The sequence below is a fragment of the Cibotium barometz genome, chromosome 38, assembly GCF_041138505.1.
Source record: "Cibotium barometz isolate CiBa-2024 chromosome 38, ASM4113850v1, whole genome shotgun sequence".
Taxonomy (NCBI): domain Eukaryota; kingdom Viridiplantae; phylum Streptophyta; class Polypodiopsida; order Cyatheales; family Cibotiaceae; genus Cibotium; species Cibotium barometz.
In genome coordinates this window covers 42,769,078-42,841,166 of record NC_141083.1, presented here as the reverse complement: position 1 = coordinate 42,841,166, position 72,089 = coordinate 42,769,078, and the positions used below count along the sequence as shown (strand labels likewise).

General features: G+C 41.1%; 2 protein-coding genes across 2 annotated transcripts; both read right to left on the bottom strand.

Annotated features, from left to right (window-relative positions):
- Positions 1-4,590: 4,590 nt before the first annotated feature.
- Positions 4,591-5,133, bottom strand: LOC147616746 (histone H4). The gene has a single exon (XM_086777806.1). It carries the CDS (start codon positions 5,054-5,056, stop codon positions 4,745-4,747), a length of 312 nt encoding a protein of 103 aa, XP_086633932.1. The 5' UTR covers positions 5,057-5,133; the 3' UTR covers positions 4,591-4,744.
- Positions 5,134-47,101: 41,968 nt separating this feature from the next.
- Positions 47,102-48,346, bottom strand: LOC147616745 (zinc finger CCCH domain-containing protein 17-like). Its single transcript, XM_086777198.1, has one exon. It carries the CDS (start codon positions 48,344-48,346, stop codon positions 47,102-47,104), a length of 1,245 nt encoding a protein of 414 aa, XP_086633324.1.
- Positions 48,347-72,089: the final 23,743 nt, after the last annotated feature.

Sequence of the window (72,089 nt, the reverse complement as noted above, 5' to 3'; positions counted from 1 at the left end):
AAGGTAGTCAGAGACCCTCCAAGTGGAGGGTGTGTGAGTCTGAAAAAGTGCAGCTGGATGTGATGGTGAACAAAGACCAAACTTATGCTGTTAGGGTTCAGAACGGAAGCATTTCTGAGCAAGCAAGGGTTCTTTTGGAGCATGAGATTCTGCAAGAATTGGGCAAGCTTTCTTGCAAGAAGGTGGGTGAGGGCAAAAAGGTTCTCATAGTTGGTAAGGAACTTTCCATCAACAAAACTATGGCTGAGCTCCATAGGGCTATGGCTTGTGGGGTTTATTTCTATTTTATGGGTAAGCCACCATCTGATGAGGAATTCCTAAGGTGGTTCCTTGAGGTGTATGGCAAAAAAGCCTCTCTATGCAAGTTCCACTTTGTGGGCAAGGGATTTTACCAGGCCATGGTTGAACATGAGGGCCAAAGGGAGTATATTCTTGCCACAGTTGCTACCTTCAAAGGAAATGTTGTATATTCTATCCCTTGGTACCCAACATTTAAGCCAGAAGAGACTCTTATATCAATGCCCAATCTAGGTGGACTTCCCAAGGCTTCCCTATTTTTTCTAGGATCAAGTCAAGGAGTTGGCCAGTGCCTTGGGCAAAGTGCTACATGTTTCTAGAGTGGTTGTGGCTAAAGGTAGAGCAGAGCATGTGTGATGTGGGATAGAAGGATGGAGGTTCTAGACTTCATCCAATTTGACATGGCAGGTTTCAAAGTTGACATTGAAGTCCACTTCCACCCATTTCCTGACACTTGTTTACAAGTGCAGGGGCCATGGGCATTTTGCAAAAAAAGAGTGCCCAAGTTAGAGTGCAGATAACAAGCAACCCTCTAAAGGAATGCAAGATAACTCCCCAAAGGAGGCTCAAGCTAAGAAGGTTAATGAGGTTGCAGCAAAGACTACCCAAGCTAATCATGGTAAGGAGCAACAAGGAGACATGCAAGAGAAGACTAAGCATAGTGACAAGGCCAACATTAACAAGAATGAGGGAGAAGGCAATGAAAAGGTTCAAAAAGGATGAGGATTGGCAAGTTGTTACTCAAAAGAAGGCTGGCAACAAGAACCAAATGGGGCATAAAATAGTTTTACAAGACATCACCAACAAGAGTGCTGGCAGAAATCTTAAGAAAGAAGCTAGAAGTAAAGCAAGGGCATTTGCCATTCTGCGTGAAGGGGAAGATGTGGAAAACCTTGATGATGGAGGGAATGCATGAAGCCTACTCAGGACAGATGAAGCTACTCTCTTGGAATGTAAGAGGGTTATGCTCAAAAGGGAGACAAGCTTGTGTAAGAAAAATGGTGGTAGCTAAAAGACTTGATTTTGTGCGTTTGCAAGAGACAAAATGTGGCTCAATGTTGCTTAGATTCAAAAATATGGAATGCATTACCAATGGCACTAGAAGAGGCTCTGGTAGCTGTATGCTTTTGGTCAGAAAGAGATGGAAGATTTTGGATGTAATGAAAGATGATGAAGCTAGATTCCTATCTTGTAAACTTGAGATATATGGTACCCAAATGGGCCTTACATGTATTTATGCCCCAAATAATGAAGCAGAGAGGGGATTTATGGGATGTAATCAAGGCAATAGATTTTACAAGAAAATGGAGGCTTGGGTCGAGGCTAGGGACAAAGAGACCAACCCCTACAAGAGGTGGGAAATGGGGCACAATGCAATTACTAATCTGCCAAAGAGTGAGGGGAAAAAGAGAGCTAAAGAGAGGAAGCAAGAGGAAAATCATTGCCACATTACTTTGGCTGCTATGAGGACCATATGTGGTAATGGGGAAGGGGATTTAGTTATGCTACAGGTCCTCAAGGAGCTTGTGAGGATCATGCTAAAAGAATGGAACAAGCCAAAGCTAAGGCTACAAGGGTACAAATAGGTTTGTATGTACTAGTTGCAAGTTGGGGATGCCCCTACCAAAGTCCTTTTCAAATCCTTGCGAGCCAAGAAGGATATGGAGTTCATCTCTTCTATCATAGTAAACATGGAGTGATAGTTTCAAATGAAGACAAGATAAAGAACACCTTTGTGAAAGCTTTATCAGGTGTTGCGGGGCAACCTATGGAATTGATGGATAATTATAATGAAAGAGTCAATTTTTGGAATCAATTGAATGTACGATGGGGGAAGAAACCAAACTTTTGCTAGGTATGCCTTTTTCCACACATGAGCTAGAATTTGTGGTTGCTTCACTCAAAAAGGATAAATTACCTGGTCTAGATGGGCTGCATGCAAGGGTGTTCCAAGAAATAATGGGATATGCAAGTGAAGACTTATGCTAGCTACTTAATGCAAGCAAGAGAGATGGCCAATCACCAAAGCAAATGAATTCTAGGCTAATCAAGTTGATTCTTGGGTGGTAGGGGGGGGGGGAGGGGGGAGGGTAAGGGCAAGCTAGATGTTAAAAACTACAAACCACTCACAATGTTAAATACAACTTATAAAGTTCTTGCTATGAGACTAAGGTCATTGGTTAGCAAAAGGGTCCATGCCATGCAATATGGATTGCTCATGGAAGGAGTATCCATGAGGCTCTCTTCAACACAATCACTAGCATGGAGTGGGCTATAGAGCAAGAGGATCAATTTGTCATGATAAACATGGATTTAAAGAAAGGCTATGATAGAGTTTACTCAAATTTTATCTTAGCTGTCATTGAAAGGGTGGGGTTTGGGACTATGTTTTGCCATATGGTCAATACCCTCTTCACTAATGCCTTCTGAGCTATACAAGTCAATGGTTATGCCTCCAAAATGTTTCAATTGAGGAGGTCCATCAAGCAAGGGTGTCCATTGGCCCCCCCACGTTTGTCCTTGTTACAAACCCATTATTGAGGAATGTAGATAGGTTGGTGCAAAGAGGAACCCTCAAAGGGCTCCCACTCCCAAATGGAGGTACATTCACTTGCCAACTTTGTGTTAATGAAAACAACAATATAGTCAAGTGTGAGAAAGACTGTATACAAGCATTGGAACAAGTATATGAAGACTTCTACAAAGTGAGTGGCTCAAAGATAGCACATCATAAAATTGAATGTCTCCTTTTAAATTATAACCAACAACAAAGTGTGTTGAATCCATTAAGCCTTAAAAACATTAGGGTTTATAAAGTGGTATGTCCCATTGGTGTTTGTATCACTAGACATTAGTGCTTTAAGTAAAGGTATCAAAAAATCATGCAAAAGGTTCAAAGTAGATCCCAACTCAAGCTAAGTCTTGCAAGTAGACTTTTTACTTTGAAGCCTATACTCATGGCTCTACCTATATACATTACTACATTGTTTTAAATTTCAAGTTCAAAATGAAAAAAGCGAGAAACAAATTTGAAGATATTCCTCCAATTATTTGCTACAAATAGGGCTTGGACCTATGTTTCTTGGAACCATGTATGCTCTCCAAAACAAGGAAGACAAGTGGGCCATCCCCAAGCTAACAAACAAAGCAAAGCTATCAAAGTGGTTAAGATCACTTGATTCTACTCAACCATGGTAGAAATTGTGAGGTGGAGGATTGCTTATGCTAAGGTAAAAGAAAGGCAATAGCCTAGTGTTTATTGCATAGACAAGTTGCTTGTGCCTAGAAGGATCAAGATTAAAGGCTCTAATTACACACAACTAGTGGACAACTAGAAGCAAATGTTAAAACATGCCAGTGAGCAAAGATGGATCACCAACTATCTTTTGAATATCATAACAAGTTATCCAAGAAGATCTAGAAATTTTCAAGCTTAAGAAGGTTGGACATACGACTTCAAAGAATCACTAACTACTTATGAGAGCAACCAATTCAAAATGGGGAGATATTAATCCTTTGCCCTTGGTGTCAAAGCCAAAAGGAAACTATAAGGCATACTCCTTGGGAGTGCAAGGCAATTCATCCCATATGGATGGAAGGCTGAGAAAGTTCTATCATATTGCATAGTGATAGATAAGTTATATTGGAAGCAAGCTTTACTTGGCTATAAAGGTGGGATAAATCCAACCTATTACTAAGTATGGTACACCTTGGGGGCATTTGTTTTGAATGAGTCCAAGATTGCTCTAGCTCATAAAAGGCATGGAAAGGATATAACTTTCAATTCAAAGTGATTTTTGTTCAAGCTTTGCAAGCTTGCTAGGTCAAAGGGTGGAAGAATATCTTTAGCAAGATCTACGTTGTAACTTATGGGTGCTGTATCTTCTCTTTGATACTAATGGAAACTTTTTCTTTTGCATTAAAATAGAAACATGCATCGATCTTCAATCCATCCTCTTTTGAGATGGCAACCATGACAATATTGCAAACTTGCCATACTGCAGAGGATTTATTGTCCCCAAAGTACTAAGCAAAGCTTTGCTTAATTTGTAGGTAGGCTGACTGACCTGACACATGAAAGCTAAGCAGGCAACAATGCCAAACCCACACATGTATCTGGCTAATTAGCTACCATATGTATACCAAGACATCATAGACCAATTGTGATAAATTCAAAACACAATATTCATGATCATAGCAATAGCATACTGAATAAACTAAATTCCTGCATGCATGAGAAACTCTGATGTAGAGACTAACAATGCTAAAACCTATACAATTTACATGTACAGAAAAAGAAAAGGAACTATCATGTAAAAACATAGGCATCCACCCGGATGCCTAACAAAAGCCCTACAGTAAAGAGCCTGTACAGAAATTGATGGAGATCTGCAGGCAGGGGTGGTGTTAAGAAACACCGGTTGCTGCAAAGAGCAGAGAACAAGGCTTAGCCACCAAAGCCATAAAGGGTACGACCTTGGCGCTTGAGGGCATAGACAACATCCATGGCAGTAACAGTCTTGCGGCGGGCATGCTCTGTGTAAGTTACAGCATCTCGAATGACATTCTCCAGGAAGATCTTGAGCACTCCCCTGGTTTCTTCGTAGATGAGCCCACTAATACGCTTCACACCCCCCCTGCGAGCAAGCCTGCGAATGGCGGGCTTGGTGATGCCTTGGATATTGTCGCGCAGCACCTTGCGATGCCTCTTGGCTCCCCCCTTGCCGAGCCCCTTGCCTCCCTTGCCTCGCCCAGACATGGCTGCTCTCTGGCTAACAGACTTTCCTGTGCAGGGATGGTTTAGGGTTACTCAGATAGAAAATGTGATGATCAAGATTTTCAAACTTCCCCACTTTATGCATCACTCAGCGCTACCCTGCACCGTTGGATATCTTCTGCTATCGGACGACTTCTGTCCTATTCTTGTCGATCCGCTTCTCCATCCTCCTCGTCTTTGATCTTAACCGTCCAATCACCTCCCATCCCACGGTCCCCGAAGCCCTTGATGGGTTGATGAATTACTAGCAACGAAAAATAAAAAGTTTTTTTGAGCGTTTCACTCTCCCTCTTCTTCCTAGGGCTCTTGCATACACATACACAACCACACACGCCAAGATGAATACTTGAGCCACAGTAAGCTCACCTTTGTGGGGCCCCAAAGACTGACCAAACCGCCAACTTCCATGCCTCCACCATCAAGCACCTCTAGGAAGAAAACAAGAAGCTCAAGAGAGTGAACAAAAAGCTGCAAAAGCGGCTCATTGTTGTAGAGGCTCGCCTCATGGCAATGGAGTCCCTTAAGAACAAAGCAAAGGAATCCAAAACCACCCTTGTCGACACCATGACGAAGGTCCAAATCCAAGTCAAAGAGGTCGAGGCAACCATCTCTAATAAGGTGGATTCTGCCTTACACGAGCATAGATTACAAGAGAAGCTAGCCCGCAAGCTACCAAAGACATGGCATACTTCCAACAACGATTTTGACACCGCCATCAAGCCCATAATAGAAGTTGAGATGGCCATCATCTCCTTGGGTAATGATAACCTCCCATGTGGGCAAGTGTACATCGAATTTGAGAACACCTCAAGCTTTTGCAATAGTCATGCCTCTTCAATCATGGAAGAACTAACACCAACGCAGCTCAAGTACAAAGGAGTGGAGTTAAAGAAGATGCATGAAGCTCCAAAAGCAGGCAAATGTGCCGTCTTCCAAAATGGGAAGGCTATTATCCCAGATTTTTGCACCTCAAGATGACACATCCACCTTTACCATCCAGAGACACCCGTTAGGTCCACCCCTCCTCCTTTCCTCTGCTTCTCCATAGGTTGTTCTTGCATAGCTTGACATGCCACCCTGGGCACCCTCACAAATTATATCAACCAATCCCTTCCTTTGAGAAAGAGACGCCTTGTAAAAGCTCTATCTTTGGTCCCACATACCATATTTGGCCTCTGCGGGCGGACGTTAAATAGCATTCATCTCTCTCTCTCTCTCTCTCTCTCTCTCTCTCTCTCTCTCCTCTCTCTCTCTCTCTCTCTCTCTCTCTCTCTCTCTCTCTCTCTCTCGCAGCCACCTTCACTCCCACCATCTTTCTATACTTACTAGTGGGCAGACCTGTGCTTCGCACGTCTTTTGAGACCTTCCAAATTCTAACCGAACCTCTTCAAACCTCCTCCTCCCCTTCCCGAGCCTCCAAATTCTTGCCACGTGGGAGCTTTGTGAAACTCTTCCTTATATAATATAGAGATGACCCCTCTCTCTCTCTCTCTCTCTCTCTCTCTCTCTCTCTCTCTCTCTCTCTCTCTCTCTCTCTCTCTCTCTCTCTCTCTCTCTCTCTCGCAGCCACCTTCACTCCACCGTCTTTCTATACTTACTAGTGGGCAGACATGTGCTTTGCACGTCTTTTGAGACCTTCAAATTCAAATTCTAACCGAACCTCTTCAAACCTCCTCCTCCCCTTCCCGAACCTCCAAATTCTTGCCATGTGGGAGCTTTGTGAAACTCTTCCTTATAATATAGAGATGACCCCCCCCCCCTCTCTCTCTCTCTCTCTCTCTCTCTCTCTCTCTCTCTCTCTCTCAGCCGCCTTCACTCCCTCCATCTTTCTATACTTACTAGTGGGCATACCTGTGCTTTCAACGTCTTTTGAGATCCTCCAAATTTAAATTCTACCTGAACCTCCTCAAACCTCCTCCTCCGCTTCTCGAACCTCCAAATTCTTGCCATATGGGAGCTTTGTGAACCTCTTCCTTTATATAATATAGAGATAAGAGACGACCCTCTCTCTCTCTCTCTCTCTCTCTCTCTCTCTCTCTCTCTCTCTCTCTCTCTCTCTCTCTCTCTCTCTCTCATGAGAAACTACCCTATAGGCAAGCCTTAGTGACACTATCACCTTGTTTAAGAAAAGACAAAGATGAATTGAGTATGAATATTAAATCATGTGATCTGCAAGTTGAATGTAGGATTGTATGAATGCCTTTTAGATTTCTGGCATCGGTATGAAGTTTTCCTCGTTTTTGTAGTTTCCTACTGTTTAGGACTTAGTGGCAAAGCCTCTTACTTTTAAAAATGTTTAATTCATTATTCGGACCAATCTAGGAGCAGCAATATGAGTTTCTATGTTCCATCTTGTGTCACAGGATTGCATGTGTGTTTGAAGGCGCTAAGGTACCCCATCTAAAGACTCTTAAATGCTAATTGTTTCTGTCTCCAACAAGTGTGCATAGAACAACTCAAATAGAGTTAGCTTAAAAAGACCATGAGATTAATTGATAAAGAAGCAAAGGTTCCACATGACACTGACCAGTTTGACCTTAGATAAGGGACACACACACACACACCCAACATCCCTCATTCACAGGCCCCCATAGTAGGAACCCCAAGCATGGACGTCTTATACCCCTATGAGCACACCTTAGTGTTGGCCGAACACTCCTATGTCATGTTTCAAGTACTAGTCCTCAAATACCGTATAAGTTAGGCCCATTTTAGCTTTGCCTTGTCATTCGACATTGCAATGAAAGTTCGATCATTGTTGAAATAAAGCCTCAGATTTCATGATAGCATCTATAAGTGGAAGACCTTTCCTAGGCAATTGAAAACATTCTAAGGATATGATTTCTAAGTCATTTCTGTCTGGGAAGTATTGGTGAAGTGCGATGATAACATGTGGGAATCATTGTTGAAATAAAGCCTCACATTTCATGATAGCATCTACAAGTGGAAGACCTTTCTAGGCAATTGAAAACATTCTAAGGATATGATTTCTAAGTCATTTCTCTCTTTGATACAATATTGTGTCTAGCTATGGTCAAATGAGTCTTGCTCATGGTACAAAAAGTAAACATTTCATCTATCAATGATCATCTTTAGATGTAAATTTTATTAACTTACTAACTTGAAATATTAGATGGAAATGGCACGACACGACATTGTGGAGGAAATTCCAACAACCGATCAACACATCATATTACGTAGGTGTAACTATGGAAGGCTTGGAGGTCAACCGGCTAGGGTATTGTGTGTGCATGGGCTAGACGGGGTGGTCTAGAGGATGCAGGCACCCACGGGTGTGCATAATTGTATGGCTGGGGTTCAGGGGGATGAGTCAATACCTTAAAAAGACACCTTGTGAATTTTCACTTAGGTGTGCATCAGTGAGTTGCCATTATGGAAGTTCTCTATGAACGAAGAAAAGCATGTGTTCATGTGCTTGTAGGTAGTGAGCATGGATTCCCCACATTTAAATGAAAATACAGATGTGTAGATTTTGATCTATGTTCATATGAGTTTAAAAAATAGTTATGTTAGAACAATTTTTATCTACTCTAGATGGAATGGGTCATTAAGTGTATAATGAGAATTGTTTTAGTGGTATGGGATGCTAAGGATTGTACATAAACATTATTTTTGCTGGTAGTGTGTGGAGAACTACACACTTTAACAAGCAGAGGAGAAAATATGTCCATGTGGGAGGGTGGAGTATTTCCATTAGCTCACAAAGCACCCCCGTCGCACAACTCAATGGTATCGAACCCGGGTCTTCTCAATGGTGGGACCCAATAGCTCTACCAACATGCCTACACACTCGCAGGTAAGGGTGTTTCCATTAGCTCACAAAGCACCCCCATCGCACAACTCAATGGTATCGAACCCGGGTCCTCTCAATGGTATCGAACCCGGGTCCTCTCAATGGGACCCGATAGCTCTACCAACCCGCCTACACACCCGCGGCGGGCAAGGGGAAAATATGTCCTATGAGGCTATGGTTCCTATGAGGGAAATTTTTAACTTTAATTGTGAGTTTGTTGAAACAATGCTCTACCCTTGATTACATCATTGATGTAGACATGAGACTCTAAATTTATGATTGGCTCTATGCTACTGTGGAGTTAGAATCTTGACTAGTTGTGCTTTGCATTTGACTACTGCTGCAAGAGCTTTGGTTGCGATTGCAATTTTGATCAGCTCAACAACTTTGTTTTTGTGATTTTCCTCAATTATAGAAATCTATTTTTTTCTTGATTTTATGGGTTGAGGCTTAGGAAATTAATATTTGAGGCCCTTATATTGAGTGGTTTTGTTTCTTGGCATCCACCACTTCTTAGACTAAGCTTGCACATGGTTGTTGTGGGGCCAAAGGTTTCTTTCTTTGTCCTACATATTGGATTGCTACTACATGTATCCTTACTTATCAATTGCCTTTGAAGAAGACTTGTGCCCAAAGAAGTCTATTTGGTACTAGCCATTCTTTGATGCCTAACAAATTTTTGCTTGTTTTATGAATCCAAGCTAAGGAATCATGATTAGCTTTGAATTTCCTTGTAGTTGCTACCCTAGGTATTCATTAAGAAATATGGCCCTTAGTAGATGTATTACATTGACCAAAGGATGGCACTTCCTTACCATTTCTTCTTTTATAACTTGGCATTCTTTGTCTTTTGTTTGACTTCCTAGAAAATTTTCTATGACTCTGTGGGGGTTTTTGTATGGGTAGACACTTTATGAGCTATGAGCTTTGGGTTAGGAAACTAAAGCTTTTTGTTACCTTCATCGTATCCATGTGCCTCTAGAGACTTTTGAGTTAAAAGCCATCCTATTGATTTTGAGCTTTCTATTGGTTGGATTTCTACCCACACTTGCTTGTCACCATTGCATAGCTTTCTTGCTTCAATAAAAGATTTTGGCACTAAACCTTGTTGGGGTCATCTGTAGGAAAGATCTTGGTGATGTGTACTGGGGTCAATAGATTTTCTTTTTTGGACATTACAGTTTTGTCCCTTAAACTCTTGGGGGGTCTTGGTGAGGAGATATTCTAGAGGAGTTATTGATGTTGAGGCTGTTGTACCTTCCATGGGTTTTCTTAGTGAGAAAGTATGCTAGTAGGATAGAAGGGCATTCTTTATAATAGTTTTAGGAAGTCAGTGACTTCTAAAGATCTTTTTGGCAGTCCTTCCAAAAATGGTACTCGTCGCAGAGGCTTGTTTGTTAGCTATTAGGATGGATGTTTACCAATTTGACTACTTGATGGTATGGTTGGGTTTAGCCATCTTGCCTCTACCTAAGATAGTCTCTTTATGCACTCATCTTAAAGCCATGAAAAAAACTTGCCTTCCCCTCAAAAAAACTTAATTCTAAAACAAGCATCAAGATTCCAACACATTCGCCAAAATGCTTTGAAAAAACTTGGTGGTTGTGTTAAGTTTAAACTTACTCAAAGTACACCAAGTATGTTGAGTCATCATGTTCTTGTCCATGTTCATGTCAAGGTAGGCTAACCTTTGCAATTCCAATTTTGCTTTGCCTTACAACAATGATAATCCTTGCTAGTGGAACATAGGTTTCTTGTGATTCCTTGTCATGTGATGGCACCTTGCGTTCTAGCAGTCATTGTTGAATGTTTCATCCCATGGTGGTTTCACTAGAGCTACACCCTATACCAAGGCTTGTTGCTCATTCATCCTTTAAGACTCTACCAATGTAGGTCAATGATCTTTGGTGGTGAGACGCCATGGAGGCATGATTTTACTCACCAAGGGTGTCATTTTTTTCAAACAAAAGTCCAAATGTGGACGTTTAGGAACATTCTAGGGTTGTAGAACTAGTTTTAGCATAGTTTGGACCCTCTTACGTAGATCCATTTTTTCCCTCAAAATCTTTCATGCCTTTTAATGAAAATACTCAAGCTCCCTTAGGATCCAAGATAGTCATAGCATGTAGTTCACTGAACAACATACTAATTTTTGTTAGTGTCTTTATACTTATGGATTAGAGAGTGGATGTTGAGGTGCTTGAAAAACATTGGATATTCTGGTCTCTGTCTCATGGTGCTCTTTCTACCATTGCATAACGTTATGAGTTGAAATTTTCCATTTTCATATGTGTATAGGTCTTCTTTTCTAGAAGGGATGTCAAAAGGTACTTCTGGACAATCATATCTTCTTGGGGCTTTGGCTCTTGATGTACCAAAGTCTTGAACATGTAAGGGCTCCTTTTGTACATGGCAACCTTCACTCATAGAGGCAAAGCTTTATTTGGATTGAAGCCTAGAGGTATTCCCCCCTTTCCAGAGCTTTTCATCATTTGGGGAGGGCCTTTTAGACATCTCTTGATAGATGTTGTCATTCTTGCCAACATAAGTTTGAAGCCTAGTTTGAGAGTATTACTTAAATTCCACACTTGTTTACCTACAACAAGAAATAACAATGAGTCATGAAAAATGACAACTAACTCATGCAAACGGTAACTCAAGTCCATTTTGTTAGAAAATTTTTAAAAAAGCCTTATTTTTTTTTAAAATAGGCCATTTATCATAGTTTGTTTTTTTTAATTGCTAATTTGTAAAATTTTAAAGAATGTTTTAGAGTACTACATCAAATAACTCAAGATAATTATGAAAAAAGGACTTGATTTATGCCATAAAAAATCCTTCACATTCCTTTAAAAAGAGTACAAAAAATAGTGCAATAAACACAAAAGATTAGATACTCTTCCTTGCAGCAGCAACTACAAGAGGCCTTTGAACCTTTGTTTTAAAATTTGAATGATCTTTTGATGCACAAGTGACCATATTTTAAAAAATGAAATTCATTGATCATGTCCACATGTTAAAGACTTCCACCTTTTTCCCCATTTTTTTTTGTTTCAGCATCTTGGGATCATATTTTTCTTTTACTGGTGCTTAAATCGTGTTCTTCAACACGTGCACTTTTATAACAGTTTTGCATCATGCTCTGGAAAAACTTTTGTAGCTTTTGCTTGACAAAATGGATGATGGTTCTCATCAATAGTAGCTAGGATTCCAATTGTTGTATTATTTCCCTCCCACATTTCTTTCTAAAATTGAGTTCTTAGCTTACAAAAATGGGATTTATAAAGTATTTTTGTGGTTTTTTCTCCATAAAGTGGACATTATCTTATTAGCCTTGATTGGGTAATGTTTATGTAAAAGTAGTGGGATTTTTATTTTAAAAGTCAATAGTTTGCGTCAAAAATTTTGCATAGTGTAAAATTTTGTATGTTTTGAGCTCCCAAAAGTGTGTGTGGCATGAATTGACAAAGTTTCTTTGGTAATTTGAACTTTGGAATCCCAACTCTTAAGAATTAGGATAATGGAATTTGAACTTTCTCTTGGAATCCCAAAAGCGGCCTTAACGCAATGAAAAGCTCTAAAAAAAGAAAGGAAGAGGAGAACAATAGGAGAGGAAGAAGAGGGAGATGACGAAGTAAAGGAAGGAAGGGTGTCAAAGTGACTTTGTGCACATTGTTGTGTCCCATACACTTAACAAAAAATTCTTTTGTGAAAACCTTATAGCAAGACTCAACAAGCTAGAAGCATTTTGAGTAGGTCTTCTAAGGTTCACCTCTCTTTTAGAGTTAAGAGCTCAAAACTACAATTTGAGAAATGGTTTGGAAGTTTCTTTTATTCAAAAAGTATAGGAATTAACAGACATGGAAAAGCAAAGAAGAGGGGATGAGAAAGCCAAGGGGGGAGAGGAAGAGGAGGAGAAGAAGAGAGTTTCAAAAGATTTTAAAAATTTATTTAAAATATATTTTTTTTGCTTGTCAAAATGTAAATAATGCATTTTGAAAAGCCTGGGATTCAAAAAGTCAATTTTGACTCTTATCGTACAAAAACAAAATCTACAAAGTAAATTTATGATTTTTCTTCGTAAAGTAGACATTTTTAATCATAATTTGAGCCTTGATTAGGTAATGTTAATGTAAAAAGAGTGGGGTTTTCATTCTAGAATTTAATAATTTACGTAAAAAAGTTTTGCATGGTGTAAAGTTTGTGATATTTTGGGCTCCCAATAGTGTGTGGCATGGCTCAAGAAAGTTTCATTGGTAGTTCAGATTCTGGAATCCCAACGTTGAAGACTTGGAATGCACATTGCAAAGCCTTCACTATTTTAGACTTTTGATGCAAATTTTGTATTAAATGTGTTAATTTCTTTTAAATGTGAGCATCATTAGTGTGTGTGTGTGTGTTTTAATAATTTCTAAAGTAAGAGCTCACATTTTTGTTTGACAGAAATGAAGAGTGATTCTTGCCCCAATCAAAAGGTCCAAGGAATGCCATTGTTGTAGGTATGTAATTTATCTTCTTGCCATTGTTGTAGGTATGTTATATTTATCTTCTTGCTGCTTTTCCATGCTATCTCATGTTTAGCTCTCTAATCATGCTCTAGACAAGAAACGACTAGGCACGATGAAGGTTGTGTAATGCTATGACTCTTTTAGTAGCTTTGGAGGATATTACATAGTTTTGGTCATTCAGTTTATGGCATATTTATGTGGTTCTACCTAGTGCTATCAAACCTTCTCAATTAGCTACTTTGGGCACAAATCTTGGCAATTGTTTGGGGGTTTTGTGAATGGCCTTGAGCTGCATGGCCTTAGAAGAGGGTCCTAGAGAGACCTAGCGACTTTAAGTCTATGCTAAAAGGGTAAATGTTGCTAAAAGAATGATGACATCAGAAAGTACTATAGTTAGTAGTTTTATTTTCTATCATGCATAGTTGCCCATTTGGGCAACACAAAAATCACACATTAGCTTAGTAGCATATAGACACTTGTAAGATTGTACTTGTACCGCAACGATGACGCTAGTAATAACAACACATACTCCTTGTTCCGCCAATTGGCATTAAGGATGGAGTGTTGGGTGTAATGCCCAAGTGGCTGCCTATATTGAAGGTGCCAAATTAGTAGCCACACGCCTTCGTAGGTTATGTAATAAAAAATTCTCATAATTAAAACATAATAGAGTGTATGCTTCTCTGAGAGAGGCTATGCAGTGGCCTCAAAATTTCCATACCATTTGGGACATTTCAATTCAGTTGATTCAAAACCAGAAGCATTAGTTATTTACATGGCCAATGCTTTGAATAGGTACAATACATCTTATATGCACATTCTATAGAGCCCAAAGTGAAACAACGAAGATGATATTCCAAAAACTGGCTTTAACAGTTACTACTATAGGCATTACAAATTCATTATCATGCCTTTTGGCTTGACTAATGCCCCACTGACTTTCAATCAATTAATGTTGGACATCTTTCACAAATACCTTGACGCTTTTGATGACATCCTTGGCTACTCAAAGAGTGAAGCTAAACATGAAACTAATGTATGGATTATCCTTGATATCCTTCAAGAGCACAAGCTTTATTCAAAGGGTTTAGAAAAATGCGATATTGGTAACACCTTTCAAATCTCTTTCTTAAGCATTGTAAGTGCTTGTCTCGGGCCAAATAAACACATAAATCATCTAAGGAATGCTTCAAAAAAGGTTCTTAGATACTCTTTAAAAGAAGTATTCATTAATCGTTGGAGCATCATAGGTGCATTGGTCAATCCAAATGGCATTATGCGATATGCAAATACACCATCTTCAGCGATAAAAGAAATATTAGCTTGGCTCTTAGGGGGGTCAATAGAGATTTGGTTATAGTGTGAGTATTTATCTAAGAAGTTGTATGCCTCCTTACTTGCCACTCGCTCTAGCATATGTTCAAAACAAGGTAAGGGGGTAATGATCTCTTTGTGTAGTTGCATTCACTTTCTTGAGATTAACGCACACTCTAAGTTTGCCATTTTTCTTGGGTATAACTACAATGGGGGATACCCATTTAGAGTGCTCAATCTGATAAATGAATCTACATTCAATAAGTTTATCAATTTCTTCCTTGACCTCCTTTACATATTAAGGATTCATTGGGTAAGCTTGCTACTGGCAATGCTACACAAGCACTGGAAAATGGACCTTGGTTGATGTTAGCCTATTTTTTTACAGATTGTAGCAGTGCTTGTTACTGGCAATGCTACACAAGCACTGGAAAATGGACCTTGGTTGATATCAGCCTATTTTTTTACAGATTGTAGGAGTAGCAATGTTAAGAGCCTACAGAGAGTTGGAGTGTAGTTTGTGCTGGAATCTAGCCTCTTTGCAGTGTACACAAGACCACACCTAGAATAGCCTCTTGGTTGGATCTCAGATAGAGACAGCTAACACCTCTCTAGAGTCCATCGAGACTGATGTTCAAGTCAAGAGCTTACCTTAGCCTTGCTAAAACATGTGTCGTTGGGCCTTGCCTTAGAGCCACAATTGCAACTTCCCAATGTGGGTGTGCTAGCTCTCGTCCGCGTTGTCGCATCCTTAGTCCATTATCACACTGGAATGCTCCTTGCCAATGGGGTTAAGGAAGAGCTCTCTCTGCCTAGGTGATAGTGAAAATAGACACCATTTTGGTCATGGCCATATCCTAAAGAACCATTGAAAAGTTTTGGGTCTAGGCCCACACTGTTACCATATTATAGTAGTGATGTGTGTGAACACACTTAGGACCGCCGGGGCACTTTTTCCCTCACTAGGAGGTTTTTTCCCCCGTGCATTGTATATACGCCCATTATCTTCTAGGGCTAGTTATCTTTCATTTTTGGCACTCATAATACACTACTGTGTTGTGCTCAAGCTTCCTCATCTTCTTGAAGTTGTGTGTGCTTTCCTGCAACCCTAATTCCAACAATTGGTATCAGAGCAGGCTTCCTCCTCCCGGGCAGCATCACCGGCACCTGCCGCTTCATCTCCTCCGATTGCGACGAGGTTTCACGAGCGTCTGCAGGTTAGTATATGCCGTGGGCGAGCCCGTAGGGCTCGTTCGTTTCAGAATTTTGATCTGAAGTCATTTCGCCCTCCGTTTTTGCATTCCAAGTACTGCGCAGGCAAAATCGTCCTACTGTGCAGATTTTCTGTCAAGATTAAAATCTGCAGGACAGGTGCCCATTCGTCTGTTTTGGGCTGTGCTACATAGCACAGGTCGATTTTATACAGGTTTACCTCTTACAGACAGCATTTACATCTAGTAGTACAGTCATTGGCCATGGCTGACAACAATGATGTATTCCGCATGTTGGCTGCTGAGGATAAGTTGGATGGCACCAACTATCCATTGTGGGCATATATGATGCGACATGTATTGGTAGCAAAGGGGTTATGGAACATTGTGCAGGGTATTGATGCACGTCCTATTGTGGCTGGGAATGCTGCAAACACATCAGAAACAGGTACTGTTGATGATGGTGCAGGCACAAGTGCTGTAGCAGCTGTTCGAGAACCACCACTTTCAGCAGAGCAGATTCGTTGGGATGGTAGAGATGCGCAGGCTCATGCCTTGATTGCGCTGTCTGTCAAACGTACCATTATCCCACATATTCGCTCCTGCAGGACTTCTAAGGATGCTTGGGATGTACTTGCCACATTGTATCAGGCAAGAAATGAGGCTCGTGTTGCTTACCTCCGAAAACAGTTGGAGAGTGAGCATATGAACGAAGGTGATTCTATGGATAGCTTTTTGACAAAGATCAAGGATTTCAAAGAGCAGCTCATTTCTGCAGATGAAATCCTGTCAGACAGTTCACTTGTGCAGACTGTTTTGAATGGTCTACCAGATTCTTATCAGGGTTTTGCTTCCACTCTTCGCTTGATGATGAAAGGCAATCCCAATGCCTTATCATTTGAGGAGTTAGTTTCTGTTTTGCTGCAAGAAGACCAGTCAAGGCAAAACAGGAATATTATGCGTGTCGCAGATCAAGCTTTCGTTGCTAGTCAGAGAAGCGGGAAAGGTAAAGCTGGCTTTTCTTCTAGTAAGCAGAAATCTGCAAATGCTGCGCAACCAAAGAAGGAAGACAAAGATGAGAAGAAGGGTGACAAACAGAAGACATTTTGCAAGTACTGTAAGGGAAATGATCATGTCATCAAAGCGTGTCCTAAGCTGGCTGCGAAAGAGGCTAAGAAGAAAGAGGCTGGTATGGCTGTTGCAGATGCCTCTCCTTCTAACAATGAATCTGCTAATGTTGTTCAAGATACAGAATGGGCATTCAATGCGCAGTGCAGTTATGACCCATCTTTGCATGACACATGTATGTCTGCAGTAGATTCAGATGTATGGTACTTTGACAGTGGTGCCACTAAGCATATCACCTCGCAGCGCAGTTTATTCACTTTCCTTGAGTCTGCTCCCACAGGGAATACTGTCACTTGTGCCAATAACTCCTCTTATCCCGTTAAAGGAGTTGGACAGATTGTGCTGAATGTTGCAAATTGCAACACCTTTACACTTTTTGATGCATTGTATGTGCCAGGGATCAAAAAGAATCTGCTGTCAGTCTCCGCATTTGCCAAAACAGGTTTGGTTGTAAAATTTGTGGATGACAGATGTACTGTTCATGATCTCTCTTGTGGTGACATCATTGTAGCATCTGGTTCACTATGTCGAGGGCTGTATAAGCTCAATATGGATGGCAAATGTGTAGAGGATTCAGCATGTGCTATTATGGATACGCAGGCTATTTCAAATGCAAAACTGTGGCATGCACGTTTTGGTCATCTGAATTTTGCAAGTTTGCTGCGCCTGCAGAAATCTGAAATGGTGTCTTCTTTGCCTAAGCTTGAGGCACCTGTCAAGCATGTTTGTGAGGGCTGCATATTGGGTAAAATGCAGCGTGCTTCCTTTCCCAAAGATGGATCAGTGAGAGCTGAACGCAGATTGCAGCTTGTTCACAGTGATGTTTGTGGTCCCATGCAAACTCCATCATTTGGAAACTACCTTTACTTCGTGACTTTCATTGATGATTTTACCAGGCATGCATGGGTATATCCTTTGAAGGCAAAGTCCGAAGTGTTTTTGTGCTTCAAACAGTTTTTGGTTATGGCTGAAAATGTGTCAGAAAGTAAGATGGGCACCCTCCGTTCAGATCGAGGGGGGGAGTATATGTCTTCAGAATTTAATGCATTTCTGGCTGAGCGTGGGATAAAACACCAATGTACAGTGCCGTATACACCACAGCAAAATGGTGTGGCTGAGAGAAAAAACAGGTCTCTCATGGAAATGGCAAGATGTATGGTTAAGAGTCAAAGTCTACCACATGGTTTTTGGCTTGAGGCTGTCATGTGTGCCACTTATGTACTAAACAGGTGTCCCACCAAAGCATTACAGGTTGTCACTCCATATGAGGCTTGGCATAGCCGCAAGCCATCTGTTGGCCATTTACGTGTTTTTGGTTGCCTGGCATATGCATTAGTGCCTGTGCAACATCGCAGAAAATTGGATGACAAAGCTGTCAAATGTATTTTTGTTGGATATAGTGCTGAGAGCAAAGGCTATCGTTTGTATCATCCACAGACAAAGCGCATTTTGGTTAGCCGTGATGTTGTATTTGTGGAAGATGCAGTTCAGCCCTTGGTTTCATGTACTAAGGAGACAGATATCAGCTCACGTGATGTCTATGATACATTGTTGCCTCTTTTCAGTGGTGCACAGTCAAGTGCAATACCTCATGAGGCAGTTTTTCAGCCTATGCAGGTTTTAAATGATGGCACAGATCAGCCTATATCTGATGCAGATGTGCATGATGTACTTGAGGATGAGAGACAAGAGATTGAGGGCTCTAGGAACATGCCTAGATGGCTGGTGCAGACTTTGCGTGACAGCAAGTTGGATGCCCCTTTGTCTAGTCGCACTCGTTCTGGCTCTCATGGTGCCTCTTATGCGTCAGATTGTTATGCATTGGCTGTTTCTAGTATGTGCGATGAAAGTGAGCCTGTTTTATTTGATGAGGCACAAAGTTCAGAAAATTGGATGGCTGCTATGCAAGCAGAATACGATGCTATTATGAAGAATAGTACATAGTCTTTATGTGACTTGCCCCCTGGCAAGAAGGCCATTGGCACTAAGTGGGTATACAAATTGAAGCGTAAGCCTGATGGCACAGTGGATCGCCATAAGGCTAGGCTTGTTGCAAAAGGTTATGCTCAAGAGAAGGGCATTGATTTTGATGAGACTTTTGCTCCCACATGTCGTATGACCACTGTTCGTAGCATCTGTGCATTAGCAGCTCATAATGGTTGGAATGTATATCAGCTGGACATAAAGACTGCGTTCTTAAATGGAGATTTGCATGAGGAGGTGTATGTATCGCAGCCTCGTGGTTTTGTTCAAAGAGGGCAGGAAAACAAAGTGTGCAGGTTAAAAAAGGCTTTATATGGTTTAAAGCAAGCTCCACGAGCTTGGTATGAAAAAATACATGCATATTTGACTGCACATGGGTTTCAGAATAGTCCAACAGAAAGCACTTTGTATGTTAAACGTGTGGATGGTGTACATCTAATCATTGCTCTCTATGTCGATGACATGCTGCTCACAGGACCAAATGAGAGTCATATTGCTGATTTTAAGGCTGATTTGAGTGCCTCTTTTGAGATGTCAGATTTGGGGCATTTGCATCATTATTTGGGGATACAATTTAAGCAGTGTGATGGAGGTATTGCTTTGTGTCAGACAAAGTATATTGAAACATTGTTGCGGAGATTTGGCCTTGAAGACTGCAAGCCTATTGCTACTCCAATGGAGACAGGTTTGAAGTTGAGTCTTCATGATGCTGGAGATCACTTTGATGTCACACTCTATCAGACAGCTGTTGGTTGCCTCATTTATGTATGCATTACGAGGCCAGACATTCAGTTTGCAGTCTCACAGGTGAGCAGATTTATGCATAGCCCAGGCATTAAGCATTGGCAGGCAGTGAAGCGTATCTTTCGCTATTTGAGTGGTACTCGGCATCTTGGGTTGTTTTATCCCAAGGGGGGATCATTGCCGCCAGATTTACATGTTTTTTCAGATTCTGACTGGGCTGGTTGTTATGACACACGCGTGTCCACGAGTGGTTTTTGCTTCATGCTTGGAAGCTCATGCATATCATGGTTGAGCAAGAATGGCCACTTCTAGTTGTGAAGCTGAGTACAGGGCAGCTTTCACAGCTACGGTTGAGTGTGTGTGGCTCAGACGCCTTATGGCTGATTTGGGTGTTGGGCAGCCATCTGCCACCACCATCTTCACTGACAGTCAGAGCGCATTGGCAGTTGCGCGGAACCCAGTGTTCCATGCTCGTACGAAGCACATTGAGGTGCACTACCATTATGTCAGGGAGAGACTCTCTGCAGGAGAGATCAGTTTGGCTTATGTGCCAACACAGGATAACCTTGCAGACCTTTTCACAAAGGCTCTGCCTCGTGAGAAGTTCGAAGCTTTTCGCAAAGCTTTGGGCTTACTCCCTTTTGTGGATTCGTCCACATAGCTAGACACTTCCCTATACATGAGTGCTAGCTCTTGTTCACCGCATCACTCCAGGGGGGATTTGTTACCATATTATAGTAGTGATGTGTGTGAACACACTTAGGACCGCCGGGGCACTTTTTCCCTCACTAGGAGGTTTTTTCCCCCGTGCATTGTATATACGCCCATTATCTTCTAGGGCTAGTTATCTTTCATTTTTGGCACTCATAATACACTACTGTGTTGTGCTCAAGCTTCCTCATCTTCTTGAAGTTGTGTGTGCATTCCTGCAACCCTAATTCCAACAATCAGTTTGGCTTATGTGCCAACACAGGATAACCTTGCAGACCTTTTCACAAAGGCTCTGCCTCGTGAGAAGTTCGAAGCTTTTCGCAAAGCTTTGGGCTTACTCCCTTTTGTGGATTCGTCCACATAGCTAGACACTTCCCTATACATGAGTGCTAGCTCTTGTTCACCGCATCACTCCAGGGGGGATTTGTTACCATATTATAGTAGTGATGTGTGTGAACACACTTAGGACCGCCGGGGCACTTTTTCCCTCACTAGGAGGGTTTTTCCCCCGTGCATTGTATATACGCCCATTATCTTCTAGGGCTAGTTATCTTTCATTTTTGGCACTCATAATACACTACTGTGTTGTGCTCAAGCTTCCTCATCTTCTTGAAGTTGTGTGTGCATTCCTGCAACCCTAATTCCAACACACACATCTCATTGGAGTATGTGGCCCTCATTCGAGTACATACAATGCCTCCACCATAATTGCCAATGAGTCCTTAAGAAAAATGAATGTGGGTATGGCTCTAGGTCCATATACCCTTGCTTTTCTATGGCTAATGATATAACTCGTGTATTAAATAGTCCGACTATGAGGATCTAAAGCCATTACTTTGCATGGTGTACTTTTGGCTTTAAATTCATAACTCCCCCCATTATTATAGCAATTATGAAACTCAATCAATGCAAAATTTTGGCTCTAGAGCCATAACTACTCATAAGACTATGTATGGCTCTAAATATGGCATCATTATATATATGGCTTTACGGCCATATAATGGCATCATTATATGTCTTTACATGGGCCATATGTCCCTATGCTCAATAACCATACCTCTTATACACTATCAAAGACTTTAATTGAGGATTTGGATCCATATTCTTGCACGGGGAAGTTTTTCCCTACAATTATATCTCTTGAAGCTCTAGGAACATAATTCTAACTGTAAGTTTTTTGGCTCCTCATAGCCATATCCTCATAGAAATTCATGGCTCTAAGGCATACTTGTTTTTGGATAAGCGTGCACAAGTTTTGGCACTAGAGCCATTACTCTACATGGGCAAGTTTTGGCTCTAAGGTCATATCCCCTTACTCTCTATAACTTATGACTTCTTGAACCCATAATTGTTACCCTTTTCCTTTTTCTTTTTATCATTAAGCCAATGGTGTAGCAAAGCTATGTTCTCTTTGTGGGTCAAAGCATGGTTAGTTGTCATGCTTTCTTTGCTATATACATCACAAATATCACACCACACAACACAATTTATCCTCCATAAGCTTTTTTTTTTCTAAGTTGGTGTTTTTTGAGGAGGCTACAAAATTGTTACTATTAAAATGCACATTTCATTGAATTTATTTTAAAGGTTTTAATAAAATGTTTTGTACAACTAAAACATAGCATTATCATGGACACTGTTTTTTAAGATACCTAATTCTACTTTCCCCATTGTACATTGTAGCTTGATCCTTGGATTTCTCTTTAAGGTAATATTTTTCCTTTGTCTAGTTCTCCACATTCTTCTTGATATAATGGGTACCATGATAAAAAAAAACTTCACTTGAAAGCTCTCAATTCTAGAATTGACTCTAGGCACTATCCCTTTAGGCTATGGGGCCTTAACTCTCATTATTTTAGTAAACTCCTCTTAGAATCATTGTTGCAATGTTGTCTCTAGGGCCTTTTCTCCCCTTGCACCCTATAAATTTTTGCTTTATAGCTAGCATGGGAACAAGTTGTAGCTCACTTGGATTTTGGATAAATGTTTTGTGTCAAAAAATCCAAGTTTGTGGCTTTAGAGACATTACTTGGCTTGGGTAAGTTCTGTCTCTAGGGCCATATCCCCTAGATCTCTAGAATCGTAATTTTCATCCTTGTATCAATTATGGCTCCTTAATGACCATATCCTCCTAGAAACCACTACAAAGTCTTGGATGAAGGGGCCAAATCTTTGCTACACCCAAAATGTTGTAATCATTGTATCAATTATGGTCCCTTAGCAACCATATCCTTTGAGGAACCAATGCAAAATTTGGCTCTAAAGGTTGAATCTCCCCTTGCACCTAGTAGATGTGGCATAAAAGCAACTATGTGGGCATCAAAACCTAGCTCAATTGAGTCTTTATAATAACTCTCATTTGTCAAACAATCCAAGCTTGTGGTTCAAGAGCCATTACATAATACGGGAAACTTTTGCTCTAGGTCCATAACTTCTTAGGCTCTATGACTTGTGGCATGCCCTTAGCTCTATGTATTAGGGAAGTTTTGGCCTTAAAGCTATTAATATTTTTACCTCAATGAGAATTTTTTTATAGAGCACAACTATACAATTTCCCCCTAGATTTGGCTCTAACGCTATATCCCCCTAGGCTTTATGGCCATTGCTCTCGATATTGTAGATGTTTTGGCTCTGACATGGTGGCTAAAATCATAATCCCTACAATTATTGCCTTATCCCAATGAATATACTACTTAGAGATTACAAGGGAAATGATTCGTATCTCAATTAGGTCATTGGGATAAATACCACATGTGAAACATTTCAATCTTGTGGCTCTATGGGCATTGCTAAGCTAAGCATGAGGGCTTGTTGACAATGGGACCATTTCTGTTAGCCTCTAGCTCCCTAACACGTGAGACCCACTTTGAAACTTTGGCTATAAGGCGATATCCCCTTGGATTCTAGGGCCATAACCCGTAAGCTCTAAGATCATCAGTCTCAATAATGTAGCAATTCTGCCTTTGTATATCAGCATTTGTATTTGAGTAAATGACGCTCTATATCCATTATTGAAAAGTTTTCACCAAGTAACTTTTGTTGTTACATGGCTACCATATCCCTTAAGGCTCTAGGGCCCTAACTCTCATTATGGCCAAATGCCCCTTAAAATAGCCTTGCCAACCAAAGAATTGTAGCTTCAAAGCTACTACATAGGCACAAATCCTAACTCATTTGGGTCTCAAATAACTCCCATGTGTCAAAACATCAAATATATTTTTTTAGCGAGCATTTTTCGACTGAGCGCTTTTTGGTTTTGAAACAAGTGGTTTCTCTCTCTACTCTTATTATCTCTGTCTAATCTTTCTTTCTCTGATGTCTCGCTCTTTCTCTCTTTGATTTCAAGCTATTTTTTTTTAAAGACGACGGGCAACATTGAAACTTCCAATATTGTCTTATATATTCCAAGACTTATGTACACTTACGAGATATTGAGCACTAACACCACGAGCCACTATCATTGCAACTTTTTTACAAAGACACCATATTATGGTCTAAAACTTCGATTATATTCCAAAGCAAAATTACAAGAAGACTATAGCATTTATGACAAAACACCTACGAGATGTTGAACACACGCAACAATACATGAAAGCATGTGTGTACACAATATTGTTTATGCCACTATCATTGCTACTTCTTCACAAAGACACCATAGAGAGATGCAAATTCCATTATATTTCAAAGTAAAATTACAAAACTATAGCATATTATGACAAACTTCTACAAGATGTTAAACACAAGCACAACAATACATGAAAGCATGTGGGACCTCCAACTATCATTTTGGCGTTCTCCATCCCCTAAATTTGTAATGAAGGTGGTAACTTCTCCTCGAAGTGGAGCCTCTTTTGCCTCTTGAGTGATGCCAAAAGCTCTCCATATCCCAATGACTATTGTTGCTTTCACCTCTAGCATGTTCTTGTCTACAAGCTCTACAACTTTCTCTATTGTGAGCTTCTTGTAGAGCTCTTACACTTCAGCCGTTGTTGTCCGTGCTTCCATAAGGGCATTCGATCTTGGTTCTTTTTCTTTGAGGTGCATGAAATATTGAAGAGCTTTACTTAAGATTCTTGCAAATGTCATAGTATTAGAGGGATTGGTGGATGAAGCCATGATAATAGAGTTTATGCGTAGCCTATTATAATATTATATAAGGGGTGAGCGAGGTGGGATGTATCACCATAATAAGAGTAGTGGAACATGGCAATCTCTACTCTATTTATAAGGTCTCAGAAAAAAAACTATTTTTAAGCATAGAAATAACTATTTTAAGGTCTCATTCAAACTCTCTCTCTTTCACTCACACTCTCTCTTGTGGCCTCTCCATCTCTATCCATCTTGCTTCATCTCTCTCTATTGTCAATTTAATTATGTAAACAGTTACAACAAAAGCAAAAAACAATGTCATAGATAGATATAATATGAGTGAACAAAAGTGCATCATAAAAAATGTGCAAATCAATATATTTTTGTCATTTACAAGTGATGAAATACATCAATAAGGGCATCGCCTGCTGCCCTGCTGAAGTGGTTGCATGTAGGGAGCTCTAACAAATGGTGTATGTACATATGGGAATATCAACATCGCAAGTTTAAGACATGGTGTCCATGATGAGGGCATTGTAAAAGAAGCCACAGGGGGCATCTGCAGCATAACAGGTTAAAATGGAGGATTCCTTGGAAGACCGGGTGGCCATGATGAGTGAGGCACTTGACCTTACTGGGACAGGTAGAGGAGGGTGGTGAGGAACATGTGGGGATGATGTCCCCATGTCCCTTTGTTGCTCTCGTCAAGTGTACTCGCTGATGTCACCCTTAAAATATTGTTGACCCAAATCTTTGGGAATGTGCAAAAGTGGTCGTATACATGAAATAAAGCACACCTCGTCGCTCTCCATGCTGTTGACCCAAATCCTTGGGAATGTGCAAAAGTGGTCATATACACAAACTAAAGCACACCTCGTTGCTCTCCATGCTGATCCAATGCCGATGTAGTATCGTGCATGCTTTAGCAAGGGTCCCAGTATCGACGAAGCAATCTAGGACTGCATCCCCTCGATTGGTGAACGCGAGTAACCACCTGTTATAGTAAAATCTTTCATTAGCATATATAAATTGTGGATGATAATATAAAAGACAATGTATATATAATGATTACACTACTTGAAATGAATTGTAATGAAGTGACTGCTCTAATTACCTTGCGAAAGGCTTGCTATGCTCGATGACATCTTGGATGGGATTCCTATCTACATCTAACTTGTATGGATGGGTTTTCTTTTACGGTTTAGGCTCTAGGAAGATATTGTCACCTCATGCATGGGACTCATGCTTATCATCCTTAGAGTTGCTTAGCATCCTCATTATCATCATCCCCTTCCCACTCTGGCCCATGACCTCTTTTTGGGGGTTTTTATGCCGTTGTGGATGATGAAGGTGCATGTTCATTTAGCTTCTTGCCCTTGTCCTTGGGTTGCTCCTCATTTGCTGATTCCTTGGATGATGAAGGTGCATGTTCATTTAGCTTCTTGCCCTTGTCCTTGGGTTGCTCCTCATTTGCTGATTTCTTGTCCTTGGGTTGCTCCTCATTTGTTGATTTCTTGCCCTTGTCCTCAAGGGCCGATTGCTGCTCGATGAGAGGCTTATTGCCCTTCTTTGCTCCTATATTCAACCAACATAGCAACTTTAAACTCCCTAAAAACAAACTTTATAGTTCATACAAACGTGCTACCCTACACAATGAAACATAATAAGGGCATGTGAGGGAGAGAGAGGGCATGTGAGAGGGTGTGTATATTCTAATGACTTAAGAAGTCATTAGATAGAGTATGCAGGCGTCACGTGTGTGGCATGCACAACGAATGCGGTGCTGCTAGTATTATTAAAATAAATGATGAGAGCTTGATCACAAGGAGATAATATGTAATTAATTATAAGTGATTAACATTATCTTAAGCTATCATCAATGTGCTTAACACATGAGCAAGTTGCACAATCATAAATAGATTAGACTCAAGAGCAATGGAATATGCTCAAGAAATAGCCCATAAACATAATCATAAATAAATGCTAATTAAGTGCTAATGAAGAGAGTATTTCCACAAAGGACCACTTAGTATATTAAGCACTAAGCAAGTACATAAAGTTTGCACTCTACTCTCTCCACTTAGCGTGTGAATGAGTATAAGATCTTGTTTATATAGACTCATGAGGAGGAGGTGCCTAGAGGCCTAGAATCACTTCGCCTCTCCTAGGATCTCTCACTTGACTCACTTAGAAGGTGATGGCTAGAATCAGGGAGTCACCTACTTGACCTACACATAGTAATCAAATAAAATAAGATCCTTTTGACCTTAGACCACTTATTCTAAGGTACCACCACTAAGGATTTCTTACAAAGGTTTGCACTAAGGATAGATTCTAGATCACATATTTTCTAACACCCTCCCTTGATCAAGCATCTATACCACATGGGGTGTGCTTGAATATCAAGCCTATCTCACTAAGATAAAAATGCCCAATGGGCTATAAAATATCATACATAGCAATTGCTAGAATAATGTGTTAGAAAAGTTGGCCACCTCCTTCTCTGCTGCTTTGTCTTTTCTTTCTCTTTATCCTCTTTATCCTTCTTCATTTTGAAGTAATCCTTGATGATGTGTCTCTTCTTTTTGCAATAGTAGCAAGAGCAAGGAGCCTTGGTCTTCTTCTCTTTGTCCTTGATTGTGGCTATATAGACATGCTCTACTGGAACTTGTGTTGAAGGAATTGAAGCCTTGGAATCCTCCATGTAAGTTTCCTCTAGAATGAGGGTAAAATTCACTGAGGTTAGAGTATGATTTGTTTGATTTGCTATCACAGAAACACATTGCTCATAACAAGGAGGCATGCTAGAGAACAACACATAGATGGCCTCCTCTTCATCAATGGTAACACCTGCACCACTTAGTTGATCAATCAGACATCTAATATCATTGACATGATAAGCAAAACTAGGTTTGTCATCCTTTTCCATCCTATAGAAGGTGGTTAAAAGAGAGAGGCCATGTGTGTGGAGGCATGCACATAGTAAGTAAAGGTTAAAAGAACATGTTCTACGAGTCATCCCTTTCAATTGCCATGTTAATGTTGGGGCGCAATACAAGCTTGGCACCTAGATAATTAAGGAAAGCCTTCAATTTTTGTACTTTTGGATCATCTCTATCATTTTTCATTCTTGAAACTTATGGCAAGAAATACATGTTAACCATATCTATTAATGCTTCTTTTTATAAATTTTATGATGTGCTTTTCCCCAAGTTCCTGAAAAGCCCTACCACATGTCATAAGATAGTTTTTAGAGAATTATGACAGTTCAAAAATAAGGTCTGCACAATAAAGAACCAACTTTTCATCAACTGATGTGTCAAAATGTTTTGTAAAATAAAATCAATACGAGACTTAAAAAATGAGTCTTGGCTTATATTTATAAAGAGATCCAAATGTGTGAGGTGTGTATGGCCCCTTATGCATCTCTCCAAAATTGTGTTTTTTCTTTCTCCCCCCTTCTCTCTAGTTATGGTGCAAGCACAAAGTCCATGTGCGTGTGTGTGGTTATGGTGCAAGCATTATATATATATATATATATATATATATATATATATATATATATATATATGGTGCAAAGAATTCCCCTCTCTTTCTCTCTCCATCCCTTCCTCCCTCTCTCTCTAACTCTCTCAGTCTCTCTTTACCTAGCACAAACATCTAAGAAAATTGTGAAGACTACGTCAATGCCATCTTACTACAATCATTGCAATTTCCTTGGGTGAGTTTATGTGTACACATCTTCACTTATTTGGTGAAGTGTACTTGAGAAGAGCATTTCTGGGTGAAAGACAAGCTCCATTGTAAAGTCCTAGGGCTCCATTTCTGGGTGAAAGACAAGCTCCATTGTAAAGTCCTAGGGCTATAAAGGATTTCCCTATTTGTGTAATTTGGGACATTGTGTGTGTGTGAGGTTGAGTACCATGGCAATTATGGTGGGAAAATTTTTTGATAAGACATACAAATTTGATGGCTCCAAGTACCATACTTGGTGCATCAAAATGTAAATGTGTCTTATAGAGAAAGACATGTGGGGAGTGGTCAATGGCACTAAAAAGAGGCCAAATAGAAATTCAAATCTTATTACCAAATAGACCAATCTAGACTCCAAAGCTTTATCCCTCATCATTTGTGGGCTAAGAGATAGCCAAATGTGAGCTCAACAAAGACTTCTAATGAAGCTTAGGCTTAAATCCATTTTTGGGCAAACCAATGGAGCTTCCAGGTTCTTAAGGAATGCATTTTAATCTCATATTTGCCATCTTACCAACAGGGTTTGTGCTCTCTCTTTTAACCACCTTCTACGTGCTTTGTTTCCTCCCTTGTCACTGTTGCATTTTAATCTCATATTTGCCATCTTACCAACAGGGTTTGTGTTGGAGATGGCTGTCATTGGATATGAGATCACACATAAAGAGGTGAGAGAAAAGGATTTTTTGTCAAAATTTAGTGTGTGTGAGTCTCTATGTGTGCATCATTGTGTGTGTGTGTGTGTGTGTGTGTGTGAGAGAGAGAGAGAGAGAGAGAGAGAGAGAGAGAGAGAGAGAGAGAGAGAGAGAGAGAGAGAGAGAGAGAGAGAGAGAGAGAGAGAGAGAGAGAGAGAGAGAGAGAGAGAGAGAGAGAGCATGCACAAAGAGGTGAGAAAACGAGCTATTTTTGTTAAAAAGTATGTGAGTGAGAGAGAGAGAAAGAGAGGAAAAGAGGAAGAGAGAGAAAGAAAGAAAAAGAGAGTGAAAGCAATGTAAAATGTGTATGCACGAGAAAGATAGAGCTTGTTTCCTACCAGGGTGTTAATCAATATCATACATATAGTCTCTTTTTATTCTTCTTGTGTTAGCTTGTTTCCTACCAGGGTGTTAATCAATATCATACATATAGTCTCTTTTTATTCTTCTTGATGCATGTAGTACATTTTGATTGCACTTAGCCGCAGTTGTTCTCTAGCACTACAATTAGCTTTTCTTTTTAAAAATAAATAAATAAATCATTTTCTACAGACTACATATGACAACATATGGAAGAATTTAATACAATTTGTTGCAATAATCATGGCTATGGATGGAGCAATCTAACATATGCATGAAATTAGTACTTGGATGTTCATCCTTTCAATATTCTTTTCTTCTAGACCCCAAAGTGTTGCATGGTACTTCTATGATTGTAAGTGGTGCATTCCTTTTCGCTTGGGAAATTTGCTTGTTCCTTGTGTACCTCCTTTGTAATGCCTCCACTAGTCTACACAATTAGTCTAAGTAGAGATTCCTTGGCATGTTAGCAGCTCTAGTGGCATGTTGCACTCATGCCATTTTTGCTTGTCTTTGAGTTTTACACCTCGTGATATTAAGGAATTTGATAAATTTTTGGTAGATTCACCTAGAATGGAAGCGGTTCTCCTTCCACATTGGGGATGTTAATGTGAAAACAATAGCAAAAATTCATCTCCTTTTGCTTCTCCCATGGAAAAAAGCATTTGTGAATGAGCTAGCATAGGTGGGAAACCACGTGCAATGCCCCCACTTTTGTATAAAGTGGTTCACCTCCATCCCTTAGTAGCTAATAGAACCACTTATTCTCAAGCTCTAATTCCCAATTGACAAACTTTGTACAAACTCCTTGACCAAAGTGACAAAGGTCACAAAAGTCATAATAAATATCCAAATTATGACTTTGAGGAGTAGAAATAGGTAGATAGTTTAGCATTGCCAATGATCACTTCTAATGATCAATGGTGACAAGATTAACACAAATAACTCTAAGAGGGTTTTCAAGACTGTTTATACTTAGTTATGCCTAGGTCTAAGAATTAGAGTTTTTCTTCTTGAGGCTATCCTATTACAATTGCTCTTTGAAATTACCATAAACATCAATGATGCAATGGAAACCAAACTTGCAAAAATGTACCAAATTTCTTGTTGCATGACCTTTCACTTTGGTATCACTTTTGGATGTTGTTTGGATCACCATGTCCATCTAAAATCTAGGCTTTAGCTCTCAGGCGCTCGTGTGGGGAAGTTGGATCTTAGAAGTGAATGTCAACTATACCGCGTAGCTATATGCTAAATGTCTTGATTCACATTATTTCATGCTTTAATCATCAATGTATGTATTTGGGGTTACATGTGCTTTGAATCTCAAATTTTGGTTTTCTAGCACCTTAGTAAAAGATTCACCATAAACACTTGCACTTTTGGAGTGTAAAATCGCTGGGTCGTAAAACAAAACTTGCAAATATGTACCAAATTTGTAAATAAAAATAGTTGCATTTTTTTGAATCACCCTTGGACTTGTTTGCTAATAAAGGGGTTGTCTTCTTAATAAGTTGTCTCACTCCATCTCTATTGATAAGCTTATCCTAGGATAGCTCGATGCTTCGAAACCAACAGTGTAATTTTGGAGCATTCATAATCGAATGGAAAAAAACCTTAAAAGTGTATGTTAAGTGTATTCTTTCAAAATATTTTATGGTTTGGTCACGTTGAAGTGTCTCCCTCATAAATTAGTGTTAAAAATGTCACAGAGTCTTAAATCTACAGGGTGTAAATATGGAAATAACTCCCCTTTCTGCTTCAAACTATACGATATCTTTCCCATAACTTAGAGTAAGCTCTAGGCAACCATCTTGACCATTGACCTTTTTGTTGAGATGCTAAATTTAGAGAACAATGTGCCACCTATGAAGCATTCACATCCAGCTACAAGCGCGACAAGTGGATTTTTTAAAGGGATACACATTGTTAAAACCCTAAGATCTCTCTAGATAATCATCATGCATAAACATGCATAAACCAGGCATAAACTCATCCACCCGACCACCCGTACACACATAAATACATGAAGTACCACATACCTTACCTTGGTGTCCCATACCACCAAGAGATATGACATCATTCTAGCAGCACATAGCTCTAGAGAGTGAAATGGTAAGATACCATGCTCTACACAAGAGGACCTCCCTTGAGTGTGCCCCATGCCCCTATTATATATAGGAGGGCCCTCAAGTGACTCTTGACTCTCCATTTCCCATGTGTGACCCTTGGATGCCTGACCCTAACCTCAACCCTTAAGGTTAGCCCTAACCCATGCTCCACTAGAGCTTGTTCCCGTGCTCCCATGCTCACAAGCCTGTGGGTTAGCCTCCTAGTATATGCACATATAATGTGCACATAACATACTTCCCCTCTCTCAAAACATTGTACTCTTGCAATGAAAAGAAGGAAAACTACGCTGAATGTTCTCAACTGACTCCCAAGTCGAATCCTCAATTTCCCTGTCTTTTCACTTAATTTTAACCTTAGGGATTAGTTGACTATACGAAGTTTCCTTTCCCTGAATTCAAGTACCTTTTCAGGTTCATTTGGAACATAGGATAAATCCTCGACTTCAACGAGTTCTTGAGGAATAATTGTGTTATCCTCACGTCCCACTTTCTCTTTCAATCTACTAACATGAAAGACTGGAAGAACTCTAACATGTGGAGGCAGTTTTAGTTCATACGCAACCGTGCCAATCCGATGTATAACTTGAAATGGACCACAATTTCTAGGAGATAATTTTTAGCATTTTCCTGTTTGATAAAGTCTGAGAGTCTTTAGGAACTTTTAAATAAACCAATGCTCCTGATTCAAAAGACCGAGGTGAGCGTCCTCTATTAGCATAAAACCGTGCCCTATCCTGAGCACTCCTGATAGAATCCCGAGCTTCGGTCAGCATTTCTTGCATATCATGCAAGAAATCCCTCGATGCATCAAGCTCAATGTCTTAAGACCGACATCAATAGGTGCCCTGGGTTGATACCCATACATAAGCATGAACGGACTAAAACTAGTAGCCATATATTTAGAACTGTTATAGGCAAATTCCATCATTGGAATATATTTTTCCCAACTCGATGGTTTTCCAGAGACATATGTACATGAAGCATATCCTCTATAATTTAATTCACACGCTTTGTTTGCTCATTAGATTGCGGGTGATCAGAGAAACTCATACTCAAGGTAGTTTCCTCATTGTAAACCATTTGGAATAAAGTAGAAAGACATAGCATTAATGGCAGGAACCAGGGATCCATCGGCGGCCCGACGTACCCACATCTGCGTAGGGAATTATTGGCATCCCAAGTTACGCATATTAACATAGGGAGTCATTAACGTCTTGATGAGTCACATGTGTACATCCGTAAACCATCACGTGGACTGTATAACTTACCTAAATGACAGAACTTAAAGAAAGGAATGCCAACAAAGGAAGAATCCGAAATTCCTTAATCCGAACACAACAAGATACACTCGTTGAACTCTAAAGTAAGATATTTCAACAAGTGAAAATCCCGACAAGATTACACTCATCAAAACATGCAGGCTATAGATAAAAGAAGTTTATCTAGAGAATGCCTACACTACAACTTCAAGTGAATTCAAAAAATGATTGATTGCCCTTAAATGTTGGGGTCAACATGCCAAGTGATATAAGCAAGGCAATAATCTTGAGCCCAAATTATCCCATAAGATAATATATGCGAGGAATCGCTAGCGTCCCATACCACCATGATACCACCCATACATACCTTACTAATTTGGAACTCCCTAGTATGCCGTCTGGGAAATATGAATAAAATCCTGCATAAAGGGAATGAAATGGCCTTATCCCAGACTTTCATATACTAAAACCTGTCTCTCTATACCTAAGACCACATCAAGGAATAACTCTTTTGAGTACATCATTAGAAAATAATTTGAATTATTGGCGCCATTCTAATGATAACTACCCAATAAACACAATAAAGTTGGGGTAGAAAAATAACAATTCACCTAGATACATAAGCAACTAGGTATCTAAGTTAAAATATGTACAAGAGTACAAGGAACATACTTCAAAATTACGTGAAAAAATGAAGGCAAATGCTACCTTCAAAGCACATGATATTATCTCAAAGATCCTCATAAAGCCATGGATAGAAGCATAGAAGCACCTCGAATCCATGAAAACCATAGTTGATCATAAAAAACAATGCATGCAATCTAATAGTCATTAATCATGCTAAAAGAAGCATTAAAATTGGTGGCCAACTCATCAATCCGGAGCACATGAACGTGGTGTTGTTCAAGCAAAACTCCAAAGTAAGCAAGTGAAACACATGCATGTAGCACTCATTAAAAACCCCTAGACGCAAGTGATCTAGACAGAAGCTGATGAGTCCATATAAAACTTGGAAACCATCCAATAAATTCCACCAAAACAACTAGATCAACTAACCAATGATAGAATTTGTCTTAGGCTTAGAAAATTTAGCATAGACCACACGTAAACATTCCACTAAACCTATCTTATGGCATTCCAAACCTATATTTTTCCAAAATAATTTTAGCAATTAGATTTGCCAAAATACCATTGACATTTTAAAAATACTAATTCTTAGGATTTTTAAAAATAATATCTAGAATATTCCTAATTTCTCTTGAGAATCCCATCGTTCATGAAATTTTCAATTCTGCTCAATTCTGAAATCCAATAAAAAATTTACAATTTAATGGATTCCCTAATTTTCTAGGTAAAAAATAGATTTTAAAAGGAATTTGAATGGTCATGGGTGCCCGAATGGACACACCACATGCCAATCACCAATCCCAGATTTTCCCCAAAAAATTAAAATAACCTGTCTAATTTTTCACTAATTTTCAAGAATTTTTAAAAAATTTTAAATTACCCCAAACGCATTAGAATACGAACGGTCCAAAAATTTCAGAATTCCAATGGTCTTCCCGGAATACTGAAAGCCAATAGTTTCGGGAAAATGAAATGAAAAAAAAAATCAGAATGTGAAAGGTCAAAAGTTTTCGGAATCTGAAAGGTCAAATGATCCCTGGAATTTGGAAGGTCAATAGGTTTCCCGGGAGATGGAAAGCCAAAGGAGTCCAAGAAAAAATTATCAGATAAGAAAAAAAAATCAAATCTCTTTTTCTCTTTTTTTTTCAAGTTTTTTTTTCAAAGCTTAAAAAAAACTCTTTTTTTAATAAATATTTTAAAGCTTTAATTAAAAGCTTATAAATTCAATTTTATGGGGGGAGATTTTTTCCGCCCAGCTGCCCCCCTCCCACTCCCCCCCACCCCGGCATTGCGAATACTGAGAGAGAGAGAGAGAGAGAGAGAGAGAGAGAGAGAGAGAGAGAGAGAGAGAGAGAGAGAGAGAGAGAGAGAGAGAGAGAGAGAGAGAGAGAGAGAGAGAGAGAGGACGAGAACTCCTCTCTCCTCCGCTTCTTCTCCATTCCAACATTCTTTCTCTCTCCACCCCCTCCTTCTCTGTTTAACAAAGAGGAGAATTAAGGTTTAATTGATTTTTTAATCATAATTAAAACTTAATTATGATTAACATTAATCAAAATATGCCTTTTAAGAGGTGTTCACACACGCGGGAGAGAAAAATAGAAGAAAATTTCTATTTTGAGAGGAGAAACGAATCCCACGCACACGGGAGAGAACTCAATGCATCAATTGGATGCCCCATGCACACGGGAGAGAACTCAATGCATCAATTGGATGCCCCATGCACACGGGAGAGAACTCAATGCATCAATTGGATGCCCCACACTGCATTTCAGTAGAAATTTGGCAGAAAATTGATAGCATCTTAGCATCTTCGCAGAAAACCCACCAAAATGGATAAAAATATATATATTTTTAACCATAAAAATGCTCTAAAATTTTCTAAATAATTAGGAAGTTGGGAGAGCAATAGAGGGAAGGAGAGACGGAAGGATAGAGAGTGAGAGGGAGGGTGGATAAAGGAGAAAGAGTGAGAGGGGGAAGATGGTGGGAGAGGGAAGAGGGTGGGAGATTGGGGGAGAGAGAGAGAGAGAGAGAGAGAGAGAGAGAGAGAGAGAGAGAGAGAGAAGGGAGGATCTAAGTTGGGCTAGAGGGAAGAAAGTGGGTTGGGTTGAGAGGTGGTGGTGGTGGAGGTTGTAGGAGGTAGTGGTGGGCTGAGTTGGAGGTAGTGGTGGAGGGACTAGAGAGAGAATGTCCACATTTTTAAGAGAGAAGAGTTTCTTGTAAAATCTCCCTCCACCAAGCTCCCTCAAAAAACACACTCTGCCAAAGTCATTATCTTCTGTGAAGCTTATGATTCTAGACTTTTGAATGTTACATCTTGAGCCAGATGCCTCAGCAAATTCTTGAATGATAGTCAAAGCAAGTCTAACATTATTGTTCTCAGCCTTCAAGAACAACAAAGAATCTCACCAGCAAAGCATTGTATCTCAACTTCAACCTAGCGATGTTTCCATCTCTACAAGCATTCTCTAGAGAAAGATCTCAAATCCTCCCACTACCCTCCCATTTAGCAAAACATTAGACTTCCCTACCTAAGGACAATATAAATATGCAAGTAGCCACTATGGTTCCAAATCCAAACTTCTCCATATCTCCTGCCACAAAGGATCAATGGACCCCATCATAGGTATTTTCCAAGTTCAATTACAACATTATGCATTTTTGCTGAGTTTTGAGAGCAATGTCCCTTCCTAGCATGCCAGGAAAGATATTATCATAGATTGATCTTCCCTTAATGAAACCATGCTGTTTCCTAGGAATGACTTCCTATATCACATGAGTAATTCTGAGAGCAATCACCTTTGCCAGGATCTTAGTGGGCCTCCAATGTGGAAATCTGGTACAAGCAGTGTGCTTTGGGATTAGTTTCACCGGGCCTTCTTTGAAATCCAAATTCATGGTGCTTGACTTAAATTCCTTTCCGTTCACTTCCCAAAAAATCTTTCAAACAAGGAGGGCCAAAAGACTATGAAAAATTCTACAAAGAGGCCATCCCACCTAGGGGCTTTATCTGTACCCAGTTTCAAAACAACAACCCAGCACTCATAAACATCAATATCCTTTTCTAATCATCTAGCCTTATTTGGGTCTACACAGTGATTGATTAAGCCTAATAGCCCGTCTTCTGCCTTGAAACCTCCTTTGAGAGCAGTCCTCTTTCACACTTAATGTAGCACCCAAAAAATCTACCCATTTTTTTTTGGCTATTAATGCCATGTTATCCAAGATGTTCCCGAGCACTTCTCTGTTGTTTCTTCCTTTAACAAGCTTAAACAAATGGCCCCCAAGCTTCCTAAGATTTTCCATCTGGCCCAATTACCCTCTTCTCTAGCACATCTATCATCTTCACTTTTTAAACGAGCTTGATATTTAAAATAAAAATTAGTATCTTATGTAGGGAGGTTCCCAGTCTGTCTTTTGAACTGAAAACTCTCCAATTAAGTTGCCCATTTTCTTCTTTCACTCCTCCTTTCCTTAGCTCTCAACTTGCCTACTGCTCTAATTATCCCTTGCATATCATTGGCAAATTTCCTCCATGATCCCTTGCATATCATTGGCAAATTTCCTCCATCCCTTTGATATACCTCTCCTTTTCATCCTCCCAATATCCTCCTCAGTATACTCCACAAATAGAGCATCTTCAAGTAGAAGATTATTCACTCTCAACTTCCTTGTGGGAAATTGGGAAAGTTCAAGCTCCTCCCCATTAGCACTAGACTAGCACCATTTTAAAGGCATGTGGTTAGAAAGAGCATTACTGGTATCAATGGAAATCTTTAGAGTGTGGGGAACCTAGGAGGCTTACTGGGCTAAAAAGGACTCTAGCAATTCTAGAGGATGATGAGATATATTGAAGACTAAAATATGTATGCCCAAGATTATCTCTCTAGTCACCTAAGTTCCACTTGTCAATCAGACCCAATTGACCTCTTAATTCCCCCCATTTTCCTTTTTCCTTACCCATAAGAATAGTACTACCCCCACATCTATCCACTAGTCTTGCAACCATATTAAAATCCCCCAAGAGAATAAATGGAACCTGAATATTCAAATTAGCTATCCAATTCCACATATCACATTTGATCCTGTGGTTGTGAGCCCCATATACATTAATCAATCAAATTCTCTCTCTCTCCACCAAAAATTCTACTACAAGAATTTTGCCATTGGATGGTTAGCTATGATACTAGGGGGCTGAGATCCTTCTTAACTAACATCATAACACTGCTATATCCCGAATTCACTCCCCCGAACGTAATCTTCCAATCTTTAAACCAATCCCTCCTCGACATGTTGCCAAAAATATTATGTTTCTGAATGGCCATAGCTGAGTATAGCCCCCAAAAGGAAGCATTCTTCTTTTTATCTTTTATCCCTGTCACGTTCCATGTGCACCCAAAAAATTTAAAAGAGTTATTCATGACAGAGCCGTTTCTGGGACCATGTCCACCTCCTCCCCTTCCCTTGGCACATCATCTATTTTTGGTATACCCCTCTAAGCTCCTTCAACTAGGTGATCAATGCTTTGTTCTGAAGAAGCACCACTATCACTCTCCCTCAAAGGGCTATAGGGATTAGAGTATATCAAGGGGGTAGAGCCACTTTGATCATTATTTTATTTGCCCTCTATTCCTTGAAAAGAAAAAAATTTTCTAGCCTCTGCTTTAGCCTGTCTTACACTAGTCTTTCCTTTAATTTTAACCCAAGCCCCTTCAGAATATCCCTCAGTTCCATCTTTCAACACCTCCTTTCCCTTAGCTTCCAATTCCTAATGACTAGACAATGTTTCAGTTTTCTTTCCCTTATTCCTTTCTACTTCCTTTTCCTTTTCTCCTTTGCCTAAGGGCTGTTCTACACAATTTTTGGCAATATGGCCAAATCCACCACATTTAAAGCAAGCCCTCGGAAAGCCCTTAGAAAGCCGCAATTGTAAGGTACCCAGGTCTCCTAAATCCACCTCAATCGATTTTGGTGTGTCCTTGGCAACCCATTTCATAGTTTTCCTACTTTTAATTTTTTATTTTCATTGCATGTTTAGGATTTTATGTAGATTATGTTGTGTAATCAATGCATGTGTGTAGATTTAGGGTGCTGCAAAGTCTCTACGTGTATGTTGCTCCTATGTAGCCAAAAGCTTATGTGTTACTTCTATACTGCTAGAAGCTTCTAAAATGGGCCTTTTGTGCTGCTTCTAAACTTCTATAAGGTTTCAAACTGCATACATTTATCTTCTAATACTAGGAAATCCTTCAAAATCTTCCCATTAAAGTTTAATTTTCTGTGTGTGGGCTGATAGAGTTTTTTAAAGGGTTTTGTGAGTGTCATCATGCATGCTTTATGTGGGAGGGTAGTTGTTGCATGTCTATGTTGATGTTCTTTATTTCAGGGGGAGAGAGAGAGAGATAGAGGGAGGGAGAGATCAGAGGGAGGGAGAGATCAGAGCTTCTTGTGTTTCTTATTTAATGTCATGCTGAAAATAATACCTTCATTATTGATAATTCATGCTGAAAATAATACCCTTCAAAAATAACTATTACAATTTGTTTAAAAGGTTGATGTTTATCTAAAGTTACATTTGTTGTTTGATTGATCTTTGTTTTGGGTTTGTGTTTGGGGCTTGAAGATATGGGCACCCTAAAATCTAGTGAACACAAGAAGGCCACAAAGGCTAGTGAGGAGAATTTGTGGGCCCCACTCAATTGGGCTTTCTTCCTTCGGGTAAAGCCAGAGAACATCCTTGCACTAAGAGGGTGGATGGTTGACATGTGGGGCAAGGTGGAAAGAGAAAACCGCCATGGTTATGTTTTCCACAAATTGCATAATGAAGAGTAAATTGCATTATGAGAGAAACTTATATACAAGGCCATACGTGTTCCCACACGCTTAAATTTTACTTGATCGAGGCTCATAAGTGTCCTATTTATTATACAATGCTTAATCTCATATTACATCCATAAAATATATTATTAGATATCTCATTCTATCTTGCTACCACATGCTCTTGGAGTGAGAAGAATCATCATAACTTTTTCGTTCACGGACCATTATGGGTGCATGCCCAAGTTCTAGATATGGGCATCGTTGCTTCGTAGCTTGATCATACATCCTTTCAGTGTCTCATCCCTTTCTCCTTGATGTAGAATCTCAGATTATAGCATGTGTTAATCCCAAAATGGGTTAACATTGTAATGAAAGGATAGTAAGAAGCCTAAGGGTAGAAAAAAGCTCTTCAATCTGAAATATGGATTACCATGTAGAAATTTTCAGAATATGGATTATGATGTTAAAAAAGCCAAATATTGACCACGATGTAATATTTCTCAAGAAGAAATATAATATCTTTTAAACTTTCTTTTGACTCTCTATTATTGCAAAGTAGAAATTTATCATCATTTGAATTAAATAGTCTTTTAATAACTGACACCATCTTTAAATTTTGTAGTATGATGCTATGAAGTTGAATATAGATGTTTATGAAATGCTTACAAGTCAAATCTTGACAAAAAAATAATTAATTCTTGCAATGAGAATTTATCGACGTGCATGTCGGGAGTTAATCAGCTTTCGAAGATTCGTAGAAGCATGCCTTCTACATGGACATAACTAGAGGTACATGCCTTCTACATGGACATGACTAGAGGTATAGGCATATTTTCATCTAGAGGCCGAGGTGAAGATCGTTTTGGAAGCAAAAATCATTGTTAAAAGCAACAAGAATATAATGCACAAGCGGAAGAGGCCAGGGAAGCCAGAGAGGCTGAGGTAGATGTTAAAGATACCAAAGTGAAAATAGTATGAAATGCTATTAATATTGTGGCAAACCATGTCATACAGCCAATGTCAATGCCATTAAAATAAAATACCAAATTGGCTGTAGAAGCGGGTGATCTTTGGAGGACCCTAACTAGTGTATTATAGGGAGTTTGATCTATATAAGACTCACTAGCCCATATTTGAGCTATGATGTTGGATTGGTGACTTAGTTAATGTAACTCCAAGGAAGCCACACTTGGATGCAGCTAGAATGATACTGAAAGTCCACAAGTACACCCAATTCATACGACAAAAGGAATGCTTGATAGTTAATGATTGAAGTGGGGAAAGGAGGGGCCTATTTATAGGGCCATCAGCTTCCGATCTGTCGGTCGTCTAGCTGCCTGACCAACCACCATTTGTACCCTCTAATAGTTTGCCATATATTAAAGAAAAAAGAAAAAAGAAGAAGTTAAATCTGAATGTAGACCCTAAGCAAAGGTGAGCAATGCAAAATATGCACAAGTCAATGAAGACGTAGATGCTTTTCCCAAACACTCATCCTGCTGGTCAATTTGGTGCTCGACCTGTTTGACTTCTTCTTAAACCTGCCGGACTACTTCCCAGACCTGTCTGCAACGTGTCCAGACCCGCCGTCTGTCCACCACCCAAATTCCTACCCAAAACTGGGATCTTGTCTCTTCCAGAGGCTTCTTAAACATAGCCTGGACTACTTATCTTGATTGTGCTATCCATGTGCATCACATTCTCCCCCATTGGAACTACAACTTTCCTCAGTAGCATGGCCTCTTGAGATCAGCTCACAATAACAGCTCGATTCGTCTATGAACCATCAAGCCAAACAGCCTATTGTATCGGATATCCCTTAAATTTGAGAAGATATTGAAGTTTCCTCTGGAAGAGGAGCCTCTCTTGTATTGATAAAGACCCACATTAGTACCTTTTGAATACCCCCATTATTCACTCGCTCGGGCTCAGTCTTCCTCGGGTGGCTGTACACAAGATTACTAGAATGCGATACCATGTGCATCTTACAGGAGCTCAGTAACTCTAGCACAAATATGACATCACTCAGTTGCTTAAGGACCCTTTCTTCAAAGCCAATTTGGAAAAAACTTATGTGACCTCCTTGAGCCGTTGTTTCCATTGAAGTCGTTATCTTCACAAAGCTTGTCGGCCTCATGGACCCACTTTGCCTCAGCCTTCCAAACCTCTTCTTATGTAACATGCAGAAGCTTGGTGGAAGAATCGGAACTTCAATGCTCAGAATTCAACAATCATTCGCAAGGTAACACACAATATAGAGAGAGATGTGTAGAAAGAGAGATAGAGATAGAGAAAATGAAATGAAATGACACGCTAACGTCTCTAAGAGGCCATAATGGCCTATGAGACCAAAACTGAGAGTACATCTGAAGTTGATGTCTCATCAAAGAGAACAACCAAATGAAACTGAAAAGTACAATAAATTGACTATCTTACAGTTATAAGAACTGTAAGTAAGACTCCTAGATGATACTGAGTAGAAAATACTAGAGAATGTATATCAAGTAGATCCATGTATGCTGATCAGTTGAAGTGCTACCCTCTACTCAGATCAAGTATCTCTGCCATTGGGCTGTCTAGAATGGAGAGATCGTAGAAGCTAGGTAGGCGCCTCCAATGTCGAGAAATAATAGCTCGGATCTGGCGATGGTGAGGATGCCGTGGTCGGGATCCTGGTGGGTGTGGCTGATGAGCATGACATAAGAAAACTACTCTATCAGTGTGGTGACTCCCTGGGAGCATGGCTGGTGCCCTGATCGCTTGATGGAGGAGGTATCCGGAGGTGTGTGGGCTGGGCTGATGGTGCTAGTGCTGAAGAAATCTCTCAGGATCCTCTGTATAGGTACATCATGGCTCGGTCTCATGTCTGCCAAGAGGGTCTCTGTGTGTCTCCTGAGCTCAAGTGGGAACAATCCCATGCATCTATTATCCTCAAACTTCATGACCCTGCATAACGGCCCAAAACCCTCTCGGAAGAGGCAATAATATCTCCCTCAGATCTCATAATAGACTGTACATCGGCAAATGTAGTGCTCCTCTGTCTCTGCCTCCTGGTAGCATAGAGAGAGAGAGAGAGAGAGAGAGAGAGAGAGAGAGAGAGAGGGCGAAGAGGACATAGTATTGGGTCCTGAATATGCTATGTAGAGCCCCCACCACGAATGGTGTATTTGCTTTATTAGAATGATGTACAATAATGCAAATCTATAGATCCAAAGATTTGTTCTTGACCTGCACCTTTCACCTTGGCTATCCTAGCCCCCTTGGGCTGCAACAACCCTTTGTGAAATATGAGATGACTGGACTAAATTCTACCGGGGGTATTTTTACCCACAAACACTATTGCTCGGTTGGTTCTAGTGGGGCTGGCCTGCTACTAAAACCTCCACAACCTAGTGAAATGCAATAAAATGCTATTTTATGCCATCATTTTCACACTAGCTAGGTTGTGCATGCTCAGCTGCTGTCCATAATGTTGTCCCTTGGGGTGGCACAAGGCCTACCCCATGCTCATTCAAGGGATGGAACATCCCCTTCTTGGGGTAGCCCTAAGGGCTGGCCCCCATCTGACATGCAAACTACATGCTCTTCCTACGGACACCTAGTGTCCAATTGCAAACCCAACACTTAGATCATCTGACATCATTCCAGAGGGAGACTCAGAGTACTAATTGGCTCTGCTTCATGTGCACACATGACCTTGGACGCATAGAGTAGAACCCTGGCTGACTTGTCCCGCGGACTGGGCTCACATGGGACTAGTTTCCACTCCAGGTCTTGCACCATCCTGTTCAAATATGTCCGTGTGGCATCCAAGTGTGGGATGCATGTGACATGCCCTTTTGCTTAACTTGACGGAGACTGCATACCCTCTGAATAGTCTGTCAATAAAGCCGGATAGTCTTCAAGTAATTCTTTGTCAAACCAAACCGCTTCGTGTGAGTAAGAATATGTTCGGGAACCATCACTTCAGCTTCATCAACTATGCTTGGTTCCGCTTCATCCTTCACTTCTAAAGGGATCGGACTTGCATATGGTTATAGCCAACTAACATGGAACACATCTATCTCGAAGATAGCTTCAACTTCATTGAAACCTCGTTGATCTTTCTTTGGATAGGAAAATGTTTGAAGCTCCTAGACGATAACTTTGGGCATCGTTTGCCTACCTGCTTAAGTCTTTGCTTCATAATCTGAAGATAAACCCAATCCACTTTTGAGAACTTCAAATCGGGGCTTTCATCAAGCCAAAAGGCATGACCACAAACTCATTGAGCCCCTTACGTACAAAAGGCTGTCTTAGAGATATCTCCCTCGAGAATCCTAACCTACTGGTACCAACTCTTCAAATCGAGTTTCGAGAACAACCTGGCCCCGTTAAACCTCTTGAGAATGTAATCTATTCGAGGGATTAGGAACTTACTCTTGATAGTCAGCTTATTGAGTGCATGATAATCGACACCACACAATCAGGAAGACCCATCTTTCTTCCTGACAAACATGATTGGTACTGCAAATGGCAACACACAAGGGCGTATGAACCTAGATTGCAACAGTTCTTAGAGTTATCAGTCCAACTCCGATTCCATTGTCTTGGACAAGTGGTATGGAAACTTGCTCGGGGGATCCGAGCCTGGAAGGAGGCCTATCTTGTGGTCCTCTGGTCTAGACGGGGGGGAGCTGGGGAGGGAGACTGTCTTGAAGATAAATCTTCTCAAACTTTTCATGGAGGACCATAAGCTACCATACTTAATCTAGCGTGGGCATGAGCCCACTGGGTCCACCAACAAATGGCCTCACCTTCCAAATACCAACTAGCCAAGATCACTCTATCAGTATCATTCTTTCTAACTGCTGTAGCAAAATAAGCTTCAAATTGATGCAACCAAGAATAAAGGGTTGTGGGGTCCAGTTTATCATTATACTTATTGAAGTTCATCCTCTCGGGAGGATGACTCGAGGAAGCTGTTGGTGTCGCTCTTGCGTCTAAAGGCACAAGAAATCTTTCTTTCTAGAACGCAATCTGACCATCCACTGTGTGTATGGGAGACTTTCCGGAGGCTTCCAGCAGAGACTAAAAACCAACAATCCTTCTAGGGGTAGGAGTCACACCGAAAGGAGTGGTCCGTGAAGTCTTGAAACCAATCACACATACAATTTTTTTTTTTTTTGTTTGGTTTTCTAGCTGAATCTTCACACTTGAAGAAGGCTCTAATACCAATGTAACATGAGGAATTTCGGTGGAAGAATCAATAAATTCAATGCTCAGAATTCAGCAATTGGTCGAGACGAAGATAATGCACAATATAGAGAGAGATGTGCAGAAATAGAGAGAGAGAGAGAGAGAGAGAGAGAGAGGGGGGGGGGGGGGGGGAAGAAAAGGACACAATATTGGGTCTCGTATATCCTTTGTAGGGCCTCCACCACGAATGGTGTATTTGCTTCATTAGAATGATGTACAATAACGCAAATCTGTAGATCTAAAGATCTGTTCTTGACCTGCACCTTTCACCTTTGTTGTAGCACTCCCCTGGGCTGTCCTGCCCCTTGGGTTGCTGCAACCCTTTGTGAAATATGAGATGATTGGACTGAATTCTGCCCGGGGTATTTATACCCACAAACACTGCTCATTGGTTGGTTCTACTGGGGTCAGCCTGCCCGATGAAAGCCCCACGACTTGGTCAAATGCAATAAAATGTTATTTAATGCCATCATTCTCACAATGGCTGCGTTGCGCATGCTTTGGCTGCTGTCCAGGCTGATGTCCCAGCCTGCACATGGCTGTGGGACAGCCTCTATTTCCTGGCCACCTGGCTGGGCAAGGTCTCTAAGACCTATCGACTGCCTGGCCAGGCCCCTTGGACTGGCCGACTGCCTGACCAGCCTCTCTATGGACTGGTGGGCAGCACCTAGGGCTTTTGTTCGCCCCTTGGGGTGGCACAAGGCCTACCCCATGCCCATTCAAGCGATGCAACATCCCCTTCTTGCGGTAGCCCTAAGGGCTGGCTCCGTCCTACATGCAAACTACATGCTTTTCCTACAGACGCCTGGTGTCCGGTTGCAAACCCAACACTCAGATTATCTGACATCATCCCAGAGGGAGACTCATGTGCAGGACAATGCACACTTGACCTTGGACGTGTAGAATGGAACCCTGGCCGAGACTTGACCCCCGGACTGGGCTCACATGGGACCGATTTCCACTCGAGGTCCTGCACCTTGTTCGGATATGTCCACGTGGCATCCAACCCTGTAACATCTTAGACCTATCATGGCATCTAATCTAGATCTTGGACCACCTGACCTGCACCATAATGACCTTTGGAAGTATTAAGTGCTTCAGTCACAATGTTAACGAAAGGACTACCATATGCCACCTCAAACGAATTCTTCTTTGTAAAAACTTGCATTATTGATGGCATCCTCTACCAATGGCAAAAACTCCTCCCAAATGCTCTTGACAATAAATCCAAAGAATTTTTACCATGGCCTTGTTCATGATCTCTATCTGATAATCTATCTGCAAGTAAAAAAGACGTGCCAAACTATGCAAGAAGTGGAAAACAAATGCATGCTTCACCAAGCTCTGGCATAAAGCTTTCACCAAGCCATCCTCCAAAAAGGCAAACCAATTTGTTTAAAAATATCGGTATACCACTTCATGGAGGTTTTGAACTACTGTTGCTCTAACACATGAGCATGGCATTTTTGCAATAATCCAATTCTTGTGTAAGAAAAGCCGCATGGTATTTCCTGGGGACTTTGTACAGTGTTGCTCTTTGAAGGCATCCACATTACATTTTGGGAGATTGTAGACATGGGCATGACAATTCATGCATTGGGATTTTCAAGAGCCTAACTGCTCTCGACCCATTGGCATTTGGGGACTTCCTGGAGTGCCCAACTGTTCCTAAGTCATGCATGGCATTTTAGCTGCCCAAGTGCCCGATCGCCTCTTGAAGCCAGGCATACATTCATGAACAATCTCTTGTCCGAGATTCTGAAATGACTTAATCCATTTTGTATAACACTGCCCCATCAAGACACAAAGGAGCATGATACCATATTGACAAGGGTGCCACATGCCAGAAGGGCCACTAAACACCAGCTTTGTGCCTTACACTTGCATCAATTCATCTATCTTTCCCCTTGGCTGTGCTTGATAGATGCTATTCCCAGCCGTGTTGACAGAGTGCTGCTCTTCACGGCTTCTCCAATGGCTTTGCAAATGCCATACCACAGATCAGAACTCCTCATACATCTAAGACATTGAATGCAAAGCCTTTCCAATGAACGTAGACTCATAGTGCTTCCGAAGGCATCCTTTTCAATCTGCAGAGATGTCTCGTTCCATGACGCTCTTATCACAGTAAAACAAATAAACACGTGTGGCACTTGTTGTGCGTTCTCAAAGGGTGCTACCAACAGAGAAAGACATGAGCATCACAACAGGAATGTCAAGGTTCATTAAACCCGTTGAATCCTGACCTTGATACACACACAGCCCCCACATTCTTACACTTTAAATTCTGATAACTGCTTCAGCTTCCTCAGGCATTGCATTAGCAACTCCTTGATTGATCAACAATGGAGAAAAGAGTTTTTAATGCTAGAGAAACTCAATTATGAAACGCAGAAATAAAAGACAAAGGTGGTTCAGATGTGTTTTTATTTCATTCAGCTCCCATGCACAGCAAGCATTGGGGAGACTCAATTACAAATCTTGTTTTCTTTGGGTTTTGCAGCGAAAATTTTGGGGAGGATCAATTTGCCATGCATTGGAGAAGGTGGGAGAGCATTTACAATCTTTTCCTTTTCACAGAACGCATTGGCGAGTAATCACTCTTTGTCTCCCATGCATTGGAGACCGCACAGACAGAGGATGCTCAATGATGCTGCTGCTGCTCGGGTACCCCCATCCGCCACACCTTGAGCCTTCCAGCACGGTCTCCTGAGAAAGCCAGCCCACTGGGCCCGGTCTCGAGGGACTGGATGGGCTCGGGTGAGAAGAGGACGGCCCTCTCTGTGAAGGAGGGCAGCTCGTACACTCGAACAACATTGTTCTCACCTGCGTAGGAACACATCAAGATAGGTATGCCGTCCTCGCTCACAAATCCGGATAATGCAATTAGCTCAGGGGCTTCTGTATCTGCATGGCCAGTCGCAGTCTTGGGAGGGGTGTGGGTGTAGTGAAGATCCAACTGGGCACCTTCTTGCTGCCAAATGTTGAGCGTGCCATCGACAGAGGCCGAGAGGAGAAACTGGTTCCAAGAGAGTAGGCCAGTGACAGGGCCTGTGTGGGCGTCAAGGAGAGTGTGTAGGCAATGGCCGGTGGTGAGGTCCCAGAGCCTGATGCTCCCGTCAGCTGAGCCCGAGAACAAGAGTTTTCTGTCGGACAACATGTAGGGCTGGAGGGTGTGCACGGGCCCAGAGTGGGCGCCCGAGGATAGCGAAGCGGCTGGAACCAAGGAGTGTGCTTGGGAGTCGAACCTCCATACTAGGATGACACCGCAGTCAGTCCCGGCAAACAGCATGTCATCGGCAGCAGCCAAAGCGCGGACCTGGCCGGCGGGAGCGGCGCAAAGCTTCTGTTGCTCTTGGGTCTTCAGATTCCAGACCTGGACCTCGTTGGGAATCCCGACAAACAGACATTCGGGATTGCTGAAGAGGCACCCAACCTCTCCCTCTAAAGGGATGGCCTGGATGCATCGGCCGGACTCGCAATCCCACACCTTTACCTTCCGGTCTCGGCCCCCGGTGAAGAGGGTGTTGGAGCCTTGAGGGAGGACTATGCCCGTCAAAGAACACCCTTTGCTGTGGCCTTCCAACTCGGTGAAGAGGGCAGCTGCGCCTTCCGTGTGTGCATGCAAGAACTTGCAGCAACTCTGGTCGCCCTTGGGGCAGGGGCTGCCACGCAAATAGAACGAGCAGGGCTTGGATATCGGCCCCCTGTGCCAGGTGAGATTGGAAGAAGGCTTCCGCTCTGAGTTAGCCGGTAGGGCATGGGAAAACCTGCAGGGGTTGCGGGTACACCTGCCCTGCAGCCAGAATCTGCAGACGATCATGGTTTCCTGCTCATGTACCGAGTCATGGTGCAGATGGTGGTGGCCTCCGTGCACTGCAGCGGCCATGGCGAGGACGTATGAGGCGAAGGAGCTCGTGGGTTGATCAAAGAAGCTGTGGGCAGGCGCAAAAAAAGAAGCTTGTGGGTTGATCGAAGACGCCTGTTCTGTGCTAAATTACCCTATTTATACCTAGCGAGAGCGCGTGCCGAGAGCGCGTCCTCGAAGGTTCTTATATATATATATATATATATATATATATATACCATTAGTTTCTAGGGTGCTCGTCTCTCTTTTTTTCTTTTTTCTTTTATACCAATAGTAAATATTTATATTAACCAGAAAAAGCCAGGTACACCAGTAAATCACTTACATCTGAAAGTCACTCCTTTTCTCTTTTCACTTCATTTACAAGATTACAAAGTAAAGCCCGTCTCTCATCTTCTAGCAAAAAACTAGACTCACCCCATGCAATTTGATACCCTAGTAATATATGCAAGCTTCCATCATGGCCTTTGTGGTACACCCCCGCCGCGTGGGGTTTGTTTTTTCTAAAATGTCACCTTTCTTAGACCATATTTTAACTGTGGACCTGGTCCCAACTGGATCCTCTATGAGTGCAACAAAGGTGTGGTCAATTTGTTTCTCCTTGTTGTGATACAACCTTCTGGTTCTAGGACCAAATCTAGGCAATCTAATTTTGCCTCCTTCGGTATCATGCACCCGCAAAAACGAGTCATGGGTAAGGAAAACCCCTAGTATGTTTGAGACTTCCCCAGAGTGAGGCATAAGTCAGGGGTTGCTCATCTGCAACTCCATTAGAAACTGATCCAAACCCTCTTTCCACCTTTTACACAGTAGCTTACAAAAAGGGCCACTGCCTTTATCCTGTACCCCAACCAATTCAACTAGTTCTCTTACCATCACTGTCCAAGGTTCCTTCTGTATCAAGCATTTGGGAAGAAACAGAGCCACCCTTGCTAAAGAATGGGTGGGCATATGTAAGATACCATTATCCCCTTCCCCTTTTGGTACTGACAATCTGTCCCATGCTAACTGTGCACGAGTCCTTATGGAAATTTTGCTATTCCACCATAAAAAATCTCTGATGGGGCCCACAAGAGATTTCCTTTTCTAGTGACACTTGCCAAAGTCCAGCATTGGGCATAAATACATTATGTAGGCATTCAGGACAACATTGCAAATATCAATCCTGCTATGAAAGGGTACTCTAATTCCCTCCCATTTACTTAGTTTTTCCAAAAACCTGCTAATTGCCTAATTAGTTAACTGCTATTTGTGACCTTCATCCCAAAAGGAATCCCTAGCAACTTGACAATTTGATCTTTTTGGACCACCTCACATCCCCATCTTTGGGGGATGGTCTCACCGAAGGAGCTCGGCAGAGGGATATTTTCTTGTCTACCCTCTCTCTCTACTTGAACACTCTCTCTCTAACTATTCCCACCACTATCTCCGCCACCACCAACCTTGCTCCTCCCTTTCTCTCTCTATCTATTACCATCTTCCCTTCCTATCCTCTCCTCTCTCCTCTCTCCACACATCTCACATCTTTCTGTTGCTTCTCTCTCTCTCTCTCTCCCTTGTCTCACTCTCCCCCCCCTCTCTCTCTTTTTCTCTCTCCTATATCTTTCGCTTTGCTCACTCTCTCTATCTACTACCATCCCTATCTCTATCCTCCCTCTCCCTCTCTCTATCCTTCTCTTTGCTCTTATCCTCTCTCTCTCTCTACACACACACACACACACACACACACACACACACACACATATACATTCTTCTCTCCATCTGTATATATATATATCCGTCTCTCAGCTCACTCTCTATATCCTCCTCTCTCTTTGCTCACTCTGTCTATCCTCCCTCTCTCTCTCTCTCTCTCTCTCCCTTCCTCTCCTCTCCTCTCTCTTTGCTCACTCTGTCTATCCTCCCTCTCTCTCTCTCTCTCTCTCTCTCTCTCTCTCTCCCTTCCTCTCCTCTCCTCTCTCCACACATCTCACATCTTTCTGTTGCTTCTCTCTCTCTTTCTCCCTTGTCCTACTCTCCCCTCTCTCTCTCTTTTTCTCTCTCCTATATCTTTCTCTTTGCTCACTCTCTCAGATATCTACCATCCCTATCTCTATCCTCCCTCTCCCTCTCTCTATCCTTCTCTTTGATATTATCCTCCTCCTCCTCCTCCTCTCTCTCTCTCTCTCTCTCTCTCTCTCTCTCTCTCTCTTTGTATATATATATATATTCTTCTCTCTCTCTCTACCCATCTCTTCACTCACTCTCTATATCCTCCCCTCTCCCTCTCTCTCTCTCTCTCTCTATCCTTCTCTTTGCTCACTCTCTCTCTCTCACTCTCTCTCTCTCTCTCTCTCTCTCTCTCTCTCTATCCTTCTCTTTGCTGACTCTATATAGCCTCCTCTCTCTCTTTCTATCCTTCTGTCCTCTCTCTCTCTCTCTCTCTCTCTATCCTTCTGTCCTCTCTCTCTCTCTCTCTCTCTCTCTCTCTCTCTCTATCCTTCTCTTTGTTGCTGACTCTATACAGCCTCCTCTCTCTCTTTCTATCCTTCTTTCTTCTCTCTCTTTCTATCCAAACACCTTTCCAGTATGCGTTGTACACTTGTACATCACACATTCACGAGGGTGTCTAAGGAGAAGACACATTGCTCGGCCTGCGTTATAATAGTTGTCATTTGATACATAGTACCAATGACAATAAGAGAGCTATGTCATCTAGCATGGTGTCACAAATCTGAAGCAATAAAGGCTCATCTCCATTTATGTGGCATACACATAAAATGAGAGAATTTATACCCCAAAGTATACACAATAACACTTAAGGTCTGTATCGTAAAGAAATCCTCTTGATCACTCATATGTACATAGATTCCATGGCGGGACATATCATCGGGGTAGCCATAAACAGAACCTCTTGTGGGCAACCTCACTACAATACAATCACACACTGTGCTTGTATTGACACCTTTAATATTAAAGGCTTGGTTTCCCTCTCTTACAACATATTAAAAAGACGTACTAGATCCTCTGGACACTCCTGGTTCTGAATTGTGCGGCCTATTTTCAAAGGATCCCCAACAAATGCCCTCACCTTTGGAGAATTTGTCTCGCTAAACCTTGTTGAGAAGAGTTACACATTAATTGTCATTACATGATATAAAAGACACACATTTATAATTCTTACACGTGTTCACAATTGATTAGTACACTTGTCAGTGCTGAGGCTTCTATAACAGTAGAGGAACTAACACTTTGATGTTGCAACACGCTCAGAACACCAAGGACTATTGTTGAGGGTGTACGAGGAGACACTCCTACAAAGCATACATTTTGTAATTGCATGCTCTACACATATACATTACATTATCATTACATATACATTATCATTTTGTAAGGGAAAAACGAGATAAAAATAGGAAAAAAATAAAATTTTAGGATTTTGGCTAAAAATAGAGAAAAAGAGTCAAGGAATAGAAAAGAGGTGAGATGAAAAAGAAAAAAAACAAGAGAGAAAGAGAGGATAGGGGAGGAAGGGAGAGAGTAGGGGAGGAGGGAAGCGTTTGAGAGAGAGAGAGAGAGAGAGAGAGAGAGAGAAAAGAGAGAAGGAGGGGAAAAGGGGAGGGGCACAAGAGAGAGAGAGAGAGAGAGAGAGAGAGAGAGAGGGGAGAAACGAGAGAAAGAGAGAAGGAGGGGAGAAGAGGGGAGGCACGAGAGAAAGAGAGAAGGGTGGAAGAGGGGAGCTGCGTGAGAGAGAGAGAGAGGAGGAGGAAGCGAGGCGGTGGAGGGGTTGCATGAGATGAAAGATCCCTGCCTCCTCTGCGAACGAAATCGGGGGTGCTAGCAATAGAAGTAGCACTTCTTGCGCAGGGTAGAGCCTCTCACTCGGGGCCTCGCCCACGGATATCTGGACAAAAGACTAATCCCTCGGTTCTTCTAAAACCGAACCCAGAAAAACTTCCCTCGCCTAGAAAGCATGGGCGATTCCTCCAGGATAGTTTTATTCTAACGTAGCCAAGAGCCTTAACTAACCAAACTGATCCGACCGAACCCGTAAGTCACATGATCAGATCAAGGAAAAGACTTACACTTGGATCATAGAGACCAATGCTTTTTTCCTCATCGAGAGGCACAACCGCCGTTGATTCTTTTCCGTAGAACAAAGACTATCCGGGATTTACTTCATCTATGTACCATAACAGAATTGAGTTGAGTCTCATTTTAGGGATCCATTAGTCCTGCCTAACCCCGTACCACCGGCACTTCAAGCAAACTTTAAGATAGTCACACCACTTACACACCCAATATGAAATTGCCTGTTTCACAGAGCCAACTGTGAAAACAATCTTTTGTCTCGGGTACCAGTGAAAAGAGTTCCCAGGCCCCCTAGCCGGCGCTTCAAGCAAACTTCAAGATAGTCACACCACTTACACACCCAATATGAAATTGCCTGTTTCATAGAGTCAACTATCTTTAAAACAATCTTTTAATGAAACCATAGTATCACTGATCATAATCCTCCAAAATACCCGGTTGAATTCTAATTTCCAATCATTTCTTCATTGATGTACCTATGGCATCATTGGCAACCAGAACGCTCACCACGTGTTCACTTAGGGGCATTTTTAATAGTTCCTAGCTCATAGTACCCGGAAATATATCCACTTATAAAAATCCAGATGGACTCTCCGTTGAAGATCAGTAAGATCAACCAACAGATCCATATAAAAGAGCCATGGACTCATCCGTTTTGAGGACAAGCAAGGTCAATCAACCGGATCCATGCCTGAGTTCAGAAAACAACTCTAACACCTTGTTCAATTTTCTTCCTCGACGCACGGGTGGGTATCTTTGGCGACCCAAAGCCCAAGCACCATATGGTCAGCACCCTCTAGGATCCTTCTCGCAGGTCACCTAGCGCTTCACTCATAGGCCGCTTCCTTGGTCCCTCATCCACCGTATCGAAAGCTCACCATTTAAATCGAACCGAGGCTATTCAAGACCTCGGCCGACCTTGCTATGCGAGACGTCCTCCGTTGACTCTCCGTCAGCTGTTGCAAATTTATCACTTAGGTCTCCATGACCTCATTCACAAGATGGTCAAAATGCTTTCCCAGCATTCTTGACATAAAACAGTAATTTAAAAACAGGTTTCATAAATACAGTTCTAATGAACTCTCATCTTTCCACATCGTTCCATCCATTTCTCGTTATTCCACATTCTTCTAAATCAATTCACTTTGCTTAATCCACATCCAATCATATGTATTCCCATCGTCCTTTATCCATTCTCATTCAATCACATCATATTACATCTCATCACATCTATCCATATCTATCTTCATCACATCTCATCCATTCTCATCTACCCATATCCACATCACATCACATCACATCACATCCATTCACATCTACCTTGATCCACATCACATCTCATCTACCCATATCCCATTCACATCTCATCTCATCCATTCACATCTACCTTGATCCACATCACATCACATCTATCCCGCGATTCACATCACATCACATCACATCCATTCACATCACATCTCATCCATTCACATCTATCTAGATTCACATCACATCACATCACATCCATTCACATCACATCTCATCCATTCACATCTACCCCGATCCACATCACTCACATCACATCTCATCCATTCACATCTCATCCATTCACATCTATCCCGATTCACATCACATCTCATCATATCCATTCACATCACATCTCATCCATTCACATCTATCTCGATTCACATCACATCACATCACATCACATCTCATCCATTCACATCTATTTACATCACGTCACATTCACATCCATTCACATCTCATCTTATCTATTCACATCCATCACATTCATTGCATTCCCATCCCATCACATACATTCTATCCACATTACATCACACCCACATCATATCTCATTCATTCCATCCACATTACATCACATCCACATCTATCCACATCATATCTCATTCATGCCATCCACATCACATTACATCCACATCTATCCATATCTCATCACATCCATACACATCCCATCTCATTCATCCACATCCATCCAGTCATTCACATGCACGTCTATCCACATCCATCCATTCATTCATATTTACATCTATCACTTCACATCTTATTCTCATCCATTTACATCACATCACACCCATACATATCATCACATCTCATTCACATCTATTCACATTCACATCCACATATATTCACATCACATCACATTTCATCCACATCTCATCATATTCACATCCACATCCCTTTACATCACATCACATCTCATCCACATCCACATCCACATCCACATCCACATACATTTACATCACATCACATCCTTTCACATATCCTCACATCTCATTCTCATCTCTTCATTCACATTTAGTAACATTTTCTATTTTCGATACCGATGGGACTTTTCTAAATTTCTGCCAATTGCTTGGTCTAGTTAAAGGTACTTTTTCTGACGGATATTTTCATATTCATTATCAATTTTCTCAAGTGAAATATATTCAAGATTCTTCTTTTGAGTAAAAGATTCATGGGATTTACAAAAATCAATTCTACCCATATTTCCCAATAATGCTCAAAATTCCACTTTTGATAAATACTCATAATTTGAATTATGCTAAAACTTCCTCTTTTTCCATTTAATTTCTTGGATCTCAAATATCATGGGAATTTCTCTTTTTGTATTTAATTGATTGAATTCCAAATGTCATGGGAATTCCTCTTTTATCATAAAATAAATTTATCTAAAATTCTTCTTTTCTTTAATAAAAATATCCATTATTCCAATTATGCCAAGAATTCTACTTTTACCATTTAAATGATAGAATTCCAAATGTCATGAGAATTCTTGTTTTATCATTTAAATTTTCTCCTACATAAAATAAATTTATCTATAAAAATATTCATTATTTCAATATACCAAAATTTCTCTTTTTCCATTTAATTACATGGATCTCCATTATCATGGGAATTCCTCTTTTTGCATAAAAATAAAATAATCTATGAGAGGGAGTGATTCTTTTGGTATAGAGAGAGAAGGGGTTCGAAAAGGAAAAGTTATGTGTCACTTTATTGCGTTAGTAATGCCGGTGTAATGGGCCACACCTATTAAACCATGGGAAATTGTTTGTAATATAGCTCCACTAATTAAAGGAGTATTCAAAAATTTGGCCGAGATAAATCCGAGAAATGATGAGGCTTTAACTGTGTGTGATAAGATGAGATGGAGCAGACTGATAAGCACCGTCTAACGTACCTTTATATTCATCCCTCACTAAGGGTGACATTCGCCTCATCATCCCTCTTTCTTTTACTCCTCCTAAGGGCGATCGTAGCTTCTCCTCTTCTCGGCTTCCTCCTCTCCTCGGCACAGCCTTCTCTTACTCTAGCAAAGTATTTAAGATCTTGAAGAAGAGTCCGACATGTGAGACATCAAACTAGCATCTTCACACTATTTTGTGTCTAAACCATGCCACAGCATACTCATCACGTAGAAATTTTCTGATTTTGCTAATGCATGCCACTGTGTACTGGTCAGGTATAAATTTTCTCATTTTTCTAATGCATGCCGTTGCGTACTAGACGTCTCACAACACCTTAGGTAGAGATTTGCTCATTTTTCTAATGCATGCCGTTGCGTACTAGACGTCTCACAACACCTTAGGTAGAGATTTGCTCATTTTGCTAATGTATGCCGCTGCATATTGGGGCATCTCACAACACCTTGGGCCACCTCCTCTATTTCCATCCCATCCTCCTCTCGCCATCTCTCTCTTTTTCTTCATCCTTCTCTTTTTCCTTCTCGATGCCCACCCACGTTCAAGGGGACAGTTCATCGTTTGCCCGCTGTCAGTTATGTTTGCGAGGCTAACAAGTTCATGACGTAGTTGTTGCCCAAGTGGTTGTAGCCCAAGTGGTTGTAGCCCAAGTTGTCGTTTCACGATGGAGGTTGGCTTAATGCCCACACCAACTAAGAAGTCAACAAAAGTACAAACTTTATTTTGGTTTGCCCACTTTTGAAATCGTCTCCTCCAAGGAGAGTGTTGTTACAGATTGCATAGTCGATAAGCCCAGGGACGAAGGTATTCTGAGGGTTGCACTTGATGAAAGGGACCTGCTCTTGAATAAAGGCCATCGCGTAGAGGGTGGAGGGGGAGATCTCAGGCTCTCTTGCATCCAAATCCTTCTCTTACTCCAGCATGTGAGGGATCAAGTATCTCAAGTATCAAAGAGAAAACTTCAGGCTTGTCAAAACACACAAAATACTATAAAGATGCTAGCATCAATAATGACACTACATGGATTCTTTTGCTTTTTAACCTCAACCACAATTCTTAGATATATTGAAGACAACCAATCACGCCTTGTCAATTGCAGTTTCTTTGAGAACTTTAAATGCTATCCAAATAAGTAAGTTAAATAAGAGTCCCATCCCACCGAGGGGCTATGGGGAGAGCAGGGCATCTGGACCTCGTGTAGTAGAGGTGTTGAACCTAGGATTATTAGGGTTACAAGTTTTTTGTAGGGACTCAGAACTAGGTAACTATGGGGAGAGTAGGGCATCTCGACCCTATGGGGAGAGCAGGGCATCTTGACCCCTATAGTAGAGGTGTCCCACTTGGTATTATCACGGTTACAAGTTTTTTGTAGGGGATGAGAAGATGCTGCTGGGTAACTATGGGGAGAGAAGGCCATTTGGACCCCTATAAAAGAGGTGTCCCACATGGTATTATCAGGGTTACAAGTTTTTTGCAGTCAAAAGATGCTACTGGTGGGTAACAATATATTTTGATAGGGTAAGCCAATGAATAGAGGGATCTAGCTCTTCAAAAAATCCCAACGAGGAGATGGATACGATTTGTTTGATAGATTCTTCACAGCTCAAATTCAAAACCCTCTCGTGGGACAACAACATGCAAAGGGTTTTTTAAGTTTCCCTATTATTGTGCTAAACGCTGCTACACCTAGTGGGGTGGAGAGTTAAGTGTGCCGATAAAAACACCCTGCTCCCGGCGCATGATGTATCTATAAATGTGATCCATGGCTCTTACTCTAATCCTCACTTCCAAATCTCATTGCCTCCCTCTCCCTTTTATTGTTTTTCTCTCCCTCCCTATTTGTCCTTCTTCACTTCACTCTCCCTCACCATCATTCTCTACCTTAACAACTCTCACTATCATTCTCTACCTTAACAACCCTCACCATCATCCACTAATCTTTCTCAATCTCACTATGTCTTCTTCTAAAGGGCACCAACTATACTCTCAAGGATACCCTTGATAGGGTTTACAAAGATTTATGCATGAAGTTAGGAGGAGATGTGAAAGAACATATGACAATCACAATAGAGGCCTGTAATCTTTATAGAAAAATGCTAGGGGATGAGCCTATCGATTTCGGAGATCTATATGTCTCCAATATGAAGATTGGAAGCGCTATCGACACTTCGCAAAGTTACGGGCACATTGTTGAAGAGAAGGAGGAGTCCCTTTGAGAGGAGTTGAATAATAGAATAGCTTGTAAAAGAGCATAGGTGTAGGGTGAGAGAGAGGGAGAGGGAGAGGGAGAGAGAGGAACGAGGTTGGGAGAGAGGGAAAGATAGAGGGAAGGAGAGAGATTGAGAGGAAGGGTGGGAGAGAGATAGAGGGAGAAAGAGTGAGAGGAGGAAGATGGTGGCAGAGGGAGAAAGGAGAGATTATGCATAGAGAGGGAGAGGGAGAGAGCGAGAGAGGGAAGGAGAGATTATGCATAGGGAGAGACAGAGGGAAGAGGAGAGGAAAGGTTATGCATAGAGAGAGAGAGAGAGAGAGAGAGAGAGAGAGAGAGAGAGAAGGACAAAATATGCATAGGGAGAGGGAGAGATAGAGGGAAGAGGAGAGGAGAGATCATGCATAGGGAGGGAGAGGGATAAAGGGAGAGAGAGAAGGAAATGGAAGGAGAAGAATATGAATAGGGAGAGGGAGAGACATAGGGAAGAGGAGACAAGAGATTATGCATAGGGAGGGAGAGGGAGAGACAGAGGGAAGAGGAGAGGAGAGATTATGCATAGGGAGGGAGAAGGAGAGAGAGAGAGATTATGCATAGGGAGAGAGAGAGAGACATAGGGAAGAGGAGAGGAGAGATTATGAATTGGGAGAGGAAGAGATAGAGGGAAGAGGAGAGGAGAGATTATGCATAGAGAGAGAGAGAGAGAGAGAGAGAGAGAGAGGGTGGGAGAAGGAGAGAGAGAGAGAGAGAGAGAAAGAGGGAAAGGCAAGAGGTTGGGAGAGAAATAGAGGGAAGGAGAGACGGAAGGACATAGAGTGAGAGGGAGGGTGGATAAGGGAGAAAGCATGAGAGGGGAAGAGGGTGGGAGAGGGATATAGAGGGAAGAGGGTGGGAGATTGGGAGATAGATAGATAGATAGATAGAGAGAGAGAGAGAGAGAGAGAGAGAGAGAGAGAGAGAGAGAAGGGAGGAGCTTATTTGGTCTAGAGGGGAGAAAGTGGCCTAGGCTAAGAGTTGGTGGCGGTGGTGGAGGTTGTAGGAGGTAGTGGTGGAGGGACTAGAGAGAGAATGTCCACATTTTTAAAAGAGGAGTTTCTTGTAAAAGCTCCCTCCACCAAGCTCCCTCAAAAAACACACTATGTCAAAGTCATTATCTTCTATCAAGCTTATGATTCTAGACTTCTGAATGTTACATGTAGAGCCAGATGCCTCAACAAATTCCTGAATGATAATCAAAGAAGCAAGTCTAACATTACTGTTCTAAGGAACTTGAATATTCAAATTAGCTATCCAATTCCACATATCACATGTGATCATGTGGTTGTGAGCCCCTTATACATTAATCAACCAAATTCTCTCCCCCTCCACCAAAATTTCTACTACAAGAATTTTGCCATTGGGATGGTTAACTATGATACTAGTGCTGAAATCCTTCTTAACTAACATCATAACACCGCTATATCCTGAATTCACTCCCCCATACATAATCATCCAATCTTTAAACCAATCCCTCCTCGAGATGTTGCCAAAAATATTATGTTCCTGAATGGCCATAACTGAGTACCCCCATTGCTTGACTAGCCCCCAAAAGGAAGCATTCTTCTTTTTATCTTTTATCCCTTCCACGTTCCATGTCCACCTAGAAAATGTAAAAGAGTTATTCATGACAGAGCAGTTTCTAGGACCATGTCCACCTCCTCCCCTTCCCTTGGCACATCATCTATTTTTGGTTTTGAAGAAGCACCACTATCACTCTCCCTTAAGAGGCTATAGGGATTAGAGTATATCAAGGGGGTAGAGCCACTATCACTCTCCCTTAAGAGGCTATAGGGATTAGAGTATATCAAGGGTGTAGAGCCACTTTGATCATTATTGTACTAGCCCTCTATTCCTTGAAAGGATAATTTTTTCCTAGCCTCTGCTTTAGCCTGTCTTACACTAGTATTCCCTTTAACTTTAACCCAAGACCCTTCAGAATATCCCTCAATTCCATCTTTCAATTCCTCCTTTCCCTTAGCTTCCACTTCCTGACTAGCCAATGTTTTAGTTTTCTTTCCCTTATTCTTATCTACTTCCTTTTCCTTTTCTCCTTTACCTAAGGGTTGTTCTACACAATTTTTGGCAATATGACTAAATCCACCACATTTAAAGCAAGCCCTTGGTGGAAAGGCACCAAACCTAATCCCCATTTCTAAGGTATCTAGGTCTCCTAAATCCACCTTAATTGATTTTGGCATGTCTTTGGTAGTATTCCATGAAACATAAGAAGTTGTTTGCCTCTCTACCACCCATCTCGTCATTGGGTAGATACATCACTAGTCCCAGAGAATAGCCAATATCATGCATGGCAAGTCTAAGCCAGGGGGAGGCCCACAATCTCGACCCATAGAGGACATGCATTTTGCAAACTCTTATTAACATCAAACAATGGATTGAATGGAAATACATGCACCAATTGATGACCTAAGAAGAGGGGACCCTTCACAAATAGCTTAGTCACAATTTGACCTTTGACAAATAACACATTAAAAAATACTTTACCCAGGTAAAAGATTTGGACACAACCTTGTCATGCAGAATATCATCCTGAAGCCACCTACCAATCTCACCTTTAGACGGAGGTCTACTATACGGCAAAAAAAAATGACACTACGCATGGAGAAGAGCCCCACTTGACTCCTGACAAGCTCTGGATTGATTCTCAAACATACCTTATTCTCTTTTGCATGCGCCTGGAATCTCTCGTTCATCCAATCCGGCACATTCTTTTTCCTCGAGCACTCGCAGTGATTCGCATCCTGCAATCGTTTCATTTCTTCCACAGAGTCGTCACCCCAGTCCCCCCATTCGATGTAATCCCTTGATGCCATAAGGAGGCCACCCCAGACATGCAGTCGCCATCTCCTCGACATACGGTTGCATGCAATTTATGCGTGTGACGAAGACCCCCTACTACTACACACGTTTCTCACACACATGCAGTCGCCATCTCGTCGACGTATGATTGCATGCAATTTATGCATGTGACGAAGACCCCCTACTACTACACACGTTTCTCACACACGCAAAGTATCCATCCACACCATAAACCTCTTAGGGTGCTCGTCTCTTACCTGTTGAAATATACAAGTGAATAGGGTGTGTGTGGGAACAAGCTCTTGGATAGAGGCTGTAAAAGAGAAGATGTAATTGTGAAAGAACCTGTGAAAATGTGAGAAGAATCTATTGGGAGAGAATAAAGGGTAGCATGAGAGAATTTAGGAGTGTGGAGATATTCTGGGAGATATTCAGGGAAAAGAGAAGAGGTGGAGAGAATCAGGCAAAAGGTGGAGATATTCTGGCAGTGAATCATGGAGAAATCAATGGGATTTGATGCTTGATGTAAACTCTATAAATTGAGGCATAGCCCTAATGAGAATTTGCTGGTTTTTGAGTATCAATGCCTACATTAATCTATTTGCTAATTATTCACTAATTACATCTTAATCATTTGTTAATCACTTTATTAATGATGTTGATTCTAGTGTTTGATCCACCATAGCTCATCATTATGCTCAAATTTCAACATGGTATCAGAGCCATGCCTAGAATCAATTAGGTTTATGAGCCAATTAGTTAATTAATTAGGATTAGTAGATAATTAGCAAAAAATCAAAATTTTAGTGAGTTTTTCACTTCCCCCTTCACCCCCGGCCAGTGGAGGACTCCATTCTCCTTGCACACATAACATTAGGCTAAGCCCTTTTAGGTACTTATAGTAGACTCATAGGGCTACACACACCTCAAAGCTTGTGGGCCAATTCAACGCAGAACTGCAGATTTTTGCAGATTGAAGGGCGTCATTTTTCTGAAGCATATTGGAGATTTCTTCTTGCTCAAGTAAAATCCTTCTAATTCCTCTTAGCCCAAGGTGTAATCAAGCATGCTTTACAAGCTGGTGAAGACAGAATTGAGTTTCATCAAGTCTATAGTGAGATCCAAGCTCTTCATCAAATCTACAGGTGACTTTGGTAAAACAGAGATTAAGCTTTCAATATTTGGTCAAATCTTGTGTTTCTTGGCTTAATCCTCTACTAGACTCATTGCTATTGATGCCTTTGAAAGAATTTGAGCTCATTTGAAGTGGAAGGCACCAGATCTGGGCTCCCCACATACTCTGTTTTCTGCACACAAAATAGAGCATTAATTTGCTAATCAGTGATTAATCAGTGCTAATCATTGTATTTTGGTGTAATTGAGGGTTCAAATTAACCATTACGTATCTGATACAGATCCCTATAACTTCAGATTGCAATTCGGAGTTGGTTTGATACTCCAACCATCCCGTACAAATTGGTTACCCTTGATTTAATGTAATTTCTGGGAAAATTGTGCTGATAAAATTGCGAAAATCATCATTTTGCATTTAACCCTTGGTTAATGCCTGTAAATCTCACTCAAAATCAAGATTATTCACAGCCAGAGTTGCATTTGGGAATGTGCATTAGAATGAATGCTATACGCATTATGTATTGGGTACATTACATCAGTGTAAAAACGGGAACAGACACTGCCCTTGTCCAGAATAAGGCGAGGTAAGACCTCCCGCATAAATTTGGGTTTGCATTGCATAATGACACAAGATGAACATCAAAAGCCCAAAGGAACTGTCAGCAAAACGTTGAAACATGTTGCTCACATGGAGCAAAAAGACCTGACGGACAAGCTCATGGCCCCAGCCATGAAAGAAGAAGAATATCTCTTTCCAAGAAGAGGATCCACACCAAGAAGATCTAAAGGAAGACATGGACACGAGAAAAGAAGCTGCCACAAGAAGAGAAGCTGCCCCGAGAAGACTGAAAGAAGAGACGGACGCGTGGAGAGAAGCTGCCACGACAAGAAGACTGAAGAAAAGAGAAGATGTGAGGCTCCAAAGAGTGAGGAGCCATGTGAAAATCTCTGAGAGAGAGAGAGAGAGAGAGAGAGAGAGAGAGAGAGAGAGAGAGAGAGAGAGAGAGAGAGAGACCCCACAACCCAATGTAACCTACCCCAATAAAGTAAAACCACCTCTGAGCCAGCGATGATGTAGGCCACGTGGTAGATGTATGTGTGAGCACTTTAGTCAAGGTCACAGGCACTTATAGTAGCCTTGGACACATAGAGAGAGAGAGTGTCAAGGACTATGGAGTTTAGGGACTTAAGGCACTGGTCGCGGACTGTCAAGTAAGAAAGAAACTTGATACAGGGTCCAGGTGTGTTGAGATAACTTGAGGGGAGGAGTAGACACTGGTCGCGGACTACCAAGTAAGGGGAGGCAAACTTGGTATAGGGTCTAGGTGTACTAGGAGTATTCACTTAAGGGGAGGTGTTGAAATATACAAGTGAATAGGGTGTGTGTGGGAACAAGCTCTTGGATAGAGGCTGTAAAAGAGAAGATGTAATTGTGAAAAAACCTGTGAAAATGTGAGAAGAATCTATTGGGAGAGAATAAAGGGTAGCATGAGAGAATTTAGGAGTGTGGAGATATTCTGGGAGATATTTCGGAAAAAGAGAAGAGGTGGAGAGAATCAGGCAAAAGGTGGAGATATTCTGGCAGTGAATCATGGAGAAATCAATGGGATTTGATGCTTGATGTAAACTCTATAAATTGAGGCATAGCCCTAATGAGAATTTGCTGGTTTTTGAGTATCCATGCCTACATTAATCTATTTGCTCATTATTCACTAATTACATCTTAATCATTTACTAATCACTTTGTTAATGATGTTGATCCTAGTGTTTGATCCACCATAGCTCATCATTATGCTCAAATTTCAACATTACCACCAACCTCGTATTAAGAATGCAAGCTTTACAAAGAGGGTCTAGTAATTGTATCTAAAACAAGTTCAAGTCTTCTCAACTAATTATTTTGGAGCACAAGATATAGATGTGTTATGATTGATCTTTTTCAACCTACACCTTTTAGGTATTGCTTTTGTTGTTGTTCATTGATCTTGCTACATAAAGCTTAAGCTCGAAAAAAATTTCAAAAACTCATAGCCATATTCCTAAGAGAATAACATGTTTCACACTTGTTCCATAGCCATATTCCTAGGGAAGTCTAACTCTATGTCCCCACTGCATAATGTAGAACCTCCATGGATGTGTTGATCCTACCATATGTTGTTTTTGTTTATAGAGAGCAAGCAACAAAGTCAGGACAACAACCCAAGGTAATTCAAGAGAGCTGAGATGATCAGGAAGAGTTGAATAGTTCAAACTTATAATACAAGTACATACCAACCACATAGTAGAGAAGCATCATGAGACGTGCACAAGAGATTTGCAAAGAAGTTTTCGAGGAAAAGATAGGTAACATGTGTGTTTTTGTATGCGCGCCTGAGATTGCTTTTACTATATCTCGGCATGCAAGGCATGTTCATACTTTGCGAGGATTGTAGCTCCACCTGCCTTGGAGTAAAGAGCTACAGACAATGACTTCTTGCTCCATCAAACCATAGTGATGGAGGTGGCCTCTATGCACGGTACTAGCCATCATTGAGGTAAAAGAAGAGGCCGATGATCGAAGGGGTAGTTACAAGATGAGAATCCAAGAGGCAAGATGGGATGAGAGGCAAGGAGGCTTAGGCATTGTTGACTATATGTAAAGCTCATAAAAGAGATAGAGCTTGTGTGGTGTTGTTCAAGATAAAGCGGATAGAAAAAAGTTGGATTAAATGACACCAAAATGCAATACGTGAAAATGCATCTAGTGATGCTTTGTTGTTTACCCCTCCAACCATATAGCCCCACCTTTCCAAGATATTAAACAACACACCTTAGGGATTGGGCACTACTCCACGCATGACAAGTCCAACACGAGAAGAGGAGAAATTGGACAATGTTGCTCTTTCACACTGTGAGAAGTACTTTGAGGCATTTTGCTAGAAATTCCAACAAGGTTGCCAAAATGACATCTAATTTTTCTCATGATGGAAAGCAGAGGGGATAAAATGAGAATGGATGAGTTAAGAAAAGTGAAACCGTTCAATATAGTTTCGGATGGCCATATCTTTATCATCCCAATGATTTTGGGTTGCTAGTAGCATTGAGAAAGCTTTGTTGAAACATTTGAATCAAACAGAACATGCTTCTAAATCTAGTCGGACACCCTTGCTCTTGCAGTGAACTTGCCCTAGGAGGTCTAATTGAAACTATGTAAACTATTGAAAATTGACAATACTAAATTATATACTGTTGATCAAAGGTAGATTGAAAAGGTTTTTGGTGAAAATGGGTGAAAAGGTAATAATTTTGATGGTGTAAGCTATAATGTAATGGACACACGGTTGATGGAGAAATGCTAGCTCGATTAAGTAAATCTAGGATTTGATTAAGGGAATCAAGGGAGAGAAAAATGGATCTTTTGAGGGCTATAATTCTAGATACACCATTTCTCATTGAGAACTTAATGAAATAAATGAAATCCTTTGATTAAGAGAGAGTGAAGTTATACCTTGTTTAAGGTCGAGCCTCAATAGTCTTTGTTATACCTTGTTTAAGGCTGAGCCTCAATAGTCTTTGTTAGTATCGAAATAAGAACCTTGTTGGTAGTCTCTACTTGGCCATTTACTTGTACCCTCCCACACAAAGCATCATGATGACACTCACAAAACCCTTTGAAAAACTCTATCAGTCCACACACAGAAAAAACTTTAATGGGAAGATTTTGAAGGATTTCCTAGTAATAGAAAAATGTATGTAGTTTGAAAGCTTATAGAAGTGTAGAAGTAGCACAAAAGGCCCATTTTAGAAGCTTCTAGCAGTATAGAAGTAACACATAAGCTTTTGGCTGTATAGGAGCAACATACATGTAGACACTTTGTAGCACCCTAAATCTACACACATGCACTGATTACACAACATAGTTTACATAAAATCCTAAACACACAATGAAAAAAAAATTAAAAGTGGGATGAAATGGGTTGAATTGCACATTGGGATTGGGTGTGATGGTGAGAAGAATTCATATAAAAGACTAAACACAATCAAAACAAACAAAAAACAACTGAGAAAACAAATAAAAAATTAAAAGTAGGAAAACTATAAGATGGGTTGAATTGTACATTGGGATTGGGTGTGATGGTGAGAATAATTCACATAAAAGCCTAAACACATAATGAAAACAAACAAAAAACAACTGAGAAAACCTTAAAATTGGCTAACATGTAGAGATGTGATGAGATGTGAATGGATGTGATGAGATGTGGATGGATGTAAATAGATGCGATGTGAATATGATGTGATGAGATGTGAATGGATGTGATGAGATGTGGATGGATGTAAATAGATGTGAATGTGATGTAATGAGATATGAATGGATGTGATGAGATGTGGATGGATGTAAATGGATGTGAATGTGATGTGAAGAAATGTGAATAGATGTGATGAGATGTGATGTGATGTGATGTGGATCTAGGTAGATGTAAATGGATGAGATGTGATCTGGATAGATGTGATGTGGACCTGGATACATGTGAACGGATGAGTGTTGGAATTAGGGTTGCAGGAAAGCACACAAAGCTTGGCGAAGAAGAAGCAAGAATGCACACAACACAAAGTGTATTAGATTGTGTCAATGTACAAAGATAAGTTAGCCCTAGAATGATGGGTGTATATACAAGCCGGGGGAAAAAACCTCCTAAAGAGGGAAAAAGTGCCCCGGCGGTCCTAAGTGTGTTCACACACATCACTGCCTATATATATATGGCAACAAATCCCCCCTGGGAGTGATGGTGTGAAAACGAGAACTGGCACTCATGTATAGGGAAGTGCCATGCCCTAAGTAGATCAGTCCACAAAGGGGAGCAAGCCCAAAGCTTTGCGGAAAGCTTCGAACTTCTCACGAGGAAGCGCCTTTGTGAAAAGATCGACGAGGTTGTCCTGTGTTGGCACATAGGCCAAGCTGATCTCTCCTGCTGAGAGTCTCTCCCTGACATAGTGATAATGCACCTCAATGTGCTTTGTGCGAGCATGAAAAATTGGGTTTCTCACAACTGCCAATGCACTCTGATTGTCAGTGTAAATAGAGGTGGCAGACTCCTATCCAACACCCAAGTCAGCCATAAGCCGTTTGAGCCACACACACTCAACCATAGCTGTGAAAGCTGCCTTGTACTCAGCTCACAACTAGAAGTGGCCACAATAGGTTGCTTCTTGCTCAACCAAGATATGCATGAGCTACCGAGCATGAAACAAAAACCACTTGTGGACACTCTTGTGTCATAGCAACTAGCCCAATCTGAGTCCGAAAAAGCATGTAAATCTGGCGGCAACGATCCCCCCTTGGGATAAAACAACCCAAGATGTATGGTGCCACTCAAGTAGCGAAAGATGCGTTTAACTGCCTTCCAATGCTGAGACCTTGGGCTATGCATAAACCTGCTCACCTGTGAGACTGCAAACTGAGAATGTCCGGCCTCGTAATGCATACATAAATGAGGCAACCAATAGCTGTCTGATACAAAGCAATACCTCCATCACACTGCCTAAATTGTATCCCCAAATAATGATGCAAATGTCCCAAATCTGATATCTCAAAAGAGGCATTCAAATCAGCCTTAAAATCAGCAATATGACTCTCATTTGGTCCTGTGAGTAGCATGTCATCGACATAGAGAGAAATGATTAGATGTACATCATCCACACATTTAACATACAAAGTGATTTCTGTTGGACTATTCTGAAAACCATGTGTAGTCAAATATGCATGTATCTTTTCATACCAAGCTCGTGGAGCTTGCTTTAAACCATATAAAGCCTTTTTCAACCAACACACTATATTTTCCTACCCTCTTTGAACAAAACCACGAGGCTGCGATACATACACTTCCTCATGCAAATCTCCATTCAAGAACGCAGTCTTTATGTCCAACTGGTGTACATTCCAACCATTATGAGCTGCCAATGCACAAATGCTATGAATGGTAGTCATACAACAAGTGGGAGCAAAGGTCTCATCAAAATCAATGCCCTTTTCTTGAGCATAACCCTTTGCAACAAGTCTAGCCTTGTAGCGATCAACACTGCCATCTGGCTTTCGTTTCAACTTAAAAACCCACTTACATCCAATGACCTTTTTACCAATAGGCAAATCACATAAAGACCATGTACCATTCTTCATTATAGCATCATATTCACTTTGCATTACAGCCAACCAATTTTCTGATTTTTGTGCCTCATCAAATGAAAGAGGTTCTTCCTCTTCACACATACTAGACACAGCCAAAGCATAACAATTTGATGCATAAGAGGCATGCTGAAAACCTGAACGAGTACGACTAGACATAGGTGCATCAATTTTACTATCACGCAAGGTTTGCACCAGCCATTTAGGCATACCTCTAGCCTGCTCATCATTTTCAGCCCTATCCTCATAAATTACATCTTGTAAATCTGCATCAGAAATAGACTGTTCTATGATGTTGTTTGAAATCTGCATAGGCTGAATATTTGCCTCATTAGGACTTACATTTGAATTCCCACCTATAAAGAGAGACAACAATGTATCAAATATATCCCGTGAGCTCACACCTATCTCTTTGGTATATGATAACAAAGGCTGCACAACATCTTCCACAAAAACAACATCTCGACTAATCAAGATACGCTTTGACTGTGGATGATACAATCTGTAACCCTTGCTCTCAGCACTGTAACCAACAAAAATGCATTTGATAGCCTTATCATCCAATTTTCTACGTTGTTGCATAGGTACTAAAGCATAGGCCAAGCAACCAAAGACACGCAAGTGACCAATAGAAGGCTTCCTGCCGTTCCAAGCTTCGTATGGAGTAATAAACTGCACTTGTTGAGTACATATGCAGCACACATGACAGCCTCAAGCCAAAACTCATGTGGCAAGGCTTGGCTCTTGACCATACATCGTGCCATCTCCATAAGTGACCTGTTTTTTTCTCTCAGCAACACCATTTTGCTGAGGGGTATACGGCACTGTACATTGGTGTTTTATCCCACGACTAGCCAGAAATGCATCAAATTGTTTAGACATGTACTCCCTCCCTCGATCAGAACGGAGGGTGCCCACAGTATAATTGGATACGTTTTCAACCATAAGAAAAAACTGTTTGAAGCACAAAAACACTTCGGACTTTGCCTTCAGTGGATATACCCATGCATGCCTTGAGTAACCATCAATGAAAGTCACGAAGTACAAGTGTTTACCAAATGATGGAGTTTGCATAGGCCCACATACATCACTATGTACAAGTTGCAATTTGCGAGTGGCCTACACAGAACCATCCTTTGGAAACGCAGAACGTTGCATTTTGCCCAAAATACAGCCTTCACAAACATGTTTCAATAGTGCCTCAAGAGGGGGCAATGAAGTAACCATATCAAATTTCTGCAAACGTAGCAAACTAGCAAAGTTCAGATGACCAAAACGAGCATGCCATAGTTTTGCATCTGAAACTACCTTTTCATCAGAAACTGCATTTGCTGAATCTTCCACACACTTGTCATAAGAATTGAGCCTATACAGCCCACAAAACAAGGTGCCAGATACAATAATCGTATCACCAGAAGTCAAATCATGAACAGTACATCTGTCATCCACAAATTTTACTACAAGTCCAAGTCTAGCAAGCGCAGAGACAGACAATAGATTCTTCTTTATCCCTGGCACATACAAAGCATCTGAAAGTGTGAAAGCGCTGCCATTTGCAGCAGTAAGCATAATTTTACCAATGCCCTTCACTGGGTAAGAAGCATTATTGGCACATGTGACAGTATTCCCATTAGGGACAGCCTCAAGAGAAGTGAACATATCACGATGTGAGGTAATGTGCTTTGTAGCACCACTGTCAAAATACCATACATGAGAGTCAACAGAAACTGCCAAACATGCATAATGTACAGATGAGTCATATTGGCAATACACGCTAAACGCCCATTCTGTATCCTGCACAACATTTGCAGAATTTGCATTTGTAGAAGCATCCGCTATTGTGGCTGCATTTGACTCTTTCTTTGCCTCTTTAGCCTTTAGCTTAGGGCAATTCTTAATGATATGATCAGTTGCCTTACAATAGTTGCACCTGGTCTTTTTCTTACCATTATCAAGAGCCTTCTCAGACTTATTGTTGCTACCTGTGGAAGGAGAAGAAGTTGCAGACGTACTAATAGGAGAAGAAACAATGGAAGGGGTTGCCTTACCACTTCTTCTCTACTGGGCAGCAACAAATGCCTGATCAACTGCACGCTGCCTAGCCCTGTTTTGCCTGGACTGCGCTTCTTGCAAGAGCTTGTTGACTAAAGTATCATACTTAACAACATCAGGTCTGTCCTCAGTAACAAGTCTCCACGTGGAAGCAAAAGTCTGATATGACTCAGGTAAAGCATCAAGAACAGTCTGCACAAGAGAATGACCAGGAATAATCTCACCTGCAGAAATCATCTGTTCCTTGAGATCTTTAATCTCAGCAAGAAAAACATTCATGTCATCATCTTCCTGCATAATCTTCGATTCCAGCTCTTTACGCAGGTAAGAGATTTTTGTCTCATTAACGACCTGCATACAAACCAGCTAGAATATCCCAAGCCTGTTTTGCTGTTTTAGCTGAACGAATATGTGGGGTGATGCTATGTTTGATAGAAAGTGCAATCAAGGCATGAGCCTACGCATCTTTACCATCCCAACGAGCTTGTTCAGCAGTGGGTAAAATGGCAACAACAGTAGAGCTGCTAGAACCTGCAACATCCTCAACAGATCCTACATCCACAGAACCTGGACGTACATCCATACCCTGCACAATGTTCCACGCTCCTTTTGCAACCAAAACATGCTGCATCATGTATGCCCAAAGTGAGTAGTTGCTGTCTCCATCCAGTTTGTCATCAGAGCAGACAACATGCGAAATACATCATTACTGTTATCAGCCATGGCCACTGACTGAAACTGATGCAAAAGCTACCTCTAATGAAGCAAAGACTGAACAGAAAACAACTCGTGCTATGTAGCACGGTCCATAATAGAATACGTATGCCTCAATCGGAGAACGTGTCGGAGGCTGCTAGCGGTGTAGCCCTGGGAGCCGATGCCTGCTCTGATACCAATTGTTGGAATTAGGGTTGCAGGAAAGCACACAAAGCTTGGAGAAGAAGAAGCAAGTGTATTAGATTGTGTCAATGTACAAAGATAAGTTAATATACAAGCCGGGGGAAAAAACCTCCTAAAGAGGAAAAAAGTATCTCGGCGGTCCTAAGTGTGTTCACACACATCACTGCCTATATATATATGGCAACAATGAGATGGGATGTGGATAGATGTGATGTGATGTGATGTGGATCCGAGTAGATATAAATGGATGAGATGTGATGTGGACTTGGATAGATGTGAAATGGATGAGATGTGATGTGATGTGATGTGGACCTGGATAGATGTGAACGGATGAGATGTGATGTGGATGGATGTGATAAGATGTGATGTGGATCTGAATGGATGTAGACGGATGTGGATGAATGTGATGTGATGAGATGTCATGTCTATGTTGATGTTCTTTGTTTCAGAGAGAGAGAGAGAGAGAGAGAGAGAGAGAGAGAGAGAGAGAGATCAAAGCTTCTTGTGTGATTTAGAGAGGTTCAAATAAGTTGAGATCCCAAAACTAAGAGACTTTTAAGAATAAACAAGTTCAAGCACGCGACAAGCTTAAGTAAGAGGAAAGACCTTTTTACAAGATGAAAAATTTAGTCTAAAATATTCTACTACTCCAAAAGCTAGAAGTTCTAGTGCAAGGTAAACATAAACTCTAAGTACAAGAAGAATTTTACAAGAATTCAAGTGATATACTGAGATCTCCCTACCCTTATTCATACCATAAAAAAATAACAATTTACAATGCATAAGATGGAGGATCCCTATACCCAAAGAAAATCGACATGTACCATTTGACTCATGACCCCATTGAAAAGATGCAGGGGGGAAGAGAGCTTGAGCTCTTGTAAGCACACACACACACTCACAAAACCCTAATAGAGAACACACAAGGTGAGAGGCTGAAATCTTCTTCTTCTCTACTCAACACTCAACACACCATATACAAGAATAAGCGTACACATAATATGAAAGGTACTCAACCAATACATACACGGGTTCTCTATAGTGTGAACCCGACTAAAATGAGTTGGCGCTATAACTATGCCAGTCTCTAGAATGGCTGTTACACAGCTTGTCATCCCACTGGCCGCATATCACCCAAGGTCTCACCAACCATGCCAGTGGTGTAAGTGTGGGGCCTAT

Coding starts and splice junctions, on each gene's coding strand:
- LOC147616746 (XM_086777806.1), bottom strand. CDS start 5,056: ATGTCTGGGCGAGGCAAGGGAGGCAAGGGGCTCGGCAAGGGGGGAGCC.
- LOC147616745 (XM_086777198.1), bottom strand. CDS start 48,346: ATGGCCGCTGCAGTGCACGGAGGCCACCACCATCTGCACCATGACTCG.